At 37.2% G+C, this 72,089-nt stretch overlaps 3 protein-coding genes, 1 long non-coding RNA gene and 1 pseudogene across 5 annotated transcripts; 2 read left to right on the top strand and 3 right to left on the bottom strand.

The window, feature by feature from the left end:
- Positions 1-15,857: 15,857 nt before the first annotated feature.
- LOC108225883 (uncharacterized) lies at positions 15,858-17,255 on the top strand. The gene is made up of 2 exons (XM_017400838.2): positions 15,858-16,404; positions 16,513-17,255. The coding sequence occupies exons 1-2, from the start codon at positions 15,858-15,860 to the stop codon at positions 17,253-17,255; spliced, it is 1,290 nt and encodes a 429-aa protein (XP_017256327.2).
- A 3,878-nt stretch (positions 17,256-21,133) lies between these two features.
- LOC108227076 (uncharacterized) lies at positions 21,134-22,700 on the bottom strand. The gene is made up of 3 exons (XM_017402071.2): positions 22,550-22,700; positions 21,362-21,699; positions 21,134-21,263 (listed from the first exon to the last, which is right to left on the bottom strand). Exons 1-2 carry the CDS (start codon positions 22,614-22,616, stop codon positions 21,365-21,367), a joined length of 402 nt encoding a protein of 133 aa, XP_017257560.2. The 5' UTR covers positions 22,617-22,700; the 3' UTR covers positions 21,134-21,263; positions 21,362-21,364.
- An 8,392-nt stretch (positions 22,701-31,092) lies between these two features.
- LOC135147192 (uncharacterized) lies at positions 31,093-34,752 on the top strand. Its single transcript, XM_064080044.1, has 2 exons — positions 31,093-31,451; positions 31,674-34,752. The coding sequence occupies exons 1-2, from the start codon at positions 31,093-31,095 to the stop codon at positions 34,750-34,752; spliced, it is 3,438 nt and encodes a 1,145-aa protein (XP_063936114.1).
- A 12,540-nt stretch (positions 34,753-47,292) lies between these two features.
- Positions 47,293-50,458, bottom strand: LOC135146954 (uncharacterized). 2 transcript variants are annotated; one of them, XR_010284090.1, is made up of 2 exons: positions 50,364-50,458; positions 47,293-48,624 (listed from the first exon to the last, which is right to left on the bottom strand). It is a non-coding gene; the product is annotated as an uncharacterized LOC135146954 (long non-coding RNA). The 2 variants fall into 2 exon arrangements; XR_010284089.1 differs by having other exon boundaries at positions 47,293-48,600.
- Positions 50,459-64,264: 13,806 nt separating this feature from the next.
- Positions 64,265-69,462, bottom strand: LOC135147191 (uncharacterized; annotated as a pseudogene).
- Between the last annotated feature and the right edge of the window lie 2,627 nt (positions 69,463-72,089).

Genomic DNA, 72,089 nt, shown 5'->3' with positions numbered 1-72,089 from the left:
GAACCAGCAGCTGTGCGAATTGTAAACAATCCACAGATTCTTCTATATAAAATCTCACGGGTGGATCATTCAATCCACCCGTATTTTTAATACTTGGTGTTTTTCTGTTTACTGTGTTTTTAGTGTATCATTCTTGAATCTTTTAAATTTGTAAAAGATTGTATTCAACCCCCCCCTTCTACAATCTTTCTCACAGTAGGTGTAAAATAACAATATTAAACAAGGGTGTTTCTATTCCGATGAAAGTCATATTAGCACACGAAGAAGAAGGTGTGTTAATACCTCATCAGACCATTCCGAAAGAACTTCATGAGTACACAGATGAAGAGGGTGAACAGATGAACTTAGATGACGCTCTTCAACTAATTTTGGTGGAATCTCTAGATCCAGTAATGTACAATGCTGTTGTTAATTGTACGAACGCCAAGCAAATCTGGGATACGTTAGAGATCATCAATGAAGGCTCAGATGAAGTTAGAGGAAACAAGAAAGAGATACTGATGGCTCAGTATGAACAGTTTGGTTCCAATCCCGGAGAAGGGATTTCAGAAGTGTTTATCAGACTTAATAATCTGATTAATAATCTAAATTTAAATGGGAAATACTACGACAAGAAAGAGGTCAACATGAAATTTCTCTTAACACTTCCTGAACATCTGGAACACAGAATCACAGCCATCAGGGAAAGCAGAGATCTGAATGAGATATCTCTGGAGAGACTCTACGGAGTGTTGAAAACTTATGAACTTGAACAAGTTCAAAGTAAATAGAGATATGGCTGGGGTAAAACACTGAACCATTCGAGAGCTCTAGTTGTTGGGTCACCTGTACCGGAAGAGAAGAAGGATGTTGTTGTTCCTTCTAAAACCACTCAGGAATTTGTTGTACCTGAGATGGGTCAGACTGCTTCTTCCAGTGGTGACGAAGAGTTCTATACAATGGAAGAGCTAGAACAATTAGAAGGTCAATCTCTATCTCTGTTTGCCAAGAAGTTTGGAAACATGAGATTCAGAAAGAACCCCTCCTACAAGTACAAACCTACTTTCAACAGGTTTCAAAAAGGAGGTTATTCATCTTCTACGAGCAAAGGAGGATACAAGACTGGGATGGTGGATAGAAGCAAGTTCAAATGCTTTAACTGTGGTGAACCAGGACACTTTGCAACTGAATGCAAACAGCCCAAGGTTCAAGGAAAGAGAAAAGATTCCTACGACGAGCTGAAGCAGAAGTATGATGCACTAGTGCGAAAGCATCAGGGTACTTCTGGAAGTCAAAGTTTCAAAAGCAAGTCTTATCTGGCAAAAAGGAAAAGCTGGGATGATACAGATAGTGATGAAGAGGAGCAGCTAGGGAATGTTGCTCTTATGGCTAATGCTGGATCATCTTCACCTCCTCCTGCTGGAAGCTTTCAGGTAGATCCTACATGCCCTAAACTTTTTATGCAATTAGGACTCGTAAGAGATGATGCTATTAAAAAGTTGAAAGCTGCCAATCTATAAATTGATACACTAGTCTTAGATATTCATGCTTATAAAATGAATGAGATGAACGTATTAAAACCTTAAATTGAACAACTGACAATGGATTTAGGATTACAAGTTGCTAAAGTCAAAGTTCTAGAAAAAGGTGAGATTGCTTTAAGACTTCAGCTAGACGAAGAGAAAGTGAAATGTAAAGCCTTTAAGGATGCCTCCACTATAGTCAAAGAACTTAATGATAAACAAGAGATCAAGAGAACTGTTGGAATAGGTTTTGACTATAATAAATCTGTAGGTAAGGCTAGTAACATTACTCCCTTTAAGAAGATTGCTGAGCAGAGAGGAATTCCTTTTGTTTTGAAAGATTCCCCTCAACCCCTGTTCAAATCCTCAAAAGCTGAACCTCTGTTAGAAACTCCTGTTGTCATTAAATATGAACTCAAACAGGACGACCTTAAAATGAAAGAGAGTAATGAAAAGAGAGATGAGATCCTGACATCACTAAAACCAATCAAAGTGAAAGGCAATGTTAGGTTGCCTAAAGCTGGTTTAGGTGTTAACTCTGAGAGAACTAAATTCAACAAGCCTAATAATTTTGTGAATAGTAAGAACAAGAACAATAGATGTCATTCTACTGAGAACTTTAAATCTGTTAACAAGGTTAGAGTAGAATCTATTGATGTTCCTACTTCTGTGACTGATATTCCTGTTGTTCCTGTTTTTGATGCATGTCATAAATGTTGTGGTGTTGATAATTGCATGACTTGTGCTTTCAATATGATGTCTACTTATTTTAGAAATTTGCATGCTAAAAATGAAAACACATCACCTAGGCAACACACAAGCAATAAACATGCTAGATCAAAGACTGCTAGTCCACCTCGTGTTAGGAAGGAGACTTATGTTCCAAAGCCTAAAACCAAGGTTTATAAGGCTGTTGTTAAGGAAGTAAGTTCAGTCAAATCAGAACAAAGTATCAGTCCAAGAGGCTCTGTTGTATTACCTGATAGAAATTAATTCCTTTAAGTTTGCTGGACCCAATCAAGTGTGGGTCCCAAAGAAGGTTTAATCAAGTTGTCTTTTGTAGGGTGCCAGTGGAATTGTACGAGTTACCTGGGTGCTTGACAGTGGAGCGTCAATGCACATGACTGGAAATAGATCCCTGCTGGAAGACATAAGAGAAGGAGCTGGCCCAACAGTCAGTTTTGCTGATAATAGCAAAGGTCGTACTGTGGGATATGGCAAGTACAAAATTGGAAGGATCATCATAGAAGATATTGCAATAGTTGAAGGACTTCAACATAATCTCCTAAGTGTCAGTCAATTTTGTGACAAGGGATATTATGTTCATTTTAAAAAGGAGATATGTATCATTAAACATATCAAGGATAAGCGTCCTTCACTATGTGGCATAAGGAAAGGCAATATATTCGTGGCTGATTTGTCTTCAGGACCAGGAAACGAAGTTCACTGTTTCTACGCCAAAGCGTCTGCTGAAGATAGTTGGTTATGGCATAAGAAGCTCTCACACCTCAATTTCAAAACCATTAACTCTCTAGTCAAGAGAGATCTAGTGAGAGGTTTGCCTTCCCTGGAATTCTCAACTGATGATCTCTGTGAAGCTTGTCAGAAAGGAAAAGCGAAGAGAGCATCTCACAAAGGCAAGACCATCAATACCATTACAAATCCACTTCATTTACTGCATATGGATTTATTTGGCCCCGTGAATGTTGCATCTATTGATGGAGGAAGATATGCCTTGGTTATTGTGGATGACTTCTCGAAATTTACTTGGGTTTACTTTCTGGCTTTTAAGGATGAAACCCCGATGACAGTGATTGATCATATTAAGTCAGTTGAATTGGATAAAAGTGTGCCAGTGAAAGCTGTAAGGTCAGATAATGGCACGGAATTCAAGAATCACACTCTAATCAACTTTTACTCTGAAAAGGGAATTAGAAGGGAGTATTCAGCACCAAGGACTCCACAGCAGAATGGAGTCGTCGAAAGAAAGAATCGTACACTGATTGAAGCTGCAAGGACTATGATTGCTGAATCAAAGCTTCCACTGTACTTTTGGGCTGAAGCTACGTCTACTGCCTGCTATACCCAGAATAGAACTTTGATCAACAAGGATCATATGAAAACTCCATTTCATTTGTATAAAAACAAGAAACCTTATGTCAAACATCTTCATGTCTTTGGAGCCAAGTGTTATGTTCTCAAGGATGGTGAAGAGAACTTGAACAAGTTTGAGCCAAAGGCATCTGAAGCAATTTTTGTTGGTTATACAAATAATGCTTATAGAGTTTTTGTAATTGATACTCTGTCAGTGAAAGTTAGTGTCAATGTAACATTTGATGACACTAAACTACCAAGTTTACAATCTGCTGATCCATCTGAATATCTGAAGTTTGATAACTATCCAGATTCTGATTCAGATGATGATGTGCCACCTGAGGTTGCAACAGGTGATGACAACAATGATAATGATCCAGGCAATGGTGGAGGAAATTGCAATAATGCTGGAGATTCCACTGATGCTAGTGGTGGATCATCAAGTCAACCTGGCAACAACTCAGGGGGAGCTGGTGGATCAACTAGTCATACACTTCAGCTTAATGATAATACTGCTGAATCATCAAGGACACAACTTCCAAGGGAAAGGATTTGGAGCAAAGATTATCCCTTTGATCTGATTATTGGTGATCCTGATGTTGGTGTAAGGACTAGAAGTGCTACATCTAGCGAATGTTTATTTTCTGGATTTCTATCTCAACTAGAACCAAAGAAAATAGATGAAGCACTTGCTGATCCTGATTGAGTTCTTTCCATGCAAGAAGAACTCAATCAATTTGAGAGACAAGAAGTCTGGGCCCTGGTTCCAAGACCAAAAGGAAAATCTACAATTGGAGCTAGATGGGTCTTCCGTAACAAGTTAGATGGTGATGGCATTGTTGTGAGAAACAAAGCCAGACTGGTTGCAAAAGGTTATTCTCAGGAAGAAGGAATTGATTATGATGAAACATATGCTCCAGTTGCTCGTCTTGAAGCCATCAGAATATTCCTTGCATTTGCTGCACACTCCAACTTCAAAGTTTATCAGATGGATGTGAAAAGTGCAGAATTTGCTGATTTTGTATACTTCCGATTCAAAGCTGTCTATGGACTCAAGCAGTCACCAAGGACATGGTATGACACCCTCTCTGAATTTTTAATTGAAAATAAATTTACTAGAGGTGTCATAGACAAAACTCTCTTTTACAAATTGCATGATAATGATATGATATTTGTTCAAATATATGTTGATGATATTATATTTGGTTCTACTAACGATAACTTGTGCAAGAGATTTGCTAAGTTAATGCAGAGTAATTATGAAATGAGTATGATGGGTGAGCTATCCTACTTTCTTGGTCTTCAAGTAAGCCAAAACGAAGATGGGATCTTTATTTGCCAGTCTAAGTATGTCAGAGATCTTCTAAGAAAGTACAATCTAGAAGACTGTTCACCGGCAAAGACACCCATGGCCACTGCCACTAAGCTTGACCAGGATAAATCTGGTAAAAAAGTTGATATCTCAAGCTATCGAGGTATGATTGGCTCATTACTCTATCTTACTGCTAGTAGACCAGACATTATGTTTGCAACATGTTTGTGTGCTAGGTTTCAAGCTGATCCTAAAGAATCACATCTTATAGCCGTCAAAAGAATCTTTAGTTATCTTAAGGGTACACCTGGTTTAGGTATTTGGTACCCTAAGAATACTGGTATTTGGTACCCTAAGATTCTGATTATGCAGGTTGCAGGATTGATAGAAAGAGTACGTCTGGAAGCTGTCAATTTCTCGGGACGTCGGTTGGTTTCCTGGTACATCAAGAAGCAACACTCAGTGTCCACTTCTACTACTGAAGTTGAGTACATAGCTGCTGGCAGTTGTTTTGCTCAGATTCTCTGGATCAGAAACCAATTAAATGATTATGGTATTCCTGTCAACAAAATTCCAATATTTTGTGACAACACCAGTGCCATAGCCATTTCAAACAATCAAGTGCAACACTCCAGGACCAAGCACATAGATATCAGGTATCATTTCATTCGAGAACATGTCATGAATGGTACTGTGGTGTTACATTTCGTACCCACAGCTGATCAAATTGCAGACATCTTCACTAAACCACTTGATGAATCCACTTTCTCTAAGTTGGTTTGTGAGCTAGGGATTTTAAATATTCCATGATTCTCTTTGTATATAATTAATATGTATTAAATATTATTATATATTTTTGTGAATTTTCTGTGTAATTATATCTATTTTATTAGATTTTATATAATTGTTTGTAAATTATCTGATAATTTTCTGTATAATTATGCATGTTCATATATTTCTCTATAATTTTCTAAGTGCTGCATACTCCCCTGTAATATTCTCTGTGCATTTAGATAATTATATGTATTTATTTTGTATTTTTCAAAATTAATTAAGCATAAATATTTGTTTTTAAGTTAATTCATTTTAATGAATTAAAGTTAAATTGAAAAAGTATTTATATTTGATTAAAGTTGAATTTTACAAAATATATGTGTAATATATTATATTTTATGAGTATTAGATTTTTGATTATATATGCAAAAGGTTTTATTGTTTTTATTTAATCAAAAATCATAATATGTTTTCTGTTTTTTTTTTAATTCTGATTTTCCAGTCGGTATGAAATTTTTATAAAATGTCATACCGTTCCAAGCGTGCTGTGTACACTTCCATAACTCGGCATGACTTTATTTAATAAAGTCATACCGAGGTTTTGCACTCACTTTTCCCTGTTTTCAATTCTCAGTATGACATTTTTCTAATATGTCATACCGAATGCTGGTTTGTCATACTCCATATTTCGGTATGACTTTCCTTTAATAAGTCATACCGACTATTCAATAGTCGTATGACTTAGCAAAAGAAAGCCATACCTCCTCCTTACTTCATCTCTTTCACCATTACACGCATATACACACGACTTTGTTCTTGTGCTTCGATTTTTTCAAGTTTTTGAGATAAAACTTGCTGGTCACTACTCTATCAAGCCTAAAACGCTTGCTTGTTACTATTTAATCACGGTTTTAGTCGAATTGCTGCCGAATTTTTGAATTTTCGAAACCCAGTTCACTGAGTTCGACTGAGTCAGGGCGAGTTAGACCGAGTTTGTGCAAGTTAGTACCGGTTCTGTGACTCTCTTGCCGTGGATTATCCGTTTTGATCAGTTTTTGGTGGATTGGATCAAAAGCTTTTGAAACCCTTGATTTTGGATTTCGAATTTTAGGGTTTTAAGAGTGTATTTGGAGATTTTTGGACTAAGTGGAGATTAAGACATTGATTGGGACTTTGTTGAAGCCATTTTAAATTAATTAAATTTTAATTCGATTTTATCCAAATAAATCGAATTATTAATTAATTAATTAATTGATATTTAATTATTAATTGAAATTTGTGAGAAATTCGAAAATTAATATCTTATTTGAAAAATTCTCACTTAATTCAATTCTTAATTTTAAAAAAAAAATGGCCGGTCGCTTTGTAATTGAGGAGACTAATTTGAATGGATTCTTCGACCCAGAAGCAAGTCTGGCTCGTTTTAGACCGTGGGTCCGTTTTCTGAATAGTCAGTCGCTCGTCAGCACTGCTATTACAGCTCATGCAGAACTACAGATACAGCCTATACAGGATTTCTACTCTTCAGCATTAAATACTACGCTGTTGGATAATTATCGTATGTTTGGAGAAATACATGGGGGACGTACCATTCACATCAACACTGATGATGTGAATAGGATACTTGGATTTCCGAGGGAGAATTTTGCTGAACTCCCTACTGAAGCTGAACTCACCCAATTCTTCGAGACAATCTAATATCAGGGAGAGATCAATTTGCCTAGGATGTTGAAAGGCAATCTGAAGCCTGAGTGGGACCTCTTCTTCGACACTTTGGCTAAAGTGTTTGCTCCGACCACTCGCAAGAATTTCAATGTTATAACTTCTTTGCTTCAGAAGATTGGGTTCAGTATTGTCTATAATCGTCCAATCAACTTTGGTAAGCTTATACTGCAAGCCATTCTTTCCAAGTTGGGACCGCTAAGGAACAGATCCGTTGAACGGAACGCGAAGGTTGCCTGCTTTTATCCTCGCTTTATCATGTTATTTCATAATGATAAAATGACTGACGCTGAGAAGGAACACTACTCCAACTCTCCTGTGGCACCAGTTCCTCGTGCCTGCACTAAATTAATGACTCAGTTGGATAACAAGAACAAATTTGCAGCTATTCCCCTTGTCACCACTCATTACATGCTACAAATGTTCAACGCTCCTCTTCAGCTGCATCAACTTCAAGTGGCTCCTCCACCTCAACCACCTCAACAAGAACAGCAACAGCAACCACAAGAACCTCAAACCCTGCAGATTCAACAACCTGCACAACACCATCAACAACAACTTCTACACCAACAACAACAGCAGCATTCACCTCAACAATCTCAAGAAGCACAATCTTCACACCATTCATCCAACCAATCATCATATCACTCCCCTACTCATCAACAACAACAACCTATCCATCCATTTGAAGATCAAACTTTGGACTATGATCTCTTCGAGAATCAACCATCTTCATCTGAACCTCTCCCACACCAAACACAATCCCAACTAATACCACAAACACAATCTACCTCACAACCCCTTCACTCTGACTCTCCTATCAACCAGGAGCTGCAGTCCTTCCGTCAGGACCTACAGGTAGCTCAGGTACTTTCTAACTTCTCATCTAATTTTAATGTTGATACGTCAGATTATGGTTGTGATCTTGTTTGTGACCTTGATTTTGTTTTCCAGCCTACCAGCAATGAACGTGAAATCACACAGGTTCATAACCTAGCTGATGATTCACTTCAACAAACTCTCGTTTCTCCAAACACATCAACCAACACTTCAATGCAACCTGTTCGTAAAGTTGCAAGGAAACGGAGTACGAGTAGTTTAATGAGTCAACCCACAGCTCTGTCTCCCTCCAAGAAGCAAAGGGTGGAAGCCATGATGACACCTGTAGCCTCATCTTTGCCTTCCCAACAAGGCTCAGATTTTGAAATGGCAGATAAACAGTCTCTGGACCCATTCTCTCTACAGGATGAGGCCATTGAAATTGACCGTCCGGCCGCGGTAACTTGTACAGAGTCAAGCACTGCGCTAGCACTCACGCTAGTGCAAGCCCAAACAGATACATAGGTTACTATGTTTACTGAGTGCACAAATTTTCAAAATCAATGTATTATATATGAAAACTTAGCTGATCACACTTTCTTTTCTGATCAGGCGGAACTTGGCAGCGTGCAAGTTAATCTGCCCTCACAGGCGTCCGGAGGACAATTTGTTCCTCCACTACCTTTGAACCCATCTCAGGGGACATTGGTAGTATATACAGGTACAGCAGGCAGAGTGAATGAACAGAGTGATGTAAGGCAAACACCGAGCGATACACATGCATGTGAGGCTAGTGAAACAGCTTTGAGTGTACGTGAGGTGAGTGCACACACTGACCCTGCTCTGTTTGAGGAACAAATGGCAAAGCTAAGAGCTGAGCTTGCCAGAATGATAGCTGAGAATGAGAAGTTGAAGGGTGCACAGTTGGTGACCCTAGCAGAGAAAGCAGAGAAAGGCCATCCAGTTCTTACAGGGATGAGCTCAAAGAAGAGATCCATGAGTTAGCTGTTGAAATGCGATCTAATCATGAGCTTTACATGTCTAAATTTGAGACCATCGACAGCAAATTAGATCAACTCCTCAGAAACTCCAACAAGTCTGATGATCAACCCTCCGAAGAGGATCCCTCAACTAAGGGGGGGAATAGAGAAGACAAAGGTGACAGGGATGATAGAGGCAATAGCTCAAATCAAAGCAACAAGGGAAATACCACTTCTGGATCTGCCCCTGACAAAGAATCTGATAAATCTAAAGGCAAAGAACCGTTACATCAGTCCGACAATGTCTTCAACTCTGATAGTTATGATGACTATCCAAATGATATGGATGATGATGACATCTTCGATGCTACCTATCGTCAGGCAGAAGAAGAAGGTAAATTTGATGAGGGTTATTTGTTTCAGGATGAAGAACCTGTTGACCTAGAGCATGAGGAGAATGTCCGGAAGTTCAAAGCTGAAAATGAAGCTAGGAAGCGTAAGCTTCGTGATTTCCAAAAACTTCTAGAGGACAAGTTGATCACAGAAGAGCAAATCAAGATCGAGAAACAGAAAATCTATGATGCTACGTGCAAGCAGAAGAATCTTGATATTAAAAGGAAAGTCGGAAAAAGCTGGGACATTGCAAGGAGTATATTCAATGGACCTCAAAGGGAACCTTTCAACGACAAAAAGTTCTTATCTCTGATCTATGATCTTCGAGAGGTAAACCCTGACGAGGATGTCTTTATGCATGCCTTTGCTTTGGAATTGAATTATTTGACTGTGGGAGTCAATAACTTGTTAGAAGAATGGGAGCTAATTGTCTATACACAGTGAAATGGTTCTTTCAGACTATCTGTCGAATCTCTGAAATCATTCTCTGTATCTGAGCTTTGGGTGCTTCAGAATAAGGTAAAGCGCAGCTCCAACCTGAACGAACTCCTTCGTGACAAACTGCTGGAATGTGCTGTATTCAACAGTCCTCAGGTTGTCAGGAATCCTTACTGTGTAAAGTTCGTTCACAAGGAGATCTTCAGCACTGTCTATCTCAACGAGGAAGCCTTGCCAAAGTATCCCGCTAAACAACTTGCTCTTGCCTCCACTCTTTTAAGAACCAAGGGCTTCGCTTCTAAAGCTAAGTCTGATGCTGATGATGTGATTCTTGCTTATTGCACTCGAAAGAATGTTGCCCAATACTTTCGAAGGATGAAAAATGTTACAAAATCTCAGCCATCAGACTTCCGCGAAGACCCTGTGGAATTAGAAGTACTTCACTAACTGGCTCTGGCAAGGGAACGAAAGAAGCGTGGTGAATCCACTATATCTGAAGTGCCAACCAGGGAAGAACCGTCAATTCCTATCCTTCACACTTCTGATATCGAAGAAGGAGAAGTTGATCTTTAGATTCATTAGGGATTTGTAATATATGTTCAATAAGAACATCCTTTTGTAATCTAATGTAATCTTTTGAATTCTGGTGAATGTTTAATGAAATACCAGAAACTTTTTGCTATTTACAATTCATGTTTAATCCTTTGTCTTATCAGTTAGTTGAGTTATCCTCTCGATAATTTGCATGTTATGTTAACAAACAAATAGGGGGAGATTGAAAGGCATATGTTTAGCCTATTTGTATTTAAAGAGGTACCAACTCAACTCTGATAAGAAAGCAAGGTAAATAGCAATTACTGTTGAAGGAATCCGTACGAAGAACGTCAAGTGATTTATTGAAATTATATGTCTGAAGAATTTCAGGATGCTGCTGCACACCACTGGAAGAAGTTCATTAATATGTTCAAGCCTCAGTGTACAAATAATCTTTTATAGCACGTCCAGAAGTCCAGAAGGTATAAAGTTTTAATACTTTACTTATTCAGAAGATTCCATACTATTGTTACTTATGAAGAAGAACTACGAAGACAAAGAATCGACGAACAAGCCACGACTCAAATGTTTATTTGATAAAGAATATTTAATTCAGCTAGATACAGATGAACCAGACAGTACATTTGTGTGTCAGCTACTCAGATTAAGTGTTCTGCATCAACTATAAGTGGTCGTTCAATCAAGACGAAGATCTACAACGTTTAAACATGTCTGGAGTCCCTGCTGCTTGAAGAAAAGAATTTTATAAATATTTATTTAATCACTTCACTTATCAAATTAATTAAATTGGTTGTATAATTTATTTATTAAATTAATTCACCTTCGAATTAATTTAATTTATGAATTTATATGATTAATATAATTAATTGAGTGACTATTGAATATTTATTTAATTAAAATCAAGTGTTTTATTCATTAAACAACTCGGTATGTCTTTATTAGACAATGTCATACCGTGTTACTTGATATGACTTGAGCAGGCGGTATGTCTTTATTAATTAAAGTCATACCGTTTCCCTCTCACTGACTTTCCCAGCCATGACAAAGAATGTCATACCGTTTGCCATTGTATGTCATTTTAGAATGTCATACCGTTTGTCAGTGGATGACAGTCTGTGGTATGACTTAAATAAAGTCATACCGTGTCAGCCAGAATGACATTCTTGTTATATGTATATGTCTTGTGTTTTATGACTTAGAATTTCATACCATTTGATGCTCTATGACTTATTAAGTCATACCTCTTGATTGCTTATGACTTTGGCTAGTTATGTCATGCCAAATGACCCTTGAAGGCCAAGGAATTAATGTCATACCGTGTATGGCAGTATGACATTCCTTTTAAATGTCATTCCTTCCTTCCTTTTGGCATGGCTTTGCTTTGTAATGTCATTCCTAAGCTAGTAAGTCATTCCTTTCAATGCCATACCTAGTTCCAAGTGTTTTGCCTATATATATGACTTCACTTCTTCATTTACAAGTTGTTCAAGCATTGTAAAAGCTTTCAAGTTGTTTGTAACTTGCAATTGTTATATCCACAGTTTTCTGTGCTTTGATCACTCGGTTGTTTTAATCACTAAACTAGATTACATCCTGTCGAATTTATTCTACGAACTTTAGTGGACATTAAAACGAACCTTATTAATTATATAACGACTTAAAACATTGTTATATTAATTAATTAAAATCTGATTAACAAGTTTAATTCAAATCAGATTATTCCGCCGTGATTTTTAGTGACGATTGTATTCAACCCCCCCTTATACAATCGTTTCAGGACCTAACAAGATTCCGCAGGTTTAATGCAATATTTGTGTAGTATGTATATCTTGGTTTGCTTCTGGGGCAGAGGAGTCCTGATTTGCAGGATGTTGTAGATCTATGTTTGGATTATTCTTCTGAGAGAAAGATACTCTAGATAGCTATCTAGCTCGGAGATGTATGATTGGACCAGACATCACTTAACGAAGAAGAAGATGAGGAAATTAGCATAAATTGATTTTCTACTACTATGGGTCTTTCTGTTGTTTTCCTGGATCTGCATACAATTCCCTGAATGTCAATTATACGTCCCAGCAAGTTTTTTATGTTACCTCTTGACACGCATTTTGAAACTCATATAAATCATAATTTGATAATATTTTTTCTTAATTTTTCTTAAAACTTTTATTCAGAAAAATATATTAAAAAATGTTTTGAAACTATACTTTATAGGAGACTCAAAATACGTGCAAACTGTGAAGATAAACAACCTGCTGTTGGGACGGAAGGAGTACAATTTGGAAAAGGCTTTGTATATATAATTGTGTACAAAATTTTGTACCTAATGACATGTGGTGGGTTTTAATTGGAATGGGCTCTCGGTATTTATATCAACAATCTCAATTAAAATCCACGTACAAATTTTCTGTGCACAATTTTGTACACCTAGCACTACTCGTATAATTTTATTCCAAGAAAATTACAATAATTTCATTTCTCCTCTAATGATTTGGTAATTTATATTGATTAAGATCACATAACTTGACTAATTAAAGTTTAGTTGGGATGAAAATTATTCCAATATGAACATTGAACATGACTTGGTTATGTAGTACAACAATAATGTCAAACATTTCATTTTCATATGCTGTCATGATTAGGTCCAGTGCTGTTGGATGACGTTCCTATGAAAATTAGTGACACCTCGGATAATGATGAGGTGTTGCGGTTAACTCACTTGAATTAAATTTATGCCATATAAAATTTTTAATCTTTTTACTCCCTCTGTCTGTTAATGTTTTTCCCGTTTATCATTATCACACTTGTCAACAAACATTTTTGATCATTAATATCTTTAATTTCGTATAAGTATTAGATATAAAAATTTTATCGTATTAAAATATTTATAAATACGAATCTAACGACATTACTCATGACTATATTTAGTCATATAGATTAGACGTAAATTAGTCATTTGTCTCATGTCATGAACAGTACCGACATATCAAACGAGAAACGTATATAGAAACGGAGGTAACACACATATATGAAAGTTGAGCATTGGTGGTACGGTGATCCTACACTATTACACAACTTATTACTCCGTCCGTTTTTTATATACGTTTCTCGTTTGATATGTCGTTACTGTTCATGACATGAGACAAATTACTAATTTACGTCTAATCTATATTACTAAATATAGTCATGAGTGATCTCGTTGGATTCGTATTTATGAATATATTAATACGATAAAGTTTTTATATTTAATACTTATACGAAATTAAAGATATTAACAATCAAAAATGTGTGTTGACAAGTGTGATAATGATAAACGGGAAAAACATTAACAGAGGAGTACATGGGGTGGTTTTTGTTTTCACAACGTAAATAAAGGAGAACCGATATGGATGGATTACACAAGAAGAAATCAGGTTAATTCAAAAAAGTATGCAATTACAATTCTTATCAAGTTTGATATCTCTGTTTCAGATCATTGTCACCAATCATCGACAAATGGAACTGTTTAGGTGAGTCCTATGTGAAGAAGGCCATGGGCTAAAGTATTATATTATCTGATATGGGTCAGAAAAAATATTTAATTATTATTAGATATTAAAGGCCCAAAAATATGAAAGCCCAGTTAATTAGGGCCTGAGACACTTAAATATTAATTAATTTCTTAATTAATTAATAAGGCCCACAAATAGGTCCACGATTTAGCTACTTGGACTATCAAAGTCCAAGAATTGAGCTTCCGACCCACTCGAGGCCAGAATCCAGTAACTAGCCCTGTCAAGGCCCGAATACATGACTCCTGCTCCGTGTAGGAAACTTGATAGAAGGCTCTAGAACCTCAGTGTTCTACGAGTATTCTAACTCCTCAGCGATAAACATCTAGTTTCCTAGATAAACGTCAATTATACAAGATAAGAGTCTTATCTTATCACAAGACAAGAAGCCTACTTCTACAAGGTTTCAGATACATGGAATCATACTTCCATATAGTCTCTAACACCGAGACCTCTATATAAAGGGCTCTACCCCTCCGGACTAGAACTACGTTGAGACTTGATTCTTTACACATCTAAAGATACATAGGCATCTCGAATCCCGAGAACAGTCTTAAAAACACGACGCTTCACCTTCGTTTTTCGATCCATAACATTTGGCGCCCACCATGGGGCGAAGACAACAACCATGGTTAGACCCGCGAGATTACGCTCGGAAGTCCATCCTCCGTCAACCGGAGACAACACTGCAATCCAAGATCCACCCTCCACTCACATCACCGCTGGAACCTCCACCAGCCGATTCCGTTCTCCACCCACACGGCTGGAAGCTTGAATCCAACCATTACCGCTCCCCAAACCTCGGTTCCACTAACCTTTGGCACGTTGCCCCCTATAACTAGCCTCGTGGCAACAACCACCGGTGGTGGAACTCACTACTCAATAGTCATAAGGACCACAAGAGGACAAACGAATGAGTATGAAGTTTACACAGACAACGACTCCTCTGAAGAGTCGGAGAGGGACTATGATATTCCCCCACGTAGAAGGAGAGACGGAAACCAGGGCCGAGATTCCCAACACCATACTAGGCAAAACAATCCTGAGTCCCGGAGGACCTATGCATCAGGAATATGAAGCCAGAATTTGAGCCTTCGAACAGCAGATTGATCAATTAAGGAGAGACATTGCCGCCCACCAGGCAAGGCAGCAACCTCCCGAATCGAGGGTTGAAACCCCTCAGAACACAGGTATGACCCGAATCCATCTATTGCCTCCCGGTGACCCTGACAATCCTATCCCGCCATTCACTGAGGAGATCATGGCAGCAAGGATTTCTTGGAAGTTTAAGTTTCCCACTATCAAGGCGTATGACGAAACGGGTGATCCCGCTAATCATGTACGGACCTTCATGAATGCATTGCTGTTGCAACTTCTCACAGAGGTCATCAAGTGTCGAGCTTTTCCCCAAACCTTGAGCGGGATGGCACAACACTAGTATAGTCGTCTACCTCCTAACTCGATATCTTCGTTTGCTGATTTGAGTCGAGCTTTCATAGGTCAGTTCATTGGAAGTAAGACCCACGCCAAAAGTTTAGCCTCTTTGATGAACCTTCACCAGGGCAGGAATAAGTCCCTTCGAGATTACATGAACCGCTTCACCAAGGAGGCGCTCAAGGTCCCGGACTTGTACCAGAAAGTAGCAATGATTGCCCTGCAGTAAGGAACAACGGATGACAATTTCCATCGAACACTAGCCAAGAGGGCCCCGAACAATATGAATGAGCTCCAGGAAAGAGCCGGGAAGTATATCAAAGCGGAAGAAAGTTTGAAGAAATCTCAGGTTGTCCAAGGACAAGCCTCCAACTCTAAGAAACGTGGAAAAGACACCGAGTACAATGCAAATAGCAAGTATTCAAAGACTGAAGATGATGACAAGTCATCCACGAAGAAGAAATCAGGACCGAAGTTCACCAAATATGCAAGGCTGAATGCCCCTACAAGTCAAATCCTGATGGAAATTGAGAAGGAAGGAGGAGTTCGATGGCCAAAGCCTATCAGAACTGATCCTGAGAAGAGAAACAAGGATCTATACTGCAGGTTCCACAAAGATACGGGTCACAAGACCGATGATTGTCGGCAGTTGAAGGACGAGATTGAGTTATTGATCCGAAAAGGCAAGTTGTCCAGATACACCAAGGAGGGGGATAAGAATGCCCGAGGCAATGATGATCGAGGGAGAGACAATGACGATCGAAGGAATCAGCCTCGAGGACCTGTGGTTAATGTAATTTCTGGAGGACCAACCGCTGCTGGCACATCTAGTAACTCGAGGAAGGCATATGCCCGGGAAGTGATGAGTATTGTTGGAGAACCCCCGAAGAGGGCGAGAATTGAGCTTCGTCTGACTTTTAATGATTCATAACTTGAAGGGGTGAAGTTCCCCCATGACGATCCATTAGTAATCACACCCGTGATCGGGAATCCATTTAGGAAAAGAGTCCTTGTGGACAATGGGGCATCTGTTGATATACTCTTCCACGACGCTTATGAGAAGATGGGATATGCTGATTCACAATTAACACCTTCAGATATGCCTATATACGGTTTTAATAACACGGAGACGAAAATTGAAGGAATGATCCAACTACAGGTAACAATGGGACCCGAGCCTAGACAGGCCACATGTATGTTGAACTTTTTGGTCGTTAAAGCCTCATCAACCTACAATGCTATCCTTGGAAGAACAGGGATACACGCTTTTAAAGAAATTCCATCTACTTACCACTTGAAGATCAAATTCCCGACTAAGAACGGAGTGGGAGAAGAAATAGGACATCAAAAGATGGCTAGAAGTTTTTATGCGGGGGCTTTGAAATCTGGAGGAGTCGGGGGGCAAGTTATGCCTATTGAAGATCTAGATGTTAGGGGCGAGGAGGAACGAAAAGGCAAGCCTGCCGAGGACTTGGTCCCTATCTCCCTATATCCTGATGAGCCGGAGAAGGTTACCTTTGTTGGAGTTTCACTCCCCAAGGACTTGAAGGTTGAGTTTGTTAAATTCTTGAGGAACAACCGTGATGTTTTTGCTTGGATAGCTGCTGATATGCCAGGTATTGACCCCTCCTACATGACACATAAGTTGAATGTTAATCCCGAAAGGAAGCCGATACAGTAGAAGAAAAGAAATTTTGCACCTGAGAGGCTAGAAGCCATCAGACAGGAGGTTGAGAAATTGTTGGAAGCTGGGTTCATAGAGGAGATTCAGTTCCCGAAGTGGTTGGCAAACCTGGTCATGGTCAAGAAAGTTAATGGGAAGTGGAGGATGTGTGTAGACTTCACGGACCTCAACGATTCTTGTCCAAAGGATTGCTTTCCTCTTCCGAGGATTGACACATTGATAGATGCCACTGCTGGCCACGAGATGTTGAGTTTCATGGATGGTTTCAGTGGATACAACCAGATCCGGATAGACAAGAACGACGTTCATAAGGTATCATTCGTCACTGACTTTGGTGTATTTTGTTACTTAGTTATGGCCTTTGGTCTTAAGAATGCAGGAGCCACGTATAAGCGTTTGGCAAATAAGATGTTTAAGCATCTGATTGGAAAGACCATGGAGGTCTATGTTGATGACATGTTAGTCAAGAGTTTGAATAAGGCTGACCACCTCAAACACCTCAGTGAGGCCTTTGTAGTCCTGAGGACTCACAAGATGATGTTGAATCCAGCCAAGTGTGCTTTTGGAGTTGGATCAGGTAAGTTTCTAGGGTTGATGGTCTCCAAACGAGGAATCGAAGCCAACCCCGACAAGATTAAGGCTATCCTCGACATGGAACCACCTAAGACCATAAGGGACGTTCAGAAGTTAACTGGAAGGATTGCAGCCTTGGGGAGATTCGAATCTAAGTTCGGAGACAAGTGTTTGCCTTTCTTCAAAGCACTCAAGAAGGTCAAGAACTTTGAGTGGACAGAGGAGAACCAAGTGGCCTTTGAGGAGTTGAAAAAATATATGGCAGAGCCACCTCTTCTCTCGAAGCCAGTAGATGGTGAAATTCTATATGTCTACTTAGCCGTTTCAGAACAAGCACTGAGTGCTGTCTTAGTTCGTGAGGACGGGAAAGTCCAGAAACCCGTCTACTATGTCGGCAAGGTTTTGCATGGAGCAGAGCTCAACTACTCCGTGATTGAGAAGTTTGCATTGGCAATGATTACAGCCTCAAGGAAGTTGAGACCTTACTTCCAATCTCATAAGATTGAAGTCTTGACTGACCAGCCCCTTCGTAACATAATGCATAGCCCGAAGGCTAGTGGAAGATTGATAAAGTGGGCAGTTGAACTTGGAGAATTCGATATTCGATATAATCCACGGGTGGCAATCAAGGCTCAAGCTCTAGCTGACTTCATAGTTGAATGTACCATTGACAACCAAGAAGTCGGGGGGCAGGATGAGATGGCTGAGTCCAAGGAAGTAGATGAGAGACCTAAAGAATACTGGCTATTGTTTTTTGACGGAGCTTCAAAAACGAAAACTAGTGGTGCAGGGCTTGTGCTCCAAAGCCCTGATGGATTCATAGTAGAATACGCAATCAAGTTGGATTTTCCAACCACCAACAACGAGGCTGAGTATGAAGCCTTATTAGCTGGATTGGGACTAGCTAGAACTCTAAGGGTCAAGAACCTCAAAGTCTGTGGAGACCTAAGACTAGTGGTCTCTCAAGTCAATGGTGAGTTTGAGGCACGAGAGGAGACGATGCTGAAATATTTAAGAATCGTGAAAGCTCAGATGACATTATTCGAAGAGTGTCAGATTGAATACATACCAAGGGAGGAGAATTCGAAGGCTGATGCCTTGTCTCAGTTTGCATCCTCTGACAATGAAGTCTGTTCAGGAAGTGTCTATTATCAGGTTCTGAGAACCCCGAGCATCAATGCTAAGCTAATATCCCCGATTGATACAGGAGCCACGCGGATGGATGAGATTAAGATGTATCTCGAGTCAGCACATCTTCCACCCAATGCTGAGGAGGCACGAAAGTTACAGGTAAGAGCATTGAAGTATGTGCTTATTGAAGGAATTTTGTATAGAAAGTCGTTTGTTATTCCTTACTGGAGATGTTTAAGGCTGGATGAGGCTCGAGAAGCCTTGAGAGAGGTTCACGAAGGAGTTTGTGGCCAACACCTCGGTGGGAGGGCATTAGCGCACAAAGTTACCCGCCTCGGATTTTATTGGCCTGAGATGTTGAAACAAGCTTAGGACTATGTCAAACGGTGTGATAGGTGTCAGAGGTTTGCACCCATTGTACGTCAGCCCCCTGAGATGTTAACATCCATCAATTCCCCGATTCCTTTGCTATGTGGGGGATGGATATCCTAGGGCCGTTCCCACTCGCTAGTGCACAGAGGAAGTTCTTGATAGTTGCAATCGAGTACTTCACCAAGTGGATTGAGGCTAAACCCCTAGCCAAGATAACCACAAAGCAGGTTGCTCAATTCTTCTGGGAGAATGTCACATGCAGGTACGGCATACCTCGAGTCTTGGTTACTGACAATGGAACACAATTCAACAATGCTGAGTTCCAAGGATATTGCAAGGACTACGATATTGAGTTACGATTCACCTCGGTGGCACATCCACAAGCCAATGGACAGGCGGAAGTTGCAAACCGGATCATCCTCGATGGACTGAAGAAAAGAGTTGAGAAAGCTCAAGGCACTTGGGCAGACGATATCCTTCCGATCCTATGGGCATATTGAACAACCTATAGGGTCAATACTGGAGCTACTCCCTTTCAGCTAGCTTATGGAACTGAGGCAGTGGTGCCCCTCGAGATCACTCATACTTCCCCAAGGATTGAGCAATTTGATCCACCAACCAACGAGGAAGGAATGAGGTTAGCTCTTGACATGATTGATGGGGTCCGAGACCAAGCTCATGCGAAGATAGTGGAAAACCAGAAACGAGCTTCGTTCTACTACAACCTCCGAGTTAAGGAACGTTTCTTCCGAGAAGGAGATTTAGTGTTGAGAAAGGCTGAGGCCTCTGGTGTTGGTCCTAAGGGCAAGATGGCCCCGAATTGGGAAGGACCATACCAGGTGAAGAATGTCACAGGTCATGGGTCGTATAAGCTTCAGACCTTGGATGGAGTTGAAGTCCCAAGAAGTTGGCATGCAACCAACTTGAAGATTTATTATGTTTGAGTATTCTAAGTATCAGGAGTTCACAAGTCATATAGACCACTGTCATTCAGTAGTATGAAGTATAACTCGTTCGTTACTTGCGAAGTTTTAATAAGATCTCGAAGATTACCTAGTATCCTTTATATTTGTTTAAATTCCGTTTGCGTGAATGTTTTTCTTATAGATATTGCGTTGTGAATCCTAAGGTCTGGACAGTAAATGCATGGCATGAAAACTCGAAACATACATCATAAAAGCTAGAAGCTCAAATCCGAAATAGTTAGATTAATAACTTAAGATTTGTGATACAACCCTTACAAAAGATACGATAAGTCGAGTACATAAAAGCCATGCAAGGCTACAAGATAAGTTAAAGTCATATTACATTCTCAAATAGAAGTCAAGCAAGCACAAAGATTTAGCCACGCAGGGCCCGAATAAACAAGTCCTAAATAGATAATAAAATACGCATAGATAAAGTCTTGTAAGACTAGTAAGAGGAGCTGAAACTACTCCCATCTAGGCCACGCACTGTGAGGAGTCTGATCTCCAGCCGCGACCCCTGCTCCTTCCATCTCCTCAACATCAACAACGGTGGAAACATGGGAGGAAGATGCAGTGGTGAACGACTGAGCTGGTAGATAAGGGCTAGGATACCGAGAAAGATCAAACATTCCCGGTGATCAGCAACAACGATCTCGAGGGCCTTGTCCCAGCCAGAACTGAAAACCGAGGGACGCACCCTATCATCATGGTCATCCATGAACTGGAGGAAGGGGTCAGAGTCCATGTACTCGTCAATAATCATCCCCTTGTTGTTCTCCAAACCCTCCTCGAGAGTCTTAATCCTGTTTTGAAGAGATGTGACCATGTCCTCAGCCGAATGAGCACCGCTCTCCCAATCGTTCATCGCTCTAGTCAAGCTAACCTTCTCTTTCTGAAGAGCCCTCTCAGACTCCTTGAAGGCATTAGCTTGATAAATAGCCGCCTGGAAGTAGGAGTTGAGCTAAAAGAAAAGGAGGAAAATTGTGAGAAGCCATATCTCATATGCTAAGACAAAGGAAACAAGTATAAAGAAAAAAAAAAGAAGTAAAGTTAACTCACATTTTAGGCCGCACTAGCACCAAGCTGCTCCGCCTCGTCAAGGCTCGTTCTCTCCACAATGTTGGTCCGATCAGGAGGAGTTATACACTCCCTAGACCAGTCCTTAGCTAGGAGAGAACTCCCAGACACCGAATGCTGATCACAAATACTCCAAGCCGGCATGAAAGCAGTCTGCATGTGACCATCGGCATCTCTAAACCTCTTCCCAGCTTGCTGACTATGCTGGAGGAAAGCAGGAGTGGTAGGCTCAGGAGGGTTGGCTCTCTCAGAAAGATTCTTCATCATCCTCTTCGTGACTTTATCGCCACGACCCTGGTCATCATCGATAATCTCAACAGCTGAAATAAAACAAATAATATGGATGTTAGCAAACAAGTATCGAACAAATTGACGAAATCCAAATCAACTGTAAGAAATTACCACTATCAGAAACAAAGCTAAGACCAGTTGCCCGGAGAGCATTTTCATTAATGATGGCACGGTAATGAGTTCTACCCTTATCACTTATAAGCTCATCTCTTTGTTGATGCTCGGCTCCAATAAGAAGGCGATCGAACCGTCCGGGATCGTTCATAGTTGTAAACCTAGGTTTGAAGATCTCTCCCCAATTACCTCCTCTCCAACGGAGGATCACAAATCCCCACTTCCATACATGATTAGAATCAGGAAGGGACTCGGTAAAGAACGCATGAGGAACACTGGGACGATGACCAATATGTATCCATCCTTTCCTACACTCAGGACTACTCTTAAACACGAAGATACTCTTAAATAAGTTTATACTAAGGGGGAATCCTTTTTGAACACACAAAGCCATAAAAACATGGATTATTCTCCAAGCGTTGGGAACCAAATGACACGGATTTATCCTAGCTTCAGCTAAAAGTCTAAGTATAAAATCGTTAAGGGGGAAGTGAAGACCCGACTTAAAAGCATCCTCATAAATATATAAATCCTCCGGATCCCAGTTACAAGTTCTATCACCCGGAGAGGGACAAACTACTTCATACTGAGGAGGAATGTTATATAACTCAGCTATTCTAACAGCATCTTCATCATTAAGTCTACTAGGATAATCATTAGCATCTAACTCAGCATTATTAGGAAAGGCATCTCCCATTTCATTCAGCAATTCGAATAAAGAAGTAACTGGATGATCAAGAACGATAGGGGGACAGAAATCCTTACCTCTTTTTGAAGCTCGAGCAGCCAACCTTTTTGCCCTCTCCTCAGTAATAGAGTGATTTTCAGCCATTGACAAACACCAAAATCTTGAAGATCAAACACCAAAAGATGCCTCCGAAAGCTTGCAATCTTGATGAAACTTTGAAGAACAAACACCAAAATGGCCTCCAAAACCTTGAAATTTTGATGAATCTTTGAAGGTGTGAAGAACAAACACCAAATCTTAAAGATCAAACACCAAAATAGGCCTCCAAAACCTTGAAATTTTGATGAATCATTGAAGGTGCGAAGAACAAACACCAAATCTTGAAGATCGAACACCAAAGTAGGCTTCAAAAGACTTGAAAAAATGAAGAACAATTAAGATTTTTTGAAATCCATGAAGAAACTACTAAAATTCTAGAGAGAAAAAATTGAAGTGAAAGGAAGTAATGAAGTGTGGGAAGTGAAACTACACTCACTTACTTATATAAGCCTTGCGGGCCCAAGCAAATTTTCTTTGATTTTTCTGAAATAGAAAAATAGAAAAAAGAGAAAGTAAAAGAACAACCTGTCGAGTAGGCATGGCCGACCTAGGAGATGTGTTTGGCCGACCAAATCCTCGTATGGGCCCCGCAATTTTATTAACTTTTGTTATTAAAAAATAAATAAATGAAAGCATAAAATGGAAATGAAACTGACCAAGCTCCGTCGAGCAAGATGCAGTTGTGGCCGAGTAGGGAAAAAAAGGTGGACCCCAGGGCAGTTTATTTTTAATTTTTCTGCCAAAAAAAATGAAAACAAAATAAAAGAAATCAAGCAGAGCACACACTGCCGAGCAAAAGCCTTATGTCGGCCGAGAAGAAAATGGGCATGGCCCACAATTTTTTTAATTTAATTTTAAAATAAAAAAACAAACCTGCCGAGTAGGTATGGCCGAGTAAGAAGGTGTTTTTGGCCGAGAAGGAAGGCCATGTCAGCAACTAAAGTTGTTGTTACATATTTGATGATGTCACAGGTATTTAACTTGTTTAGTGTGCAGAAATGAAGATCAGAGTTTAATCTAGAATCAGAGTTTAACGACTGCCAGCTGGATCAGAGTTTGTATGATGATCAGAGTTTGCAGGCGGCTGATTTCTAGGAGAAGATCTGGATAAGCAAGGAAAGAGAATATCAAGGAAGATATGCATATCAGAACAGAAAAAGGATAGCTACTGATTAGATTATTTTAGGATGCAGATAATTATAAATCAATCAGTAGATATCATGTAACTGTGAATATAAACACAGCTTAGGGTTTACACTAGATGAATTGATAATTGAATATCATTCGTGTAACCTAGCAGCTCTTAGTGATAACATATAAATCACTAAGAGATTATTTGTAAGCTACTGTGATTTGTAAATAAGAGTTTAGTTGAATTATTCTCTTATACTTGTGTTTTGATATTGATTGTGTTCACTATATTATCTTATATAGTGAGTTTATTCGGCCTAACAAGTGGTATCAGAGCGAGCTCTGTTGATATACCTACAGTGAGATCTTAATCACACAATCATGTCTGAGAAATCACAAACCAGTAGATATGAGTCACTTAGGGTTCCGATCCTCAAGGCATCTGAGTATCCTATCTGGAAGGTCAGAATGACTATGTTTTTGGAATCTACAGATCCAGAATACCTGGACAGGATTTATGATGGTCCACACATGCCAACAAAGCTCTCTGTTGCAGTTGGAGATGGACCTCAGAAGATGATCCCCAAAGAGAAGAAAGACTATACTCCTGAGGACATCTTATCAATCAATAAAGATGCAAAAGTGAAGCACTTGTTGCACAGTGCTCTTGATAATGCTATGTCAAATAGGGTGATTGGCTGTAAAACTGCAAAAGAAATATGGGATGCTTTGGAAGTCAGATGTCAGGGAACCAAAGCCATCAAGAAAAATAGAAGAACCATACTTACTCAAGAGTATGAACACTTTGATGCAAAATCTGGTGAATCACTGACTGATCTTTATGACAGATTTGTCAAGCTGCTGAATGATCTGTCTCTAGTGGATAAAGAGTATGATTTAGAAGATTCAAATCTCAAATTTCTGCTTGCTCTTCCTGAAAAGTGGGATTTAAAAGTAACCACTATAAGAGACAATCATGATCTTGAAGATATGTCTCTGGATGATATCTTTGGAAGACTGAAAACTTATGAACTTGAAATGGAGCAAAGGAACAAACGACATGGTGGGAAACCCAAACCAGTTGCTCTAAAAGTTCAAGAAGGAACAGCTGTGAAAAGCAAGGGAAAAGCACATGTAAGAAAGTCTGACACTGAGTTATTAAACTCTGATGATGACTCAGACTCTGATATACCGTCAGACTCTGATGACAGTGATACTGAGATGATGCAGCTGGCAGCACTGATGGTAAAAAGCTTCAAGAAGATGGCTTATAAGAACTTCAACAAAGGGAAGAAGTTCTCAAAGAAAGACAGAAACTCTGATAGGAAGGTCTTCAAAAGGAATGAAGGTAAAGAAGAAAAATCTGGAAAATCTGGAAAATCTGATAAGTCTAAATACACCTGCTTCAATTGTGGAGAGAAAGGCCATTTTGCAACTGAGTGCAAGAAAGCTAAGAAAGAAAAAGAACAAGCCTTTATCACAAAGAAAGGAAGCTGGGCAGACTCATCAGAATCAGAGGAAGAAGTCAACTATGCCTTGATGGCAAACATGGACAACAGCATTGAGACTGTTGAAACTAAGGTACCTCATTCCACTCTTTCTTTTGATACTGAGGATATAACTGAGTTAAGATTGTTTCTTAAAACTCTGCATGTTAGTTATAGAGATCAGACTTTAGAAAATGAAAGACTAAAATCTGAGATTTTAGATGTCAAGAAAAGGAATGATTATCTTGAAAAGGAACTAGTTCAGATGCTAGAAGTTCAGAAGGAAAGAGATGACTCTATCTTTGTTAAAAATGAACTCTTAAAGAAAAATGCTTCTCTTGAATCAGAACTTGTTAAAGAAAGAGAGATAATCAGAACTTGGACTAACTCAGGGAAGACTACTCAGAATATCTTAGAAAGTGGAAACTGGAAGAAAGGGTTAGGTTACTCTGATAAAAATGAAGCTGAGTCATATAAACAAGAAACCATTAAAATTGAAAAACCTAGGGTAGTTCCAGTAAGATTTGTTGCAGAATCAAAGACTCAGGACAAATCAAAGACTGATATACCTAAACAGGTTAACATTGGTTTGATGACTCAGAAACAGCTTAAGCATAAGCTCAAGGAGGTTAAGAAAGAAAACAGGATGAAGGAACCTAGGAAAAATAGGAATGGAAAGGTTGGAATAAACAAAAGCAACAGTTATATGCCTATTCCAAATGCTCCTAGGAAAACTTGTCATAATTGTGGTAATCCTAATCATCTTGCTTTTTTTGCAGGAAAAATAAGGACATAAATGCTATGTCTCCAAAATCAGAAGTTAGGACTAGGAATACTAGATTTAGACCAGAAAATCCTTGTTTTCATTGTGGTAGTTTATGGCATTCCATTTACACCTGTAAGGAATACCATAGTTTATATTATGACTATTATGAATTGAAACCTTCTTCGAAGAAAAAGATTGATTCTCCTAGTTCAACATCTGTTAAAAAGTCTGTTAGCACAAACTCTGATTTAAACTCTGATAAATCTTCCACTGCTAGTGTTAACAAACTTAACAAGAACAAAGGATCCAAGCAAGTCTGGGTCCTTAAAACTAACCATTAGTTGTGTATGTGATTGCAGGGCAACAGGGAGAACATCCTAGTTCTGGACAGTGGATGCTCAGGACATATGACAGGAAATAAAGCCCTGCTATCAGACTTTGTGGAGAAGGCTGGCCCAAATGTTTCTTATGGAGATGGCAACATAGGGAAAACTTTGGGATATGGCAATATCAATCTTGGAAATGTCATCATTCAATCTGTAGCTCTGGTCTCAGGACTTAAGCACAATCTGCTGAGCATAAGTCAAATCTGTGACAGAGGATATCATGTTGATTTCCTGGAGGAACACTGTGAGGTTATTAGTAAAACCACTGGAAAAGTTGTTCTAAAACGATATAGACATGGGAACATCTATGAAGCCAAGCTATCTTTAAACTCTGAAAGCTCTGCAATCTGTCTACTTGGCAGAGCCAGTATTGAAGAAAGCTGGAACTGGCACAAGAAACTATCTCACCTGAACTTCAATAATATAAATGAGCTTGTGAAGAAAGATCTTGTGAAAGGACTTCCAAAATCAGTTTTTACTCCAGATGGACTCTGTGATTCCTGTCAGAAAGCAAAACAGAGGAAGTCTTCATTTAAAAGTAAAACTGAGTCCTCAATTCTTGAGCCATATCATCTGCTTCATGTTGATCTTTTTGGACCAGTAAATATAATGTCCATTGCAAAGAAGAGATATACTCTGGTCATTGTTGATGAATTTACCAGATATACATGGGTATATTTTCTACACAGCAAGGATGAGACACCATCTTTATTGATTGAGCATGTCAGACAGCTGAACAAAATCTCTAAAGATGCAGTAAAGATCATCAGAAGTGATGATGGCACTGAGTTCAAGAATTTTAAAATGGAGGAGTTCTGTAAAGCAAATGGCATTAAACAGGAATTTTCAGCACCTGGAACACCTCAACAAAATGGTGTTGTAGAAAGAAAAAACAGAACTCTGATTGAAGCTGCTAGAACCATGTTGGAGGAAGCAAAATTACCAACCTACTTCTGGGCTGAAGTTGTGCAATCTGCCTGTTTCACACAGAATGCAACTCTGATTAACAAGCATGGGAAAACTCCATTTGAAATGGTCAAAGGCAGAAAACCAAATCTCAAATACTTCCATATTTTTGGATGTAAATGTTTTGTTCTGAAAAATCATCCTGAACAGCTAACCAAATTTGATTTAAAAGCTGATGAAGGAATTTTTGTTGGTTATCCTTTATCAACAAAAGCCTTCAGAGTTTACAATCTGAGAACAAGGATAATCATGGAATCCATTCATGTGTCCTTTGATGATAAGAAAATTACTGGAATGGAAGATTTTGAAGATCATGAGCAACTGAGATTTGAAGATGAAGATGCATTCTCTGATTCTGGGATAAACTCTGACTCTGAGACAATATCAGAGCATGTCACTTCAACTCACCAACCTCAAGCACATGTTGAGGGGGAGCACTCTCTACATGAAAATATGAATGAAGATGTTGAAGACTCGGCAGAAAACACAAACTCTGATTCTGACTCCTCAAACTCTGATCATTCTGCATCAGAGAATCATGAGAACACATCTTCAGGGGGAGCATCAGAAACTCAGAATGCTCATGGAAATAGCATGAATAATGGGGGAGAGGCATCAGAGAATCAGAATGATACTGGCATGGATTATGGGGGAGGATCTAGTTCCAGAATTCAACTGCCACATGAAAGAAAATGGACAAAGTCTCATACACCAGATCTGATAATTGGAGATCCAGATGCTGGAGTACAAACCAGAACTGCAACAGCAAATGAGTGTTTATTCCATTCATTTTTATCTCAGACAGAACCAAAGAAAGTGGAAGAAGCTTTGAAGGATGCTGATTGGGTAACAGCAATGCAGGAGGACTTAAATGAATTTGAGAGAAATAAAGTCTGGACACTGGTACCGACACCAAAGAACAGATCAATAGTTGGTACTAAGTGGGTTTTCAGAAACAAAACAGACAGTGATGGTGTAATTACAAGAAATAAAGCCAGACTGGTAGCTAAGAGATATTCTCAACAAGAAGGAATTGACTATGATGAGACCTTTGCCCCAGTTGCCAGATTGGAAGCAATCAGAATTTTCTTGGCTTATGCAGCACACAAGAATTTCAAAGTTTTTCAGATGGATGTAAAGAGTGCTTTTCTCAATGGGGAGCTGGAGGAAGAAGTATATGTTGAACAACCTCCAGGATTTGTGGACACAAAATTTCCAAATCATGTCTACAGATTGGATAAAGCACTGTATGGACTAAAGCAAGCACCAAGAGCATGGTATGAAACTCTGGCTCAATTTCTTTTAGACAGTGGTTTCAACAGAGGTACAATTGATAAAACTTTATTTTATCTCAACCATGGTAATGATCTGCTATTAGTTCAAGTCTATGTAGATGATATCATTTTTGGATCTACTAATCCTAAACTCTATGAGAGATTCTCAAAGCTTATGCAGTCCAGATATCAGATGAGCATGATGGGAGAAATGAGCTATTTTCTGGGACTTCAAGTCAAACAGACTGATGAGGGTATTTTCATTAATCAGTCTAAATATACCAGGAACCTGCTAAAGAAATTTGGCATGCAAGATAGCTCAGCTGCTGCCACTCCAATGGCAACTGCCACTAAGTTAGATAAAGATACTGGTTCACCAGTAGAAATTACTAACTACAGAGGTATGATAGGCTCACTCCTATATCTGACTGCTAGCAGACCTGATATCATGTTTGCAACCTGTCTCTGTGCAAGATTTCAAGCAGATCCAAGAGAACCACACCTTGTAGCAGTCAAAAGGATTTTCAAATATCTCAAAGGAACAGTTGAGATGGGACTCTGGTATCCCAGAGAATCAGACTTTACACTGATTGGTTACTCTGATGCAGATTTTGCAGGATGCAAAATAGACAGAAAAAGCACAAGTGGAAGCTGTCAATTTCTTGGAGGAAGACTGGTTTCCTGGTTCAGTAAGAAACAAAAGTCAATTTCTACATCCACTGCAGAAGCAGAGTATATTGCTGCAGGAAGCTGCTGTGCTCAGATTTTATGGATGAAGAATCAACTACTGGACTATGGGTTAACTCTGACTCAAATTCCTATTTATTGTGATAACCAAAGTGCTATTGCTATGACAGGAAATCCAGTACAGCATTCCATGACCAAGCATATCAGCATAAGATATCATTTTATCAGAGAGCATGTGATGGAAGGAACAGTAGAACTTCATTTTGTCCCAACAGATCAGCAGTTGGCAGATATCTTCACCAAACCTCTGGCTGAAGCAACATTTACAAGAATTGTAAACGAATTAGGGATGATTACTGGTCCTCTCTAAACTCTGATACATTGCATGATATTATATCTGTTAGTAATTGTTGTTAGTATCTTGATATGCAACTGCCTCTGTTATTCTCTGATCTAAATTCTGATGATTATGCACTGATATGACAAACTCTGATATTTAAACTCTGACCCGACAAACTCTGATGACTTGAATTTTCACTGATGAAGGATATTCCTGTGTATAATATGTTGCAAATACCTGAATTAGATCATGAAAAACTCTGGAGTCTAATTTTTGAGACATTACATATGTGGAAATCCTTGCTACACAAAACATGATTAAATTTGTTACTTAGACTGCCTTACTTCTTGAAAATTAGATAAGTACTCAGTGAAGAATTTGCTTTACTCCCCTCATGAGCTAAGAGTAATTAGGTCTCAGATATGGATCACAAATTTGTTTCCTCTCAGAAAAGAAAAAGAAAAGACAAGAAAAGAAAAGACAAGAAGAGAAAAGAAAAGAAAAGAAAAGAAAGATATTTCAGGTACTCCTTTGAGATCTTAGAAATTCTGTGAAAGGAAAGAACCATGTGCAATGCTGGTATTAAGCAAAATGCATCAGAAAATTATTTTTCTTGGTGACCTTTTACATTCTCTGATTACTGGAGAAATACTCTGATAAATAAAATCTGATGAAGGTTATAACTCACTTACCCTGAGAAGTTTCCTTTCAGAAGATACTTGTCTTACAAAACGAGAGAAACCTTAAACTCTGATCTAATATGTGAGACACTCGGCTTATGAGATGGTTAAAGCATCTTCTGTACATCTGATTCTTTCTAATTTTACTCAATAAATTTGTCAATCTCTGTTACAATTAGAATAATCATGACAACACACACCTCACATTCCATATCTGTGATTAACAAAAATTTATGACATTGAGTGATTTTTGATTAAATTCAAATAATTGTTTGCAAACTCTGAGGAAAAATTGGTTGCCAGATTTTCCTTATCTCTAATCAGTGCAAAATTTTATGACTAATCGTTGTTTTGTCTCATAATCTGCCATTTATTTAAACTCTGGTCAATAGTCAAACTTCTGATTCAAGTCGGAGTTTAAAATAAATGAATTTTGGTCAGGTGAATATTAGATTTAATTGTCAAACGGTACAAAATCCTTTTGAATTCCTGAGTGGAGTAAAACACGGTAAATAATTGTGTCTTCTCGGTAAATGTTACACAGTTGTACAGATTCACACGCCTGCTCATAATTACTGCTCCACTACCGTTTTTGTTACCATTCAGAGACTGCCACGTGCCCCACTATTGCTTTACTCTCTCACCCGCATGCATACATACACATATATACTCAGAGAAAGATTATATTCTTTTTATCTCACACGATATATCTCTCTCTCTCTCTCTGAAAATTTTTCAAAACCTCTTGTGCGCATTTCATCAAACATCTCATCTACACTTCACGATTTCTTAATTTTTCAGAAAATGTCGACAAAAGCTTTTGAATTTGCTGGTGCCAAGTTCGTCACCAACAACTATGCTGCGATTTTGTCCAATGCTGAAGCCCCTAGCGAGTTTCATCTCATCCAAGATTATCTTGCCCACAGTGAGTTCATGTATGCACTCACTCAACCAGAGGTTATTTCTCCGGCTCAAGTTCTGACTCTCTGGCGTTCAGCGAGATATAATGATGGTGGTGAACACGGATCACCATCCTTAACCTGTACTTATGAGGGACAGGAGTATCTTATAACTCCTGAGACGGTTCGAAAGGCTCTTCACCTTCCAGAGCATTCTAAGTATCATAGCTCTGTTTCTACTCAAACTCTGAAGGATATGATGCAGTTCTTTGGATACTCTGGTAGCACTGATAAAATGGGGGAACTCAAGCGTCCATGTCTCTGCAAAGAATGGAGCTTTTATTATGACTGCATCACCAGAGCTTTTGGAAATAAATGCAGCAATTTTGATGCTATTCCTCTCTTCAGTCAGCAGATTGGGTATTCTCTTATCCATAATCTCAACTTTGATATTGCTCCATCTATTTTGAGATTTATTGGTGATAGAAAGTTAGAGGATGAGAATACTGTTTACTTTGCTCGATTTTGTCAGCTTATTTTCTCATACTGTTTTCCTCTGGTACCTATTCCTGATACTGATACTCAACTACCTTTTAAAATCACTAAACGAGCATTCACTGATTTGATGAAAAAGGATAGTAAGAAAGCCCAACTACCTGTTTTTGCTATTCCTGTAACTGTACAGGATAAATTGAAGCAGGCAATACCAGAGAAATATAGCTCCTTATTCTCCGATGAGAATATACCCTCCTCTTCACACCAGCAACAAACAGATGTATCAACCTCTGGTCCTTTCCAAGAAGGGCCAGTTGTAAAATCTGACCACAAATCCACCTCTGGTCCTTCCCAAAAAGGGCCAGTTGTAACATCTTCACCTACCAGGGTGCTGAGATCTTCAAAATCACCATCCAAACCATCTCCTCCACCTAGGAAGAGAAGATTTTTGCAGAAGATCTCAGACTCTGACTCTGACAATGAGCCAGTACCCCCTCCTCTTGTCTCCAGGCCCAGAAAGAAGATCAAGCCCACCTCACCAATCACTGATTTAACAGTGGACCCTCCTCAAAAGTCAATGATTAATCCTCTTGAGATGGTCACAGTCTCTGATCCTGTGATGGTAGAACCATTATCTGCAGTACCTCTATCAACTTCATCAGAACATACTACAGAAGCTGACATTCCTATGTCAGAAAATATTCCTGAGTCAAAGGATCTTTTGCCACAACCTCCAGCAGCTGATATACCTTCTTCAGGAACTACTCCAGAAGAACATGTGGCTACTCCAGAAGCACATGTGCCTACTCCAGAAGAACATGTGTCTACTCCTGAGATTGCTCAGGAAAATCTGATTCCTGTTGAAGACTTTGTTGCAGCTCCTGATCAGGAGATCCTCAATGCTGCAAACTCTGAGGAAGCTACAGCTCCTCTTGGTTCACATACTATCAGCATCACAGCTCATGATGATGATGATGATACTGAAGTAAACTCTGTTCCACCTGTTGACTCAGGATCCCTTATAGCTGAAATCTCTGCTCTGCTCAGAGAAAGCATCTCAGTCAGGGAAGTTTCTCTAATTCAAACATTCTCTCCAGTCAGAGTTCCTTCACCTGTCAAAGTTCCTTCACCTGCCAAAGTTCCTTCACCTGTCAGAGAATCTTCATCAGCTCCTGATTCTACAATTCCTCACTCTGTGTCTACAAAGAGCAAGGTCTGTACATTAACTTACTCCAGGAACATGCACAGAGCCCCATCCTCTTCTGTGGAAGCCAGGCTGTCTTCTATTGAATCCACTCAGAGATCAATGCAGCAAACTCTGGCTGATTTAAGCTCCTCTGTGGCTCAGCTGGTACAATTTCTCAACTCTAATGCTTTGAACTCTAATGATGTCAAAAAGGGGGAGAAAGTGCTTAAAGACAAATGCAAGGTTGATCAGCAACAGAGAAAGCCAGATGATGAGGAGGAGGATGAAGAAAAGAAGAAAGCTGAAAAGTCTGAAAATACAAACTCTGACATGGTCTTACACACTCAGACTGAGGGAAATAGGAGAGATAAGGTTGGAAGCAGCTCAACTACTCAAACTCAGACTACCAAATCTCAACCTCTGATACCAGCTGACAGTAAATCAAGAGCTCTTTCTGAGCAACTAATTGAGCTTGGTAATCCTGAATCTAAGATTTTGAGTCACACAGTGAAGATTCAGGGAGAGGAAACAACCTTATTCTACAAAGCTCCTACACAACTGGATTTTGATGAAGCAGTTGCAAAGAATATATTTGAACAAGAAAATCCAGGGGTGTCATTAGAAGATATTAGAAAAGAAGAAGAAAGGTTGGCTGCTGAGAAGAAGAAGATCAGCAAATCTAAGTCTGATGAAAAGGAAGCTAAGATTGATGAAAAGAAATCAAAGTCTGATGGAAAGAAACAGATCACTGATTCCTCCTCAAAGAAATTACCATCTTCAAAAAGAAAAGGAATAGTGATCAGTGAAGTCAATTATGCTGATATCAATAGGCCCAGAGTTTATCATAAGAAGTCTGACTCTGATTCCAGTGGAAAAGGGAAAAATATCATAAATGGTGCTCCATCTAAAAAGAAGGATGAATCAGAAGTAAAACAAACTCTTGCAACTATTCCTGAGTCTATTGATCAGAATTTAGCCTCTGACACTGCTCAAGCTAAAAATATGAAGGAAGATCAGCTGAAGCCAGCTGAAGTAAAAGCTACCTGGATAAAGTCAACCTCTGACAAGGCTCAAGTTGATACAGTTGAACCAAAGAAGAAGAGCTTATTTGGAAGCCTTGGTACAGGACAGTACAGGGAAAGCTCTTTATTCACACAAATCAGAATTCAAGGAACAAAAGGAAAAGAAGCACGTGACACTACTGGTCTAGGTCACAGCCAAGAGAAAATGCAGACCAGTGCAGCAACTGTCTTCAGAGATCCATATCTTCTTACTGAAAAGGCTGGAGAAGTTGTTACACAGAAAGATCTTGACAGAATAGAGTCAGCACAAATTCTGATGGATACTCATGATGGACCAGAAGATAAGGAGAAAATTGCTATATTTTTGGAGTCTGGCAGAGTTTACAGAATTTCTGAAGCTGATCTGTTGTTAAAGTCTCTAAGGGAACTTGAGCATATACATTATATGCTTGAGATAAAGAATGAAGCAACCAAGAGATGGTCTGAGAGGCTGAAGAGAACTATCCAAAAAAAGAGAAGATTTTATGGGATAAGTTCTGATGCTGAATATGTTCCTAAGATAACTCAAGAAGATGGTTCAGAGATAGATATGATCAAAAATAGCTCTGTCTTGGAGACTATAGCAGGAACCAGAATTTTGGGTTACAATAATGAAGCTGACAGACCAGGAGCTATTCAATTGGGAGAAGCTATGAAAAGATGCAAGGCAAGAGCCTTGAGATCAGCTATATACCAGACAGGAGAAGACAATGAAGAGTTAAAGACTGTCAAAGCTCAGATGATACAGACTCTGAAACAGATTGAAGAAGATTTGATCACTCAGTTTGTCAAGGAGAGCTATGGATATAGACTGATTGGCTAGTTAGCTTCTGCTAGTTCTGTAAGTTGTAATTAGTTCTGCTTGTTCTGTAAGTAATAATTAATTTTTGCAGATTAGTTACTTCATGCATTTGTCCTTGATTATTTTTGACATCATCAGTATATATATAGAACTTGTTCATTCTGTCTAACGTACAAGTTGGGGGAGATTGTTACATATTTGATGATGTCACAGGTATTTAACTTGTTTAGTGTGCAGAAATGAAGATCAGAGTTTAATCTAGAATCAGAGTTTAACGACTGCCAGCTGGATCAGAGTTTGTATGATGATCAGAGTTTTCAGGCGGCTGATTTCTAGGAGAAGATCTGGATAAGCAAGGAAAGAGAATATCAAGGAAGATATGCATATCAGAACAGAAAAAGGATAGCTACTGATTAGATTATTTTAGGAAGCAAATAATTATAAATCAATCAGTAGATATCATGTAACTGTGTATATAAACACAGCTTAGGGTTTACTCTAGATGAGTTGATAATTGAATATCATTCGTGTAACCTAGCAGCTCTTAGTGATAACATATAAATCACTAAGAGATTATTTGTAAGCTACTGTGATTTGTGAATAAGAGTTTAGTTGAATTATTCTCTTATACTTGTGTTTTGATATTGATTGTGTTCACTATATTATCTTATATAGTGAGTTTATTCGGCCTAACAGTTGTTTTAAACATTTTTTTGATTTTTAGTTGGTTTTTCCCAAAAAAAAATAATAATATAAAGATACCAAACAAGCTCTGCAGAGCAGAGTGTTCCTGGCAGTGGCATGCGTATGGCCGAATAGGTGGGTGCACCCCTACACTCTATTTTTTCTTTATCAAAAGAAAAGAAAAAAAAAGCCCCAAAACAGTAACTCAGCCGAGTAGTTACAGCCGACCAGAGAGATGGTTTTGGCCGAGTAAATACACCTGTGGGTCCCGCGATATTTTATTTTGATTATTTCTTATCAGAAAATCAAAAAATAATAATAATAAATAAATAAATAAATCAAAAAGGCTGCCGAGTAAGAGTAGCTGAGTAGCAGGCCTGTTACGGCCGAGTAGAAAAAGGGCAGTGGTCCCCCCAGATTTTTATTCAATTAAATAAATAAAAAAAGAGTATACAAAATAAAATTTGAAAATGACTCGTACAAGCTGTCGAGCAGCCACATCCGAGCAGGCCAAAGAATTGAGAACCGGCTGACTAGGACTTGCTAAGTTGGTACCTCTTGAGTGGGGACCACTAAAATAAATAAAAAAAGTAAACTAGGAAAAAAATTGAAACAGGTAGTCGAGTAAGAACGGCCGAGCAGAGGGGTGTATGTGGCCGAGTAGAAAGTCCTGTGGGTTCCCCTTTTTTTACACTTTTCTTGAAAAAGAAAAAATAATAAAATTATTCGGCCGAGAAGCAACAGCCGACAAGGAGGCTAGTTTTGGGAGAGTAAGCCCCATGGGCCCCAGCTTCTTTTCCGAATAAGGAAAAAGAAAAAATGCTTTGCTATTAATTGTGAAAAATTAGTAAAAAAAAATCCCTGAAAAATTAAGGGACTTAATAAAATATTTTTCTCGTTAGAGAAAAAATATTTTGAAAATATTTTGAGTATATATATACTCAAAATAAGTACTTGAGGGTACCCAAATTCTTACAATTATTGAGAAAAATTTATGATAATCCCCGAAAATTCCGAAAAAATGAGAGACTGAATAAAATATTTTTCTCAACTGAGAAATAATATTTTTAAAATATTGTGAGTATATATTTAATACTCAAATAAATACTTGGAAGGTACTTAAATTCCTAAAAATTGGGATAAATTCCTGAATAATCACCGAAAAAATCCGGAGAAACATGAAAAGACTCGATAAGTCATATAAAAGGCTTGATTAAGTCACATAAAAAGCTCTAAAACTTTGGAAAAGTTTCTACGAAACTTATCGAAAGTTGAGGGGCAAATGATATGGGTCAGAAACAATATTTAATTATTATTAGATATTAAAGGCCCAAAAATATGAAAGCCCAGTTTATTAGGCCCTGAGACACTTCAATATTAATTAATTTCGTAATTAATTAATAAGGCCCACAAACAGGTCCACGATTTAGCTATTTGGACTATCAAAGTCCAAGAATTGAGCTTCCGACCCACTCGAGGCCAGAATCCAGTAACTAGCCCTGTCAAGGCCCGGATACACGACTCCCGCTCCGTGTAGGAAACTTGATAGAAGGCTCTAGAACCTCAGTGTTCTACGAGTATTCTAACTCCTCAGCGATAAACATCTAGTGTCCTAGATAAACGTCAATTATACAAGATAAGAGTCTTATCTTATCACAAGACAAGAAGCCTACTTCTACAAGGTTTCAGATACATGGAATCATACTTCCATACAGTCTCTAACACCGAGACCTCTATATAAAGAGCTCTACCCCTCCGAACTAGAAATACGTTGAGACTTGATTCTTTACACAACTAAAGATACGTAGGCATCTCGAATCCCGAGAACAGTCTTAAAAGCACGACGCTTCACCTTCGCTTTTCGATCCATAACATTATCATTATATCACGCACTGTTTTATTTATTGTGCACTAAGTCGGGGGTCTTCACGGAAACATCCTCTCTACTTTAAGGGTAGGGGCATGGTCTGCGTACATCTAAGCGGATATACTGAGTATGTTTGGTTTGGTTTATAGATGTTCTTCTAATGTCTATTCTTGCATATATCATCATTTTACCCGGCCAATAATGGTACCCGGAGATGCAGCTGGCCTCATCAAACATATTTCAAACTATCATATCAACCACTTATCTTACTCAATCTAAATTATTCTTAGCAATCCAAATATTAATAGATAGACAATTTAACGCAAATGTTTCCTAATTCTTAGTTGGTATATAATTAACCACCATTTTTATGAGTCTTGTTGCCAAATAAATTTTCAATAACTTTTTTTTCCCGAAGTAAAAGCTTCCTACAACATTTTTCCGTGCGAGAAGCAAACTTTTTAATCTTTAGTTATCTGTTTAAATTTCTCTTCAGGAACGGTACTATGTATGGTCACGGCAACATTAATTCGGAGGGTTGTTCTCTAGATTCTGTCTGGTGCCTTTTGTGTGTAAATGAATTCATATATAGTACAGGTGGGGGAGTTTTGGAGTTTTCGCTTTTTTTTCTTTTCTCCTAAGACAGCATTGAAGATGCTAGGCATTGGGCAATAACTCAATGGCTTTTGTTATAAGGCATTGTGGTGGCTAGGATCGTAATGAATCGAGTTGAGTCGAGTTTTTACTTATCAAGTCCGATTTTGAGTTAAAAATTTTACTAAATGAGTAGAATTTGGTCATTAATCTTATTGAACACTTTGTGCAGTTCGAGTTTGAGTTCTTTAAGAACCGAGTCAGAGTTCGAGTTGTTCGCGAACAATTTGAGTCGATTCGACTTCATGTCCGGTTCGAGTCGAGTCGAGTAATTCACTAAAATTTAATTTTATTTCTTATAAATTCAATTAATATTTAAAAAAATAAAAATATTTCTTAAAGATCCAACAATATAGATGTTGAGATATACTTATTTTAATGATGTTACAAAAATATCAAAAAATTAAAAAATTATATAATATGAAATTTTAATGGCGAACTAGTGAAACTACTACTACTACAAACATGTCTGGTCCCGAATTGATATTTTATTGTTTAAAAAAATATATTTTGATAAACCGACCGTAGAAATATTAGAATCTACTTATTTTAATGATGTTAAAAAAATGTTAAAACTATAAAGTATATTTCATGTTAATAATATATGTCCCAAATTGATGTTTTATTTATTTATATCAAATTATTTCTTGATGATCCAACAATAAGGATGTAGGGATCTACTTATTTTAATGATGTTAAAAAATATCAAAAGATAAAACATATATTTGATGTGAAATTTTAATAGTCAACTAGTAAAATTAATACTAATTCAATTAATTATAACCTTAAATTGATTTATATTTTTCCAAAAAATTTCTTAACGATTTAACTTAATGGATGTTATAATCTACTTATTTTAAAGATGTTAGGAAAATATCAAAAAAGACATAAAGATTACATTTCATTTTCCCTATTTTGTTACATATTAAACATTAAAAATTCATATAAGTTTTTTTTAATTAGTTAAGTCGAGATTGAGTTTAATGAGTCAAGTTCTAGTCAGTTACAAGTCGAACTTGAGTTGAACACTAATAACAATTGACTTGACTCGAACCGAGTCAAGTCGAGTTGAGTTTTAAACGAGTCTAAGTCGAGCTTGTTCGCGAACAGCTCGACTCGTTTACAGCTACCGTTGTGGCTTTTCAGATAATTTTGGGGGGGGGGGGGGTAGCGAACCTTAAAAGAAGTGTTTATCACTTATAAGTAAAAAATTTAGTTAAATGAAAATTAATTTTTAATTTATGTTTTTGGATAAATGTTTTTGTTAGGTCCAGATACGATTGTAGAAGAGGGGGGTTGAATACAATCGATACCAAATTATCGCGGAAGTGAATCTGATTGAATATAACTTGTTAATCAGATTATAATTAATTAATATAACAATGTTTGAAGTCGTTATATAATTAATATGGTTCAGTTTTAATGTCCACTAAAGTTCGTAGAATAAATTCGACAGGGTATATTCTAGATTTAGTGATTAAAACAACCGGATTATCAAAGCATAGAAAACTGTGGATATAACGATCAAGCAAGTTACGAACAACTTGAAAGCTTTACAAATGCTTTGATTTACAAAGTGATGAACACTTGAAATGAAGAATGCTAAGCCATATATATAGGCAAAGCTTTGTACTTGTAAGACAATGGAAAGACAAGACAAATACAAGTAGAAAAGACAATCTAACAAGGGCAAGACAATTCATAAGCAAGGAAAGACAATTTAAATGTCTTACAAAGCCATTTATACGGCAGTAAGACAATCAGATTGTCTTGTCCACCATTAAGAATTTCGGTAGGACAATTATTTGTCTTGGCAGAAATCATTCGGCCAGACAATCAATTGTCTTACAGGAATTCTTGATTCGGTCAGACAATCCAGGATTGTCTTGGCAGATGTCATCTCCTTCGGTAAGACAAAGATATTGTCTTGGCAAAGAACACTCGGTCAGACAATCACAGAAGATTGTCTTGGCAGTTGTTTCAGGAACCCAGTAAGACAATTTGTAACAATTGTCTTGCAAGCTACATAACATTCGGTAGGACAATCTAAAGAGATTGTCTTGCTGATTCTTTTACTAATTAGTAAGACAAATCAGATTGTCTTGCTGCCATTGTGTAGGTGATTTAAATGTAATTTGACATATATTTTAAATAGAAAATTATCCACTTAATTAAGTTAATCATATAAATTCATAAATTAAATTAATTCGAGAGTGAATTAATTTAATAAATAAATTACATAATTAATATAATTATTTGTGAAGTGAAATAATAATCTATTAAATATTTAATCACCCATTCTTCAATAGAACTGCTTCCCGTCTTCTTTAAACTTTAATAACTTCTTCTTGATTTGTCGAACGAACGAACTACCACTTCTAAATGACTTCAAATATTTAATTTGAATAACTGATACACAGATGTACTGTCTGGTTCATCTGTATCTAGTTAAATCAAATATTCTTCGTCAAAATAACAATAAGAATTTGGTTTCACTACAAGAAAAACGCAATCACACAACACTCATAAGACAACGCTCGGTCGAAAAAGTGTTGCATGAAAATGATAGACAACTATTAATTCTCAGCATTCAGAAAGTATTGTTTGAACCATTATTCTTACAAGAGTTTTAAAACCGTTGTCTGGAAAATCAAAACAGACAAGTATTTCTTAACAGCGGTGTTGTCTAAACCCAACGCTCAGACGACGGTTTACGTTTTATTGAGTGACAATCATTCAGACAATATATAGTTTCTAACCCGTTGTCTAAATTTTTTGGTCAGACAACTGTTTTCAGTAGTGGTGTTGTGTTTGGGTGAACGATTACACAACGGTTTTAGTTAGTATTGTGAGAATCAAAAGGAGACAATGGTTTTGGACACCGTTGTTGTAATCAGACAAGTGTTTTATGTGTGGTGTTGTTGAAGATGAGTTCAAATAACATTCTATCTTGGTCATCTAGACAAGTTTTTAGTAATAAAACCATTGTGTCCCTACTACTCATGCAACACATGTTTATTAAAAAACTGTTGTCTATTAAACACTAGAGGACAAAAATGACCTTTTTATAATAAGACAAAATTATGAATATGACTAGTTTTGTTATAAATAAGCATAAAGAATTTTGAAAAAAATTGTACATAACTAATATTGATATATACTGACATCCATACAATTAGATCATCGAAAAAAATATTTAAAAATTAATACGGAGAAAATCGTATAGATAACAAAAGTTCTATTCAGTACGTCCGATACTGTAAGCGTAAAAGACATACTAATACTCACGTTCGAGTCACAAAATTATCCTTTTATTACAAATGAATAATACACATTCACGTATATGCATAATGTAATATATTTCTTAAGACAAATAGTAAGAAAATTAGAATTGATCAAGAAAATGAGTATTTTTAACTCTTGAAAAAGGAAAATTAAGCATACAAGGGTTTCCTTCCCATAAATTGTTGTCTATGCTACTTACATACAACAGGTTTTCAACAAACCGTTGTGTGAGCCTATTTTAGACATTGGCTCTCTTACAAGTGCATTATGACGTAACCGTTGTGTCACTTCTACTCATGCAACACGTGTGTGTTAAAAAACCGTTGTCTATTAAACACTAGAGGACAAAAATGACCTTTTTATAATAAGACAAAATTATGATTATGACTAGTTTTGTTAGAAAAAGCATATAAATAAGCATAAAAAATTTTGAAAAAAATTGTACATGACTAATATTGATATATATTAACATCCGTACGGTTGGATAATCGAAAAAAATATTTAAAATTTGATACGGAGAAAATTGTATAGATAACAAAAGTTCTGTTCAGCACGTCCTATGTTGTAAGCCTAAAAGATATACTAATACTCATGTTCGAGCCGCAAAATTATCTTCTTATTATAAATGAATAATACACATTCACATATATCCATAATGTAATATATTTCTTAAGACAAATAGTACAAAAATTAGAATTGATCAAAGAAATGAGACTTTTTAACTCTTGAAAAGGAAAATTAAGTATACAACGGTTTTCTTCCCATAAATTGTTGTCTATGCTACTTACATACAACGGGTTCCAACAAACCGTTGTGGGAGCCTTTTTTAGACAATGACTCTCTTACAAGTGCATTAAGACGTAACAGTTGTGTCAATTCTACTCATGCAACACATGTGTGTTGAAAAACCGTTGTCTATTAAACACTAGAGGACAAAAATGACCTTTTTATAATAAGACGAAAATTATGATCAAACTAGTTTTGTTATAAAAAGCATATAAATAAATATAATAAATTTTAAAAAAAATTGTACATGACTAATATTGATATATATTAATATCCGTACGGTTAGATCATGGGAAAAAATATTTAAAAATTAATACAGAGCAAATCGTATAGATAACAAAATTTCTATTCATTACTTCCTATATTGTAAGCATAAAAGATATAGAAATAGTCACGTTCGAGCCACATAATTATCTTCTTATTACAAATGAATTAAAAATATATTGATTACAAAATTACCTTCTTATTACAAATGAATTAAAAAGATCCAACGATACTGATGTCAAGATATGTTGATTTTAGTGTTGTGAAAAAATAATTAAAAATTTACAAATTTATCTTGCATGACTTTATAAGAGAAATCCATCAAAAGTGCTACTCCCTTAAACGAGCTTAGTTCCTGATTGATAACATAATTTATTAAACTTTTTTTTGGACGATCCAACCGTAGGGATGTCAAGATATATTGATTTTAATTTTGATAAAAAATAATTAATAATTTACAAATTTATCTTGAATGACTTTATAAGAGAAATCCAAGAAAAATGCTAATCCCTTAAACGGGATCAGTTTCCAATTAACAACAAAAATATTTTAAATGATTTTTTGAATGATCCAACTGTACGGATGTCAAGATATATTGATTTTAGTCTTGTGAAAAAATAATTAAAAGTCTACAAATTTATCTTGCATAATTTTATAAGGGAAAACCCGATAATCTGGCAAACGTCCCGTTTCATGGTGTACTACTTTTACTAGATTTTTGTTAAAAAGTTTTACAAGAATAATTTTTATTTTTTCAATATTATAACACAACACTAAAATAAGTATATATTAATATCAGTATGGTCTGATCGTCCAAAAAATTGTTTGAAACTATATTTCAAGTAATCGGTCAGGAGCTCGTCCTAGAGAGTATTATTTTTACTAGATTTTTGTTAAAAAATCTTACAAAATTAATTTTATTTTTATTTTTTCAATATTTTCACATATCACTAAAATATAATTTAAAAATTATTATATCATAAATTGTTTAAAATATTTTTAAGAAAATCATTTATCCATGTTCCAACTACTCAAATATTACTCTTCAAATATTACTCTTAATAGGTGCTTTTCGTTTCCCCCTGACTTGATAACCCAAATTTTCGTTTTCCCTCTTCTTCTTCTCTACCCAAAATTTTCATTTTCCCACTAACCTCTTATCTTATCTCTGTCTCTCTCCCCCGATCTCTCTCTTTATTCTCTACTTCTCTTCTTTTGTTACTTGAATGGAAGCTTTCATTACCCTTCTTAGTTATCAGAGCTTCGATTTGAAGCTTTAATTATAGGCTTTCCAATCCACTTTCTCTATCTAAACCCTATTCGTTTTTAGGGTTTTTTAGAGGCCGCTCCTTCTTCTTCAGCCCCGTTTATACCCCTCTCTTTTACTCACATATCCGTGTATCTATCTCATCATATAGGTAAATCTTCTTGGAAATCATCTTTTAAGCTCTGTTTTATTTGTTAATTAGACCCTTCTTTTTGTTTCATTTAATTCAATATTTATCTATGTATATATGTATGTGTGTGTATTTTTGTATCTGTGTTTTTGTGTATGTGTATGTATTTTTGTGGGTTTTGAGTTTGTATGTATAATTAGGCTGATGGGTTTGGTTTGATTATAGGTGAAAGTTGCTTCACCTGTTGCTGCTACTATGCCATTGAAGAAAGGTGTGATTTTGCTTGTTTTTCGAATTGGTTATGATGAATTATGAGTGATTACATATTTTGTTTGTGTTATATAATGTAAACTAAGTAGATGTTTTGTTGTATGAATTATCAGGCTAAACGTGTTGCTAAGAAACCTCGGAATACAAATGTGTAATTAAATTAATTGTTGATTTTGTATTTTTAAGTGAATCCTTCAAAACTTGAAACAAAAGTATTAGACTTTTATTAGCTACTTAGATGGCCATCTGGATGCTATTTACTCCTATCAAGCCAGATTTTGTTACCCCGATCTTTTGCTATGTGCTCGTTTGTAAATTGTAACTTGAGAATTGTTTGGAATCAATAGGTAAACATATAAATCGTGGTCCTTGCAGCAGAGGGAAAAAGCTTGCATGTATAAAATATTTCATGTAAAATAATATTTTAGATGTTAAAATTATTAGAGAATTTGACTAGAATACCAGATATATTTTCCAAATAGATTTTGGTTGATGGTGATTCTTTGTTAACTGCATGTGCTTTTCCAATTATTTATGCAGATTATTCAAGGAGCAAGTGAAGCACAACTCAGCCCGGTATAGACGCCAACAAAAAAAATGCAATATTAACATGCTAAATGAAACACACCGAAAGGTTACAGAGTTTATTTACTGTACGTATATCTTGTTCAATTTTATCAACTTTGTAATCATTAAAATTTGCTCTTCATGCTACATTCAGAAGGTTACAGAGTTTTTTACAGAGTTGATTATTTTCTTTGTTGTACCTATATATTGTTGGTGACCAAGATTTGGATTTGTTATGTGATGTGATATTTTACTTTGGACTTAAGTGACTTGGTAATGCTTTATCTAGTAGGTCTAGTTTAGAAGTTTGATATATGTAGTAGTAGTTGTCCATGAACCCACCCCCCCCCCCCCCCCTCCAAAAACTCCTCCAGGGAGACTAGTAAGATGCTATATGTTTTTATATGATGGGCTTAGCAGTTGCTGTTTTTTTCTTTATAGAATCATGTACTGAACATCGTTTATATGGCCTGTGCAGGAGCTAAGGAAAAAAGCCCTGTCGCGTAGTCCTTGCAGCTTCCTTGTTTTGTTACTAGTCATGTCATAAATATTTTTATTTTCAACGTTCTTGTTCTCATTTTTCTTTCCCTTCTCCTTTTATTTGTTATTTGTATTGTTGTTCTCGGTCTTGGTATTGCTATATTCGTCATGATATTGAGGCTCAAGCAGCCTTTATATCTGATTAGAAGTTGTCGGAACTAACAAACTCTTTCACTTGCAGAAAAAACTAAATATAGCTCTGTCGGAGCTAGTACAATTGCTTCTGGTGCAATAAACACATAGGTTTCAATAAGGATTCTTATAAAGCATGAAACTGATGCTACTGTGGAAGGTCTTTGTGCTGCTGTTACTGGACTTGAGTTGGACCAGGCAACATTTGACAAAATGGTGCAGAACATACATTCCTGGCATAGAGGTTTGGTGGAAAAGAAAGCAATGGATGAAGCACGAAAAATTATTTAAAATTATTTAATAGTAGCTTCATATGATCAACTACTTTTGTATCTAGTTTTTAGTATTTGGTATTTTGTAAATGCTTTGATATTGTGGACTATTTATATATATAAATTATGAATTATATATGAGAAATGAAAACCATTGTATTAATGAAGCTGAAATAATGAAAAACTATTGTCTACGACTTATTGACACAACATTTTAAGGAACTCAAGACCATTGTCCAAGATTAGTCACACAAAAGGTTAGGTCCCAATAAACCATTGTCCTACAACTTCAACCACAATAGGAACAAATTGTGTAAGGTTGAATGCAATAGACTATGACAACATGATTTTAGTTCAAAACCGTTGTCCATAAGACATTAAAACAACAGCCACTACTTAAAAGACCCTTGTACAAAGCCAAAAAAAAACAGGCATTTGTTAAACTAAACCGTTGTGCAAACAAGTTTACATCGAGTGTTTTCTTTACAAAAACAGTTGTGTAAATACATTATTACAATGGTTCCTATTTTACAAAACAATTGTTAAAAGGTCTAAAGGACAAGAGTTTCTCATATAAAGAAATTGTTGTCTTCTTCGGCTAACAACAACATCATGTTTATAAGAAAGGCTTGATACAGAGGTATTGTTACAAGAATTTCTTGCCAATATGTTGTGGTTTCTGGATATCACACAGCACGAACTTATACAGAGGCAAAAACCGTTGTCTGATTCGTTTTTCCTTGTAGTGTTTGTTCGTCGAGTCTTCGTCTTGTAAGTACTTCTTCAAAAAATGGAATCTTATGATAAAATAAAGTACAGAAACTTTATATCTTCTCAACTCCTGGACGTGCCACAAAAGATTATTTGTGCACTGAGGCTTGAACATATTAATCAACTTCTTTCAGTGGTGTGCAACAGCATCCTGGAATTTATCTGACATATAATTCCCATAAATCATTTGACGTTCTTCGTACGGATTCTGATGACTTGCTATTTACTGAGCTTTCTTATCTGAGTTGAGTTGTACCTCTTTAAATACAAATAGGCTGAACATATGCCTTTCAATCTCCCCCTATTTGTTTGTTAACATAACATGCAAATTTCCTAGAGGATAACTCAACTAACAGATAAGACAAAGATTTAAACATTGGAATGTAAATAGCAAAAGTTTATTGCTTTGCATTGAACATTAAACCATGATCATAAATAGATTACAAAAGGATGTTCCTTGAACATATCTAACAAATATCCTAATCAATCTATTCACTCAGAACGAGTGACTTCTCCTTCTTCAGTATCTGAACAGTGAATGATTGGAGTAGAAGGCTCATTCTGAGTAGGCTCTTCAGCTGCAGTGGATTCTCCACGCTTCTTTCTTTCACGAGCCAACGAAAGATGATATTGAACTTCTATGTCCACAGGGTCTTCGATGAAATCTGCTGGCTGAGATTGGTTAATATACTTCATCTTTCTGAAGTATTGTTGAATGTTCCTTCTAGTGCAGTAGTTCACAATCTCAGTATCAGCATCAGCTTTGGCTTTTGTAGCGAAGCCCTTGGTACGTAGAATAGTTGAAACAAGAACCATCTGATTAACATCATACTTAAGAAGATGTTTGTAGTCCAGGTAGAAGGTTCCAAACTTGCTCTCGTGAATGAACTTAAAACAGTAAGGATTTCTGACAACTTGTGGGCTGTTATGAATAGCATTATCCATAAGTCTGTCACGAAGAAGTTCATTCAGATTTGAGCTGCGTCTGATCTTGTTACGAATCACCCATGTGACATCCCGCAAATCCGGGGGTCTGGATTTGGTGCCACTATCATAAAAATATTTTTAAAAACTTGTATTTGCGGAAAAAGGTAAAACATATATATAAAATATCTGCACAATTTAAAAGAGATTTAAATCAAAATCACTTTGACCCCCTAAAAACAGGATCGCTAATAGGTTACAGCATCGAAATCAGAAACCAAAACCTTAAAATCTCATGACAACTTAGACAACATTATCAGCTAAACTTCGATAAGAAGAGTAACTGATAACCAAATAAATAAATCTGATATACAACTAAACTGGAATAAATCAATTTTAACCAGAACTATTCTTGAAGACATCTCCCTGGCAATCTCGCCTAGCATTACTCCTACGCGCAGCTTGACAAACGAATCATCTTAATCCCTAGCTGAAAGGGTTAAAAGGAATAGCAAGGGTGAGCAATAATGCTCAGCAAATATATAAAAAGAACAATTGTAATAAATAAAAGGAGAATGAAATATATCAGATTTTGTATGTAACTTGTCAGGTATTTTCAACAATGGAGAACAACAGTTATAATTTAATAAAAGTATGGCAATTACAAGAGAATATAATCATTTAAAACTATTCTGTGAAAAATCATTCGCTTACGGCGCGTTGTGCTGACACGGTGATCAGCCGAGCATCAAGCACCAGGCACAGGGTGCTACCTGTCCCAAAAACAAAGGGGCCCAAGGCACACATTGGCCTTAAATAATGTAACATGTAACTCACGACCGGCACCACGGTCTAGAAAATGAATTCCGATTGGTTAACAGTTTTATAAATAATACTTCTATATTAGAAGTCTTTTAACATCATTTTCATGTTACTAAATCCAAAAGGTATCCAACCTTTTAAAATCAAAACCTGCAGAGTAATCCTCTGTATACCACATTCTACTGTTAACCAAGTTTGAAATCATATATATTTGGTATGCTCAACATTCTTAAAAGATATAATATCAAGAGAATATTGAACAAAATAACCAATTGCCACTGGGACAAAGTAAACCATGAAATACATTTAACAATAAAGAATTCCAAAAAGTCCCAAAATCATTCTTGAATAAATAGAAGAAACCGGGAACTTGCTTTTTAAATATAAGAGAATGATAATAAAAATTGCTCTTTAAATAAAAGAGAAGAATGGGAATACTTGCCTTAACTCCGGTGTCTAACTCAGATTTCTAATAGTACTATCTACTGAAATGTTCCCTTCTGCTTAGTTTCTGACGGGCTTTAATATATCCATAGCACAGCTTTACTTTATTGGTTTATGCCAGCCTCGCTTCACAATACTATTCAACTATTTCTGAACATCCCGGTCAACTCTTTACGGCAGTCAGACAACACTTCAATCGTTGGAAGAGATGAAACTAATCACTTTTAAATGCTATTAAAATCGGCAACTAACTACCCTTCGCATATCGATATGTAGTAAACAAAAATATGAATAGATATCCACATAAAAATATATACACTGGATCAATCAGACAAATAATCACATAATCATATAATCAAGAAACAAATGGATACATATTCCATCCAACTATAATATAATGCTATTAACTGTCAAATATCTATTTATAGACATAATACACTTAATTTCTAAAGAAAATTCGGCAATATATCCTTTGTTTATTGGACTATCCACCTGTTTTAAACTAATACCAACAATCAACTAATCAACTTTTAAATCAAATAAATTGACAGTTGATGACTAACATCAACTAAGACACCATTACAATACAATAAATCACCTCGCAACCAATATCCACATATATCAATTTGAGAACACTTAATGAAATCTAGCACTAGATGCAAGTCCCTAAAACATGCATATAATAAACTCGTAATGTGTCACAAACCTTTATCATTTAACGACAATAAATCCAATCATTCCAATCAAATCTTTGCGGAGTAACTCTCCGTGTATAACACATAATCTATACCATTATAATCAAATAATAAACTTGCAATATTTAAAATATTAGTTGTCATCTTTCTCTAACACATATAAATATCTCCAGATAATCAAAGAATTCAAGTAAAACAACTAGAAAAATTCTTATTTTTATGCCCACAACATTAACATACTATTCAATTCATATCTGCAAGTTGAATTAAATAAGCATAGCAGTTAAATTCCACATGCTACTATCAAATATTAATAGGCAAACCATTTTAAATATTCAAGATATCGCATATTTATATTATTAATATTATTATTTACTATTATTACTACCTGTAAGAGTAATAATAATAATAAAGAATGATACTAATATATATCAATATTTGATACCCTAAAATTACCAAGTAATCTAATGTCACATGCCAGCATCATTAATAGTTCTATATCTTATTGTTATACTACCAAGTTTCACCCCCTTATACCTCCTGGACAGCCCCACCTATCTCCTTTTACCCCTGCAATTGCTTAGTTATGTGCTGCTTTTGGACCCCTGGAAACTTTACCTCTATTCCCCTACAGTTTCTATTCCGTAGCACAACCCTCAACAGCCCCTATTCCGAGCTATTGCTTTAATCCGGGCACACCAACAAACCCGTACTCCATGGCCGGCACCTTCTCTACTCCCTCCTTCAACCAACCTATGCATAACACCACCAGCTACCATACTACCCCTGCACCTCTGTTCTTAACCAGCCACTCAATATCTCAGTTCCGACCATGTACACACACATATACAGCAACATACACAAGTAGACGCGACAAAACACACATACACCACACAAGCCGTTATCACACACCCACGGCCCTCTGTAGCCAACTGTACTCAACTCTGCAACCTCACACGCACCTATAACTATGTTCGCACACACACCAGACGGTGCTTACAAAGGCACACACATAACAGGACACACACACACCCACTCTGCAGCGACCCTCTTCCACAACATCTATATCCTCAGACACACCCTCGCAGTTGCCTCACTCTATGTTCGAACTTGCACTGCCAGCCTAACACACAACAGCCACCCCCTCAAACTCTAATTTAATCTCAACCAACAATCAAAGCTAGCCAAGTACATATATACATACAAGCGAGTACAAAGATAATTATGTGAGGAAGAAACAAAATCGATTTCGGATTACCTCCGTGGTTTGCTCGAAATCGCCGACTAATCCCCAATTCCTAACCCCTAATTATGTGAATACCCTGCTGCTTGCTCCAACGCGTGAATAGAAAGTATACAAATTGCATATTTATATTTTTAAAACATGTAGCCCCCCAGTTTGAAAAAGAATGCTAGTTTAAATCATTTTATTAAATTTAGGTGCTCGAAAATAGTTTCAAAAACTAAAAATAAAATTCTCTAAAATCTTTAATTATCCAAAATATAGAGAATGTGCAAAAAGAATAATTATCAGACACCTCTAATTTTATAAATAATTACTGAAATTTTCACTAATTTAAAAATAATAAAAATATTCATTTACAAAACTATCAAATACTTTTAAAACCAGCAGAAATATAAAATTTCCAAAATTGAAATATTTTGGTAATTTGTATCGGATAAATTTTTTTTTTGTATAAATAGATACAGTTTCATTTTAAAAATAAAAAGACAGTCTCGATTTATTAAAATAATAAAATAAATCGAGTTTCAAATCTACCCGCTCGAACAAAATAAACAATAAAGTGCACATATAACAGTTACCACAATTAATCCAAATAATTGCATCAATTCACATGTTGCACGTAAAATATTAATATTCACATAATTGCAGTAACTCATAAAATCATTTTTGAAAACCAACAAACTGGAATAAAATATTAAATTTATTCTTCCTCTTTAAGAAAATTAATACCAAGCTAATAAATAATTGCGGAAAAACCCAAGTCGTTACAACCCAGATTTCAGTTAGAGATAGAAACTTGAATAGACCAATTGAAACTCTGAATGTTCCGTTTCTCTGAGTAGAAATAATGATCTCCCATTCATTGAGAAGATTCTTGACACCAATAGTTATATATTCTAACTCGAGAGCAAGAGCACGCATAAACATATCCTCACTAGGGTTAGCCTCTCTCAGGTCATAGATGAAAGATTTGAACTTACCATCATTGAAAGGTTCCCTTTGAGGTCCAGAGGAGATTTGCCTAGCAATATCCCAGCTTTCACCAACTTTTCTAGAGATATCTTCTCTCTTCTCCTTGCATTTAGCATCCCATAGCTTCTGTTTCTCCAGCTTGACCAACTCATCAGTTGTCCTCTTCTCATCCACCAGATTCTGTAATTCCTAAAGCTTAGCTTTGCTAGCCTCATGTTGAGCCTTAAACAATCTGACCCTTTCCAAGTGCTCAGGGTCCACAGACTGATCTTCATTGAAGAGAAAGCTTTCTTCGAAACGACCTTCTTCCTCAGCTTCAAAGTAAGCAGAATCAAATGCATCATCATCATCAACATCTTCAGGAATGTTGTCATAATCCTGATTAGTGAAGATGTTCTCAGATTCAGGTATTTTGCCTTTAGACTTGTCATAACTTTTGTCAGCTGCTGAAGAATCATTTCCACTTGCTCCATCTCCACCCTTATCACTCCTATCAGTATCTCCATCCTTATTACTCCTATCAGCAGCATCAGCATTGCTGTGATCATCTTTGTCTTCCTCATCTTCCTTATACTTCTCCCCCTTAGTTGAGGGATCCTCTGGAGTAGACTGAGATGTAGACGGATTAATCTTCAAGTGTTGAACAACTTGAGCCAGAGTTTGCTCCAAGTTGTCAAGCTTTGTCATACAGAGCTCCTGGTTCTTGTCAAACTTGTCCATCCTAGAGTGAATACCCTTTACATGATCATCCAGTTCCTTTTTCAGAGAAGTAAAGGAAGTATCAGCAACTTTCTCCTGTAGAGTCACCAGCTCTCCACTTTTGAATCTAGCATTCTCAGCATTCAACCTTTCAATTTCAGCTTTCAGAGCAGACATTTGTTCCTCTAACAGATCTGTGTTGGTGTGTGCACTCACCTCACGAACACTCAAAGATTTGTCACTATCCTCTCGTGCATGTGTTTCGCTCGGTGTTTGCCTGATTTCACTCGTATTTTTCACACCGTCACCAGAACCTGTATATACAACCATAGTTCCCTGAGATGGAACTGTAGGAAGTGAAGGAACAAATTGTCCTTCTGATGCCTGTGAAGGCAGATGTACTTGCAGGTTGCCAAGTAGATCCTGATCCAAAAAAGAAAGAGTGATCAGAATAATTTTCATATGACATGTTTTGAAAAACTGTGTTCTCTCTAAGTGAAGAATCAAAAGACAAAGGTTCAGTGTTTACTAGCGTGAGTGCTAGTTGTGTGCTTGACTCTTTACAGGATACCGCGGTCGGACGGCCAATTTTGATAAATGCATTATGTGGAGAAAATGAATCTAGAGACTGTATATTTACCATTTCAGTGTCCAAATCCTTTTGGGAGGAAATGGATGCGGCTGCAGTTGTCTCTAGTTCTGCCACCCTTTGCTTCTTATGAGACAGAGTTGCGGGATCTCTCAGAATAGCACTCCCACTCCGTTTCCGGGCTACCTTTCTAACAACTAGTGTAGAAGTAGTGTTGTTTGATGTGTTTGATGAAGAATCAGTTGTTGAAATGGAAACGTCAGCTTGGTTATGAACCTGGGTGTTTTCAGGTTCATTGCTGGGAGTCTGGAAATCAAATCAAATTTCACAATCAAAATCTGCAATATCAATATTAAAAGTATCAGTGAGATTAGAAAGTACCTGAGCTGCCTGTAAATCAGTCCTGAAGTCCTGTAGCTCTGGATTGATAGCAGAATCAGCAGGCAGGGGCTGAGAGGTAGATTGTGGTTGGGGAATGTGATGTGTATGTGTGGGTGAGGGTATAGGTTCAGATTGAGAGGGAAAGATGGATGCTTGTTGATCTGGGAAGAAGTTGTAATGTGGAGGGGATTGGTTTTGAGATTGATGAGGAGAGTTGTATGAAGATTGGTGAGGTGATTGATATGGTGAGTTGTAAGGAGGGTTGTAGGGAGAGTAATGTGAGGATTGGTTGGAGGATTGGTAGTCTTGAAGGAGTTGAAGTGGTTGGAGGTTTTGGGGAGGTGATTGTTGTTGCTGTTGTTCTTCTTGAATGTCTGGTTGAGCCTGTTGTTGTTGTTGAGGTTGATATTGTTGCTGTTGTAAAGGTTCAGGAACTTGAACAGGCTGAAATGGAGCAGTGAATTGCTCTAACATGAAAGGAGTCACTACCAGTGGCACATTGTCATGCTTTTTCTTGTTTACCAGCCTGGTCTGGATCTTAGCACAAGTTCTCTGAATAGGAACAATAGGAGAATCGACGTACATGTTCCTATCAGCTTCATTCATCTTGTCATTCAGAAATAACATCAGAAACCTTGGATAGAAGCATTCAACTTTTTCATTCTGATGAATTGATCGTTGTGTAACAGACCCCATCTTTCTGATAATCTCCCTCAACAATATCTTCCCAAAGTTGATCCGTCTGTTATAAGCTATGCTAAATCCAAAGATTTGCAGCATCGAAGATATATTGCCAAAATTCTTCCGATTAGTGGGAGCAAACACCTTTGCCAGGGTGTCGAAGAAAACATCCCATTCAGCCTTCAGATTTTTCTTTGACATCTTAGGGAGAAAGATCTGAGCTTGATAATTAATATCCTGAAAGAATTGTCGGATTTCAGCATCTGTAGGATCTTGCTCAAAATGTTCCCTTGGAAATCCCAGGATTCTGTTCACATCATCAACAGTGATGACTATCCTCTTTCCGTTAGGTAGATCCCCTATCAGCTTGTAATTCTCCAGGGTTGTAGAGTTGACAGCATTTGAGTAGAAGTCGAACAACGGTTGCACTTGGATTGGAATATCTGCTGTCAGTGCGGTACTGGCCAAACATTGTCTCGAAAGAAATCTGACCCAAGTCCTGAATCTATCAGAGCAGTCATCAGGGTTCAGGCTTGCACAGTAGTTGGTCTCAGCGATCAAAAATCCTCCGGCCATTTTTTTTTAATAATTAAAAATTGAATTAAGCGAGAATTTTTCAAATAAAATGTTAATTCTCAAATTTCTCGCAAATTTCAACTAATAATTAATGCACACTTGATTAATTAATTAATAATTCGAGATATTTGAATAATATCGAATTAAAAGTTAATTAATTTAAATGGCACTTAATCAATCCAAACTCCAAAAGCTATCAACCAAACTAGTCCTTAAGTCCAACTAATCCACAAAAGGCCAAACAGCCCCTTAAGCTTCAAAAACCCAATTTCAAAAGATTCCAAACCAAACAAACCCTTAAGCTTCAAAATCCCAAATTGAATTAGAGAACCCTAAAATCAAACAACTCCAAATCGGCTACTGATAACAACAAATCCAACAGCTTCGAGTGTAAACGGAAGATCACAACCAAAAGCCTCCAAAACCGAGCACAAAACGAGCACGATCACACGAGACAAGTTCGAATCAAACAAAATTTCGGTAGAGGTTCGACTAAATCTGATCAAAATCGATTAACACAACAAGCAACAAGGGCTTGATATACAAAACGCAGCAAGTTTTTTCGAATAAACTTGAAAAACGAACGAAGGCGTGTGTGTGTGTGTAAGCGACTGTGTGTATATGCAATGGAGAAGATGAAATGAGGGCAAGACAAAATCAATTGTCTTAAAGGGATAAATTGAATCGCAGTAAGACAATGTGAGATTGTCTTACCGAACAGTAAAAAAAGGGGGTAAGCCATGGCCAGTAAGACAATCAACATTGTCTTACCGAACGAGATATGGTGACGCTATCAAGACAAAGTGATTGTCTTGTAGGAGGAGCTAGATGTGCTCGGTAAGACAATTAAGGAATGTCTTGCCGAGCAACATAAGCCACAGTAAGACAAATTATTGTCTTACCGAATAAAACAGGAAATGAAGATATATTATTAATTTGATTTTTGATTTGTTTTAAAGGATAAAATGTTTTTCAATAAAAATCAAAAATCTATAAAAGCAATACTATATATATTACACAAAAATTTTGTAAAATTCAATTTTAATTAAATATAAATACTTATGAATTTAACTTTAATTTAATAAAATGAATTAACTTAAACTCAGATATTTATGCTTAATTAACTTTGAAAAATACAAAATAAATACAAATAATTATCTAAATGCCTAGAGAGTATTACAGGGGAGTATTTAAGCACTTAGAAAATTATAGATTAATATACAAGCATGCATAATTACTCAGAATATTATCAGATAATCTACCGAATATCATATAAAATCTAATAATAAAGATATAATTACAAAGAAAATTCACAAAAAATATATATAAAAACATATAATGCATATGAAAAATATATACAAGAGAACTATGTCATATTTAACATCCCTAACTCACAAACCAGCTTAGAGAAAGTGGATTCATCCAGTGGTTTAGTGAAGATGTCAGCAATTTGCTCAGTCGTGGGTACAAAATGTAACACCACTGTACCATTCATGACATGTTCTCGAATGAAATGATACCTGATATCAATGTGCTTGGTTCTTGAATGTTGAACCGGATTGTTGGAAATGGCTATGGCACTTGTATTATCACAAAATATAGGAATTTTGTTTACTACAACACCATAATCATTTAGTTAATTCTTGATCCACAAGATCTGAGCACAGCAGCTTCCAGCAGCTATATACTCAGCTTCAGTAGTAGAAGTAGACACTGAGTGCTGCTTCTTGCTATACTAGGAAACCAACCGACGTCCTAGAAATTGACAGCTTCCAGACGTACTCTTCCTATCAATCCTGCATAATCAGAATCTGTATAGCCAATTAAGTCAAAACCAGTATTCTTAGGGTACCAAATACCTAATCCAGGTGTACCCCTAAGATATCTAAAGATTCTTTTGATGGCTATAAGATGTGATTCCTTAGGATCAGCTTGGAACCTAGCACACAAACATGTTGCAAACATGATATCTGGTCTACTTGCAGTAAGATAAAGTAAGGAGCCAATCATACCTCGATAGCTTGTGATATCAACTTTCTTACCGGTGAAGAGGTCATGGGTGTCTTTGCCGGTGAAGAGTCTTCTTCGAAAGTACAATCTAGAAGACTCTTCACCGGCAAAGACTCTTGCACAAGTTATCGTTAGTAGAACCAAATATAATATCATCAACATATATTTGAACAAATATCATATTATTATCATGCAATTTGTAAAAGAGAGTTTTGTCTATGAAACATCTAGTGAAATTGTTTTCAATTAAAAACTCAGATAGAGTGTCATACCATGTCCTTGGTGACTGCTTGAGTCCATAGACAGCTTTGAATAGGAATGAAAGGCATATGTTCAGCCTATTTGTATTTAAAGAGGTACAACTCAATCCAGATAAGAAAGCTCAGTAAATAGCAAGTCATCGGAATCCGTACGAAGAACGTCAAATGATTTATGGGAATTATATGTTAGATAAATTCCAGGATGCTGCTGCACACCACTGAGAGAAGTTCATTAATATGTTCAAGCCTCAGTGCACAAATAATCTTTTGTGGCACGTCCAGGAGTTCAGAAGATATAAAGTTTCTATACTTTATTTTATCAGAAGATTCCATTTAATGAAGATGTACTTACAAGACAAAGACTCGACGAACAAACCTAATTCTTATTTGTTTATTTGACAAAGAATATTTGATTTAACTAGATACAGATGAACCAGACAGTACATCTGTGTATCAGTTATTCAAATTGAATATTTGAAGTCAAGCAGAAGTGGTAGTTCGATCGATCGACAATTCAAGAAGAAGTTATTAAAGTTTAAAGAAGACGGGAAGCAGTTCTACTGAAGAATGGGTGATTAAATATTTAATAGATTATTATTTCACTTCACAAATAATTATATTAATTATGTAATTTATTTATTAAATTAATTCACTCTCGAATTAATTTAATTTATGAATTTATATGATTAACTTAATTAAGTGGATAATTTTCTATTTAAAATATATGTCAAATTACATTTCAATCACCTACACAATGGCAGCAAGACAATCTGATTTGTCTTACTAATTAGTAAAGGAATCAACAAGACAATCTCTTTAGATTGTCCTACCGAATGTTATGTAGCTTGCAAGACAATGGTCACAAATTGTCTTACTGGGTTCCTGAAACAACTGCCAAGACAATCTTCTGTGATTGTCTGACCGAGTGTTCTTTGCCAAGACAATATCTTTGTCTTACCGAAGGACATGACATCCTGCCAAGACAATCCCTTATGGATTGTCTTACCGAAGAAAAACAGAGGTCTGCAAGACAATGTAAATTGTCCTACCGATTACTTGGTGTTGCTGCAAGACAATGTCAAGTGGATGCCTTTAGACAATTAAATTGTCTTACCGAATGAAACTAGCTTGCCAAGACAATTTAAATTGTCCTACCGAATGAATGGATTGTCTTACTGCTGTGATTTATGCTTGCAAGACAATTGTAATTGTCTTTCCTTTCTAAATTGTCTTGTCTTTGCATTGTCTTACAAGTACAATGCTTTGCCTATAAATATGGCATTGCATTCTTCATTTTTAGTGTTCATCACTTTGATATTCAAAGCATTTGTAAAGCTTTCAAGTTGTTCGTAACTTGCTTGATCGTTATATCCACAGTTTTCTGTGCTTTGATAACCCGGTTGTTTTAATCACTAAATCTAGAATATACCCTGTCGAATTTATTCTACGAACTTTAGTGGACATTAAAACTGAACCATATTAATTATATAACGACTTCAAACATTGTTATATTAATTAATTATAATCTGATTAACAAGTTATATTCAATCAGATTCACTTCCGCGATTATTTTTTATCGATTGTATTCAACCCCCCCCCTTCTACAATCGTATCTGGACCTAACAATTGGCATCAGAGCGGTTGATACCATTTTTCCGTATCAGATCCTATACACACTCTGTAACGTTCAAATATTTTTTATTCGAATTAATTTTATTCCAAAAATTAATTTTGATTAAAAATATTTTTCATTCAAAAATCCAAATCTCATCCAAACACTACTCACTTCAAATCTAAATATTTTAATTCGAATTAATTTTTTTTTAAAATTAATTTTGATTTAAAATATTTTTCTTTCAGTAATCCAAATCTCATCCAAACACTATTCACTTTAAACCTTTAAAAATGAGTACACAAAAGATTAGTAGCATTAAAATCCCACCGTTCAGCAAAGAACACTTCGGCCTATGGAAGAGGCACATGTTACTATTCCTCCGCACTGCGAACAGGAAATAACTCGGGATTTTGAACAAGGGTGTTTCAACTCCGATGAAGCTTATAATAGCACACGAAGAGGATGGTGTGTTAATGCCTCATAAAACTGTTCCGAAAGAACTTTCTGAGTACACGGATGAAGAGAGTGAACAGATGAACCTTGATGACACTCTACAGCTAATCTTAGTTGAATCCCTAGATCCTGTCATGTACAATGCTGTTGTTAATTGTACGAATGCGAAGCAAATCTGGGATACGCTAGAAATCATCAATGAAGGCTCAGAAGAAGTAAGAGAGAACAAGAAAGAAATACTGATGGCTCAGTATGAACAGTTTGGTTCCAATTCCGGTGAAGGCATTTCAGATGTATTTATCAGACTTAATAATCTGATTAACAACTTAAATCTGAATGGAAAATACTATGACAATAAAGAGGTCAACATGAAGTTTCTCTTAACCCTTCCTGAACATCTGGAACACAGGATCACTGCAATCAGGGAAAGCAGAGATCTGAATGAGATATCTCTGGAAAGACTCTACGGAGTTCTGAAGACTTATGAACTGGAACAAGCTCAGACAAAGCAGAGATATGGATGGGGTAAAACACAGAACCATTCAAGAGCTCTAGTTGTTGAATCACCTACACCGGAAGAAAAGAAGGATGTTGTTGTTCCTTCTAAAACCACTCAGGAGTTTGTTGTACCTGAGATGGGTCAGACTGCTTCTTCCAGTGGTGATGATGAGTTCTATACAATGGAAGAGCTAGAACTGTTAGAAGATCAATCTCTGTCACTGTTTGCCAAGAAGTTTGGAAACATGAGATTCCGGAAGAACCCTTCCTACAAATACAAACCTACTGTTAGTAAGTTTCAGAAGGGAGGTTATTCATCTTCTACAAGCAAAGGAGGATACAAGACTGGGATGGTTGATAGAAGTAAATTTAAATGTTTCAACTGTGGTGAACCTGGACACTTTGCCCAAGGTTCAAGGAAAGAGAAAGGATTCGTATGACAAGCTGAAGCAGAAGTATGATGCCTTAGTGAGAAAGCATCAGGGAACTTCTGGAGGTCATAACTTCAAAAGCAAATCTTATCTGGCAGAAGGCAAAAGCTGGGATGATACAGATAGTGATGAAGAGGAGCAGCTAGGGAATGTTGCTTTCGTGGCTAATACTGGATCATCTTCACCTCCTCCTGCTGGAAGCTTTCAGGTAGATCCCACATGCCCTAAACTGTTTATGCAATTAGGACTTGAAAGAGATGATGCTATTAAAAAGTTGAAAGCTGCCAATCTTAAAATTGATACGTTAGTCTTAGATATTCATGCTTATAAGATGAATGTATTGAAACCTAAAATTGAACAACTAACTATGGATTTAGGATTACAAGTTGCTAAAGTCAGAGTTCTAGAAAAAGGTGAGATTGCTTTAAGACTTCAGCTAGACGAAGAGAAAGTGAAATGTAAAGCCTTTAAGCATGCCTCCATGATAGTCAAAGAACTTAATGATAAACAAGAGATCAAGAGAACTGTTGGAATAGGTTTTGACTATAACAAATCTGTAGGTAAGGCTAGTAACATTACTCCTTTTAAAAAGAGTGCTGAGGAGAGAGGGATCCCTTTTGTTTTGAAAGATTCCCCTAAACCTTTGTTTAAAACCTCAGAGGGTGAACCTCTTTTAGAGACTCCTGTGGTCATTAGATATGAACTCAAACAGGAAGACCTTAAATTGAAAGAGAGTAATGAGAAGAGAGATGAGATCCTGACATCACTGAAACCAATCAAAGTGAAAGGCAATGTTAGGTTGCCTAAAGCTGGTTTAGGTGTCAACTCTGAGAGAACTAAATTCAACAAGCCTAATAATTTTGTGAATAGTAAGAACAAGAACAATAGATGTCATTCGACTGAAAACTTCAAATCTGATAACAAGGTTAGAGTAGAATCTATTGATGTTCCTGCTACTATGACTGATACTCCTATTGTTCCTGCTTTTGATGCATGTCATAAATCCTGTAGTGTTGATAATTGTATGACTTGTGCTTTCAATTTGACGTCTGCTTATTTTAAAAATTTGCATGCTAAAAATGAAAACACATCACCTAGACAACACACAAACAACAAGCATGCTAGATCAAAGACTGCTAGTCCTCCTCGAGTTAGGAAGGAGACTTATGTTCCAAAGCCTAAAACCAAGGTTTATAAAGCTGTTGTTAAGGAAGTAAGTTCAGTCAAATCTGAACCAAGTATCAGTCCAAGAGGCTCTGTTGTATTACCTAATAGAAATCAGTTCTTTAAGTTTGCTGGATGATGTGCTCGAAAAGAGATTTTTAAAAATAATCGCAAGCGCACGATCACCGTTTTAATATTTAAGATTCGTCCACAGGGATTAAGATTATTTTTCGCTAACCTTTAAATCTAACCTAGGCGAATTAGAACAATATTTTGAGGTGAGAGGGTTTTGTAAATTAAATCTAAAAAGAGATTAATAAAACTAATTAACTATCACTTAATAAATCCACCTATTTATTTAATCTAATTATCTAATTACTGTTACAAGAAACCGATTAAGAAATTATTTAACACAAATAAATTAGAGAATAAAGTTAATTACGACAACTTCTGGCATGACTTTGTTAAAAACTAAACTAACCCATATATGTTAAAAAGGAAACCAAATCACTTTACTGTTACTATAAATTTGGCAGAGGAAATGAAATAAAAATGAAACAAAAGGAGACTCACCAACTGGGTGAGCAATCACAGACGCAAAGCAACCTAACTGTAGATTCAACGTAGTGACTCAGCTAAACTAAAAACGCAGCAAAACTGAATAATAAATCAACAAAGCAGCAAAAACGACTCAGGGGAAGACTCGATTAATTAAAACTAAACCCGCGACTCTATTACAGACCCAGTACTCGGTGAATGCACAGACGCAGACTCGGAAAAACTACTCTTGACTCAGCTGATGACTCGGAAATGGGGCTGAAAACGCAGCAAAACAGACTTGAAAATGGACTCGGAAACAACAGCGAACTCAGCGATAGCAAAGCAGAAACTCAGTAGCCAGACTCGACTTAGAAACTAACAACCTCAGCACATGACTAACCAGAAAACTCAGTAAACAATCTCCAACAAAATCAAACCCAACAGCTATGACTATACTCGCTACTCAGCTTCTACACTCGAAGGACTCGACCACAAACAGAAAACAGGACTAAAACGAAGAAGACGACTCGACATTACAGCAGCGAAATTAAACCACAAACTACGAAACTTCAAGCAAAACGAAAGACGAAACTCGACTCGGAACAGAAATCTCGCAGCAAACAGGGACTTAAAACTCGAAATCTCTAACAACTACAAACCCAGCAACAATCAACGCAGCCACTACTAACAGACTCAAGACTACGACTCGAACAAAAGCAGCAGACTCGATAGCAAGACTCGACACAACAGAAACAGCAGGAGTACAAAATCCAACACACGCAAATCAGTAATAGACACGACTCGGTGAAACAACCTCAAAAACGCAGCAACAAAAACTCAACTATAAGCAGGAAACGAAAGGAAATCAGCAGCTAAACTCAACACTACAAAGACAAGATTCAAGCAACGAAAACGCAGCACATCAATTAACTGAACTCGGTAACGCAGAGTCATGACTCGACAACTCGCGATTTGAAAGAGGAGAGCAGCAGGGGTAAAAAAACAGAGTAAAGAAATCAGGTAAAAGAAACAGGGGAAAGGGTTTTTTTGCTTTTAGATAACAGTACAGTAGGTAGTTTATTTTAATAAAACTAGGCAGGGGGCTGTAATAAAGCTCTTTAACACTAATATTATATTTATTAAACTACTATTTTGCATTTTATAAAAGTAAAACAGAATGATATTGGAATTTCTTAAGTCTAAACCCCAACACAAATCATCTTTTGTGCTAGAGTTTTAGCTTCTTCCAAAAATTAAATCTAAATATAAAAAAGGCTACAACTAATTAATGGCTCCTTCCAATCTACAAACAACTTTGAATTCTTTTGTAGTTAGAGGAAGATTTCATAGCCAAAGAAAGCATAAAGAACAAGAATGTAAGAACAAATATGAAATCTTGCATTAAAATATTAAAAGGTGTTTACAAAAGGAGGAGAGAGCATACAAATTAAAACTAGATCTAGACTAGAAAAAGGAGGCTACTAAAAAGAGAAAATCCTAGGTAGTTAAAACATGATGGGAAGATGAGTATTTATAGGGGGGAATTAGGGTAGAGGGGGGGTACGTGTCCCATCTAGATGCTTCCTTGAGAATATTCCCCTATGATCCTTTTCTTCCATCTTTTTCTTCTTTTTGCTTTATTCTTTTATTTCTTCAAGCTTTTGCAATTTTTCCTAAAAAAAGACATATAAACAAATAAATAAGTGAGAACAAGCAATAATTAGGCATTTAAAATATATAAAAATATGCACTCATCAAACTTCCCCATACCTATATTTTGCTCGTCCTCGAGTAAAATCAAAAGAAAAGAAAATAAACTATGAAAACTAGATGCGATTCCTAGGCTCCTTTTCGTAGGCGTGACGGGTGATTTTAGGTTCACCAACCCGTTAAACTCGTAGACGATCTCTACAAGAGGAGTTTTGTCTCCTAAGGGTTTACAGAAGATATACCCATAAAATCTTCGAGACATTCTAGCAAGTGTCTACTCGACTCTACTCTAATTTCGTTGGTGTTAACAAAAAGCGTTTTTAAGGAAAATACGACTTAGAGACTCATCTACTAATAATCAAGATACAGTTGTCTCTAATCTACTTGAATCGACACAAAGATTTACTAGAAATCCAAGGAGTGTAAGTAATTTAAGGCCTTTGATGGATCCTAATTGTCTAAGAATACTTTCTCTTTTTCAACCAATTTTGAACTGACCCAATCTCTATCGAAACAAATATCTAGCCAAACTTCACAAACTCTTATCCTCTCTTTTTTTTTTCTTCTTTTTTTTTCTTTTTTTTGCATTGACTTTATTTTGTCCGTTTTCTTAGGCAAACAATGTTACTCATGTAGCGAGCTTTAGGTCAGTGACTCCCAAACCAAACGGTCTTAGGGCACTAGGTTTTGAAATCCCCCTACGGACTTAATTGCTCGAGTAACAAAGGCCACAAAACGAGACTAGCCAATCTACTTTTGCCCATTTATCTAAAGATTTTATCTATAAAGAACAATGGGTATTGAAGTAGTTATTCCTTTTCTTTTTCTATCTCTTTTTTTTTCTTTTTTTTTATTCGCAAAGGTTTGATTCGACATTGTTTCAACATGTGGGTTCTCTCTCAGGTATCGAATAATATCACTAGACAATCTCTCCATCAAAGGTCTTGTGCAAATGTGTGTGCCATCTTGGAATTACGAGTACAAATCGGTCGATACAAGCTTCAAAAAGACAACCTTACTCAACTACATTCAAATTATCTAAAAGACACTATATATATATATACTTTTCGAAAACATGCTAAACACCAACTACTCCTAAAGTTCGAGTGAGGGAAAGACAACTTAGCTAAAAGTATCTCTATTTTTGGAATTTTCTAATTTTTCATTTTTTTGGGATTTTCATTTAAGAATTACACTAAAGCCCTCCCCATACCTAAATCATGCATTGTCCTCAATGTATGCAAAAGAGAGAATTGAAATGAGAGAGTAAAGAGAAAAATACCTGAAATGGATATGAAGGGGATTTTTATTAACTACCGAAACAACTTACGTGATCAAGGGTCGATGAGGTGGATGACCACTTCCTCCGAATCAACAGGCAATTCTAAAAATGGTTTAAGACGTTGACCATTAACTTTGAAAACATTACCATTTTTAGGATCCTGAATATCAACAGCACCATGAGGAAACACAACTTGAACAATGTAAGGACCGTCCCATCTAGAACGCAACTTACCGGGAAACAAATGAAGCCTAGAGTTGTAGAGAAGAACTTTTTGGCCGGGAGAAAAGGATTTTCTCAAAATGGTCTTATCATGGAAGGCCTTAGTTCTCTCTTTGTAAATTTTAGCGTTTTCGTAGGCATCATTCCTAAGTTCGTCCAACTCGGTCAATTGCAACTTCCGATGACTACCGGCGGTGGGTAAGTCGAAGTTCAATTCTCTAATGGCCCACATGGCCCTATGCTTTAACTCTACCGGCAAATGGCAAGCTTTACCATACATGAGTCTATAAGGAGACATTCCTAAGACGGTCTTAAAGGCAGTCCGATAGGCCCATAAGGCATCTATTAACTTGGTGGACCAATCCTTCCTATTCGAGTTGACCGTCTTTTCTAAGATTTGCTTAATTTGCCGGTTTGAGACCTCTACTTGGCCACTAGTTTGAGGATGATAAGGGGTAGCAAGCCTATGAGTGATGGAGTACTTCTTAAGAAGAGACTCGAATTGACGATTCTTAAAATGCGTCCCTTGGCCACTAATGATAGCCCTAGGTGTACCAAATCGAGAAAAGATATTCTCTTTAAGGAATCTAAGGACAACTTTGTTGTCATTGGACCGGGTCGGGATGGCTTCTACCCACTTGGAAACGTAATCAACCGCAAGAAGGATGTAAAGGTGGCCAAATGAACTAGGGAATGGGCCCATGAAATCTATGCCCCACACATCAAAGAGCTCTATAACAAGGATTGGGCTCATAGGCATCATGTTCCTCCTAGTGATTCTTCCTAAATGTTGACACCTACTACATGCGGAACAATACTCGGCGGCATCCTTAAACAAACTAGGCCAATAAAAACCGCATTGGAGGATTTTAGCGGCGGTCTTTTTCGCACTAAAATGACCTCCACATGCTTGATCGTGACAAAACGAGAGGATGCTATGAAATCACTATTTGGGACACACCTCCTAATGATTTGATCGGGACAATGTTTAAAGAGATACGGGTCGTCCCAAAAGAAGTGTTTCACTTGAGAAAAGAACTTGGCTTTATCATTCTTGGACCATGTCGAGGGAATGTCACCGGTTGCTAAGTAATTGACTATGTCGGCGAACCAAGGGAGAGTGGAAATTGAGAGAAGGTGTTCGTCGGGAAATGACTCGCTTAAGGGCAAGTCATTAGTGGATTCAACCACTAATCGAGAGAGGTGATCGGCAACGACATTCTCACAACCTTTCTCATCCCTAATCTCTAAGTCAAACTCTTGGAGCAACAAAATCCATCTAATTAAGCGGGCTTTTGAGTCTTTTTTAGAGAAAAGGTACTTAAGAGCGGCATGGTCGGTGTAAACAATGATTTTAGACCCGATAAGATAAGAGCGAAATTTTTCTAAGGCAAAGACTACGGCTAGAAGTTCCTTTTCGGTGGTAGAGTAATTGAGTTGGGCATCATTTAAGGTCTTACTAGCGTAGTAAATGACATGAGGCCTCTTATCTATTCGTTGTCCTAAAACCGCTCCTATTGCATAATCGGATGCGTCACACATAAGCTCAAAACGTTGACTCCAATCGGGAGACTTCATGATCGGGGCTGAAGTCAATTCTCTCTTAAGGTCTTTGAAGGAATGAACACACTCGCTTGTGAATTCGAATTTGACATCTTTAGCTAGAAGGTTGGTCAAAGGTCGGGCCTTTTTGCTAAAATCTTGGATGAATCTACGATAAAATCCCGCATGTCCAAGGAAAGAACGAATTTCCTTAACGGACTTGGGAGGAGGGAGATTAGCTATTAAGTCAACCTTAGCCTTGTCTACTTCGATCCCTTTTTCAGAAATTTTGTGTCCTAAAACGATTCCTTCCTTAACCATGAAATGACATTTCTCCCAATTTAACACTAAATCAGTTTCCTCACATCTTTTCAACACTAAGTCTAGATTGTTAAGGCATTGGTGAAAAGATGGACCAAAGATGGAAAAGTCATCTATGAAGACTTCTAGAAAGTCACCTATCATTTCCGAGAAGATGCTAGTCATGCACCTTTGGAACGTGGACGGGCCCGTGGTTAGGCTGAAAGCTAGACGTCTATAAGAGAAGGTTCCAAAAGGGCAAGTGAAAGTGGTCTTTTCTTGGTCTTCGGGTGCGATTGGGATTTGAAAATATCCCGAATAACCATCTAAAAAGCAATAGAAAGCATGACCCGCTAATCTCTCTAGCATTTGATCGATGAAAGGCAAAGGGAAATGATCTTTCCTAGTGACGGCATTGAGCTTCCTAAAGTCTATGCACATTCTCCAACCGGATTGGACACGGGTTGGAACTTGCTCGTTGTTCTCATTCGTCACCAAAGTAATGCCCGACTTCTTAGGCACTACATGGACGGGACTCACCCACTTACTATCGGAAATGGGATAAATGATCCCATTGTCTAAGCACTTAAGAATTTCTTTCTTAACTACCTCCATCATGGGAGGATTCAACCTCCTTTGAGGTTCTCTCACGGGCTTTGCATCTTCTACCAAATGAATCCTATGTTGGACAATCGCTGGGCTAATTCCTTTAATGTCCGAGATGCTCCACCCTATCGCTCCCTTATGCTTTCTAAGGATTCCTAAAAGTTCTTCCTCTTGTGACGTAGTCAAATTAGAGGCAATGATAACGGGATAGGACTCATTAGGGCCTAGAAAAGCATACTTAAGAGTGTCGGGAAGAGGTTTGAGTTCTAACTCCGGCAGTTGTGACTCAACGGTTTTCTTTGGTAAAGGCAAATGCTCGGGTTCAACATCACGCTCTTGACTTGTTGTCGGAATGGTGGATTCTAACATTTGGTTGACCTCATGTGTGTAGTCGGAAACATCCCAATCCTCTCCAAAATGTTTTAAGCAAAATTCAAGGGCATCTTTAGGATTCATGAGATCTTGATCAACTATTTCATCAATTAGATTAACGTCCATAGGTTGATCATAGAAATCATCGGATTGTTTCCCCACATGAAAAATGTTGAGGTCGATTGTCATATTACCAAATGTTAGCTTCATTAAGCCGTTCCTACAATTAATCAACGCGTTGGATGTAGCTAAAAAGGGTCGTCCTAGGATTATGGGAATTTGATTCTTCGGGTTCCTAACCGGCTCGGTCTCTAGGACGACGAAATCAACGGGAAACACGAAGTCACCTACTTTAATTAACACATCTTCGATCATTCCCTTAGGAATTTTCACAGATCGATCGGCTAATTGAAGTGTGACATTGGTTTGCCGGAGCTCCCCTAAACCTAAAGCTTGGTAGACAGAATATGGAAGGAGATTAACACTAGCCCCTAAATCAAGTAATGCCTTATCCACAAAAGTTTCTCCTATGACACATGAAATTGTAGGACAACCGGGGTCCTTGTATTTCACGGGAATTTGGTTTGAGAGAATCGAACTAATGTGAGAGGTAAGGAAAGCTTTCTTAGGAACATGGTTAGTTCTCTTATGGGTACATAACTCCTTAAGACACTTAGCATATGAGGGAATTTGTTGAATTGCATCTAAAAGGGGTATGTTGACCTTGACTTGCTTAAACACTTCCAAAATCTTCTCCGTTTGAGCCGATTGCTTAGGCGAAATAAGTCTTTCTGGGTAAGGGACTCTCGGTTTATAGACTACTTCACTTTGCAACTCGGGTTCCGGGTTTGGGTCACTCGACTCCTCACGGGCTTTTGAACTCTCGGGTTGGTCATGATTAATGGGAGTAATGGGTGGACTTGGATTAGAAGTCGAATCCCCTTTTTCACCAAGGTTCTTACCAACGTGGGTATCAACTTGTTTACCCGACCTAAGAGAAATGACTGAATGCACATTATCCGGGGGTCTTTGATTAAGTGGAAATTTCGGGTTCACCTCCGGTTGACTTGGGAACTTGTTCTTTTCTCGCTCACATAATGTGCTTGCTAATTGACTCAATTGAGACTCTAACTTAGAGACGGCTTGCACATTAGAATGCAAAAGTTGCCTATCTTGAGTTAAAGTTTGCATGAAAGTTTGTTGGGATTGGGTCAAGTTAGTTTGCGATTTCACTAAGGCCTCTATGCTCTTTTCTAAGGAATTGAGTCTCTTATCCGAATCATTAAAACCGGGAGGATTTAACGGAGCTTGACTCGGGTTTTGATAATTCGGAAAAGAGTTAGGATTGGGCCTTTGGAAATTGGGTTGTGGAGTTTGAAAGTTTTGACCTTGGTTCCACGAGAAATTCGGGTGATTCTTCCACCCGGGGTTGTACGTTGGTGCAAACGGGTCATTTCTAGGCTTAGGTTGAAACATCGCGTTCACTTGCTCAAAATCATGAGATTGTTGGATCTCGGGATGGGGAGCATTATAGTTCGGGAACATAGGCAAAGATGAAGGGCCACTATGAGACTCTAAAACCTCGAGTCTCTTAGTAAGGGTTGCTAATTTGGCATCGGTTGCCACATTGTTTCCTATCGAGTGCAAACCCCTAGAGCTAGACGCCTCGATCGACTTTTTAGGTTCCCTAGTTGACTCCCATAACATTGTTTTCTCGGCTAAGTCCTCGAAAAATTCCCACCCTTGATCCTCATCTTTCTCCATGAATTTGCCTTGGCACATAGACTCTAACAAAGCGGTTGTTTGACTATCTAAGGCCTCGTACACAATCTTACAAAGTCTCCATTTCTCTATTCCATGGTGGGGGCATTGTGATAAAAGATTTTTGAAACGATCAAAGAATTTCCAAAAAGACTCATTTTCCCTTTGATGGAATTGATTTATTTCATTTGTAATTCGAGTCGTTTTGTGGTTTGGAAAATACTTTTTAAGAAACATTACCACAAACTCCTCCCAAGTGGAAATAGAATTGACGGGTAGACTATACAACCATTTTTTGGCATTTTCTTTTAAAGCAAAGTTGATTAGTCTAAGCCGAATGGAGTCTTCACTCAATTGTTGGAGTTTTTGCAAACCGCAAACCTCCTCAAATTCTTGAATAAAGAGATATGGATCCTCACCATCACTCCCTAAAAATTTAGGCAACATGCTAATGTGATGTGCCTTAATTTCGAAATTATTCCCATTAACGGGAGGAAGGGTGATGCACGAAGGTTGAGCGGAACGGGACGGGTAACAGCGGTCTTTAAGAGACAAAGCCATGTTTACTATCGGTTTGCTAGCTTCTATGGGTTCGGAGTCCGAAGAGGACGAAGAAGGAATTTCGATGATCGGTCTAACTAATCTAGACGATTCGCTCCTAACCCAAGTAGTTCACATAAACTAGATAGTAAACACGTAGCAAATAAGTGCGAAAAATAATAAAACAAACAAAAGAAAGGGTGTAAAAGTGAAAGAAAAGCTTAATTCTAGGGTTCCCTAATAAAAATGAACTAGACCTTGCTCCTAACGTTAAGGACCACCAAAAACTCGATAAATCCAAAATTATTCGGACCGGTCTGGCCAGTTTGGAGCAGGCATTGCCAAGAGGCCAATCTCCGCGCTTAGACACCAAACCTTAATCGGCCAGGTAAGCTTTCGCTTGTCCTAGACACCGAAGAGTCGGAATAATTAAAGATTACCTAGTCTTTTAGGTACCTTCCTAGTTGAGCGCGAAACCTAGGGGCTAATGTCTAATTCAATTTTATTAAAAGGCTAGGGAAATGCAAAATGAAGTAATTAAATCGTTGTGGGCCAAGGAAAGAGTGATGAAATCCCTTCCCTTATCTTGTGAGTGGGTTTTGCCCTTAAGATTTATTTAAAATGATGCACCAAACAACGAGATAATTAAAGCGATAAACAACTATGGATGCTTAAACTACGTGTTTTAATCTAGAGAGAAGAAAGAAATTAACGCACCTTAGGGTCCTCCAGCGATCACCACAATTTAAGGTACGAAAATTTAAAAACAAAAATTAAAATCTAAATGATGTGCCCTAAGTGTAAACATGCATGATGCAACACATATGTATTTCTAACTAATATTTTTGGATTTTAAATTTTGTAATTTTTTTTGTGATTTTCAATTTTCAATTTTTTTGTGATTTTCTAAATAAAAACGAAAAATAAGAGTGGAGAGATACGGGATACCAAAGCAAGCTTCGAAATCCGAGCAAAATTTGTCCACTTTACTCCATAATTCCCGAATATTCCTCCTCGAAATAAAGAACAAAAAAAATAGTGAGAAAACAAGCTAATCCGAAAGATTAAAAATAAAGGAGCGAAAAATTAATTTTAATCCCCGGCAGCGGCGCCAAAAACTTGATGTGCTCGAAAAGAGATTTTTAAAAATAATCGCAAGCGCACGATCACCGTTTTAATATTTAAGATTCGTCCACAGGGATTAAGATTATTTTTCGCTAACCTTTAAATCTAACCTAGGCGAATTAGAACAATATTTTGAGGTGAGAGGGTTTTGTAAATTAAATCTAAAAAGAGATTAATAAAACTAATTAACTATCACTTAATAAATCCACCAATTTATTTAATCTAATTATCTAATTACTGTTACAAGAAACCGATTAAGAAATTATTTAACACAAATAAATTAGAGAATAAAGTTAATTACGACAACTTCTGGCATGACTTTGTTAAAAACTAAACTAACCCATATATGTTAAAAAGGAAACCAAATCACTTTACTGTTACTATAAATTTGGCAAAGGAAATGAAATAAAAATGAAACAAAAGGAGACTCACCAACTGGGTGAGCAATCACAGACGCAAAGCAACCTAACTGTAGATTCAACGTAGTGACTCAGCTAAACTAAAAACGCAGCAAAACTGAATAATAAATCAACAAAGCAGCAAAAACGACTCAGGGGAAGACTCGATTAATTAAAACTAAACCCGCGACGCTATTACAGACCCAGTACTCGGTGAATGCACAGACGCAGACTCGGAAAAACTACTCTTGACTCAGCTGATGACTCGGAAATGGGGCTGAAAACGCAGCAAAACATACTTGAAAATGGACTCGGAAACAACAGCGAACTCAGCGATAGCAAAGCAGAAACTCAGTAGCCAGACTCGACTTAGAAACTAACGACCTCAGCACATGACTAACCAGAAAACTCAGTAAACAATCTCCAACAAAATCAAACCCAACAGCTATGACTATACTCGCTACTCAGCTTCTACACTCGAAGGACTCGACCACAAACAGAAAACAGGACTAAAACGAAGAAGACGACTCGACATTACAGCAGCGAAATTAAACCACAAACTACGAAACTTCAAGCAAAACGAAAGACGAAACTCGACTCAGAACAGAAATCTCGCAGCAAACAGGGACTTAAAACTCGAAATCTCTAACAACTACAAACCCAGCAACAATCAACGCAGCCACTACTAACAGACTCAAGACTACGACTCGAACAAAAGCAGCAGACTCGATAGCAAGACTCGACACAACAGAAACAGCAGGAGTACAAAATCCAACACACGCAAATCAGTAATAGACACGACTCGGTGAAACAACCTCAAAAACGCAGCAACAAAAACTCAACTATAAGCAGGAAACGAAAGGAAATCAGCAGCTAAACTCAACACTACAAAGACAAGATTCAAGCAACGAAAACGCAGCACATCAATTAACTGAACTCGGTAACGCAGAGTCATGACTCGACAACTCGCGATTTGAAAGAGGAGAGCAGCAGGGGTAAAAAAAACAGAGT

The sequence above is a fragment of the Daucus carota genome, chromosome 6, assembly GCF_001625215.2.
Source record: "Daucus carota subsp. sativus chromosome 6, DH1 v3.0, whole genome shotgun sequence".
Lineage (NCBI taxonomy): Eukaryota > Viridiplantae > Streptophyta > Magnoliopsida > Apiales > Apiaceae > Daucus > Daucus carota.
Note: the sequence above shows the minus strand (reverse complement) of the source record. Positions and strands in the feature narration are given on the sequence as shown.

Coding starts and splice junctions, on each gene's coding strand:
- LOC108227076 (XM_017402071.2), bottom strand. CDS start 22,616: ATGGCTGAAAATCACTCTATTACTGAGGAGAGGGCAAAAAGGTTGGCT. Junction 21,700..22,549: donor TGCTCGAGCTTCAAAAAGAG/GTAAGGATTTCT, acceptor GTTTTATTTCAG/CTGTTGAGATTATCGATGAT.
- LOC108225883 (XM_017400838.2), top strand. CDS start 15,858: ATGAATGAGCTCCAGGAAAGAGCCGGGAAGTATATCAAAGCGGAAGAA. Junction 16,405..16,512: donor AACCGCTGCTGGCACATCTA/GTAACTCGAGGA, acceptor CATAACTTGAAG/GGGTGAAGTTCCCCCATGAC.
- LOC135147192 (XM_064080044.1), top strand. CDS start 31,093: ATGTCGACAAAAGCTTTTGAATTTGCTGGTGCCAAGTTCGTCACCAAC. Junction 31,452..31,673: donor ACTCTGAAGGATATGATGCA/GTTCTTTGGATA, acceptor TATTGGTGATAG/AAAGTTAGAGGATGAGAATA.